Consider the following 61,272-nt stretch of genomic DNA (forward strand, 5'->3'; position numbering starts at 1 on the left):
CGGCTGCATAACACAAGCAGATCCAGTCACTGGCTCTTGCTCTTTAACTGGACACCTGGTGCCTTGCAGAATAAAATGGATGAACAGCAATTTTATCAACACTGTCCGTCATCGCCCGCCCCCACCCCCCGCACCCGGGCAGCAGCCTCCGCCCGGGCACCTTCCACATGACAAATCTTCTCCCTGCTGCAAAAAACCGAGACCCCTCAGCCCCCTTCCTCCTTGCAAAACAAATCAATGCCCCCCCGCCCCCGGAAGCGTCCTGGGCACGATGCAAAGAGGCTGGAAGATGGACGCCTCCCCCGGTGTTTTGCTCACAGGTTCCCCCCCCACAGATAAATCTGTTCCTCTGCCCCCGCCCCCAGGCGGGCAGAGACCGAGCAGCCCGGGCTCGGATCAGCCGCACTCACCCGGGCTGCGCCGGGGGGTTGGCCGCAGCGCTTCTGGCAGGCGCCGATGTCCCCCAGCGGCGCGGAGAAGGGAGCCCCGGGGCCCGCGGCGGATGCCAGCGCCAGGCAGAGGGCGAGCAGCGGCCCCGCCATCCCGGCCGCTTGCAGTGCGGGGCTGCAGCCCGGGCAGAGCGCGGTGCCGATCTCCCCGTGACGCGCTTTGCACGGAGCGAGGGAGGCTGGGAGAGAGACGGGGGGAGGCAGGGCGGGCAGCCGGGGCTGGAGCCGAGCCACATGGCTCCCTGCTGCGGGGGCTGCCGGCTGGCGAAGCAGAGAGCCGGAGCCTGGGCTCCCTCCGGCCGGAGCTCAGCGGGGCTGCAACAAGGCCACAGGGGACGGGGGGTGGGGGGAAGCCAGTACAAATTACCGGGGCCCTGATGTCCAGAAGGGGGCCCGGCTTCATCGGCTAGGGTGACCAGACAGCAAGTGTGAAAAATCGGGACCGGGGGTGGGGGGTAATAGGAGCCTATATAAGAAAAAGCCCCAACTATCCGGACTGTTCCTATAAAATTGGGACATCTGGTCACCCTATCGTCGGCCGTTTAGCCGGTCGGCCCTTGCTAGGGGGCCCGAACCCGTTCTCGGGGGCCCTGCCCTTCCTGCACTGGGGCTGCCTGATGGGCCGTGGGATTTCGCGTTAGGGAGGATGGTGCAGCCAGGCCTGCTCTCCTGCGGTGCAGTCTGCACTGGGGCTGGCCTGGCTGGGATCACGAATTCTCACGTCAGCTCACTTGCTGCGGGGAGAGGACTGGAGCAGGGTGGGCCGGAGGCGGGAAGGAGGCAATGGAAAGTGGAGGGGGCAGGTTAGCGTGGGGTCTGCCGAGCAGTGGGATACGGTGGCTAAACCAAGAGAAGGGCGGAGAACTGGCTGTCCCCTGCCAGTGCCTTCCTATAAGCCAAGTGCATCATCTAGGTACTAGGCAATCGGCACATCCGAAACGTGGACAGATGGAGTCTCCCAAAGGAAGTGGTGGAAGACCCGTGACTTAAGTCATTCAGAACAGGACAAGGGAAAGCCATGAAGAGTAGATCCTCAGGACAAATCCTGCCTGGGGCCCAGGCAAGGGGTTCCAGGGTACCGAAGAGCTCTGTCACGCGGCCTCCAGGGGAGTGTTGTATTTCCCGGCTTGGAGTGCAGAGGCAGAGAAGATGTCAGGGCCACCTGCCCATCTCATGTCTTGGAGTCTCCTAGTTAGCAGAGATGCTCTGTTATGGGGCAGTCATCTTGCAAGAGGGCCCGGGCGGGGCTCTGGAGGTTCACCAGCTGATGCATGATAGGAGGGTTTGGGTGAAGGCACCTTTCCTAGGCTCTTAGGTGGAGAGGAAATCCCAGCATGCTCCTAGGTACAGCCCCAACACTCTTATATTAGCATCACTGTCCACGAGTACGACATCCTCTGCGCTGACTGGTCATGCCAGCCAAACCAAGAGTGCATGGTGGCCTTCAAGGGATGCACCTTTGCAGCTGGGCGGCACCGGTCGCACAGCAGGGGAAGCAGGGAGTGAAGGAGCTCGGCATCTTGTATCCGGGCCTCTCAGATGCAGCTCTCTGCTGCAAAGGGCACCTGAACGGCTGGCCAGCTGCTGCCTTTCTCTGCTAAATGGTTCTGATCTTCCCGCTCCAGCCAGGGCCAAAGCATGTTAGGAGGGAGCACAAAGCACTGAGCATTGGTGCATGAGTCAGGCGTTTAGTGCGTTCCTTTGGATTAGATGATTATTGATTCCAGTGATTAACTTTTAAGGCCCCAGGCATTTCCCAGCATGCTAGTGAGATAGATGAGATGGAGAACAGCAGTGCACACCCCTGCACGTTCCTAGTGAACTAACAAGGGCATCAGTGAAATGACAGGTGGAGGAGCACCCTGGATTCACAGCAGCTGGGTGAGCAGTACCCAAGGGAGATGCTGGGAGCAGCCAAGAATAAAGCAATAATCATTGCCTATTCCATTCCACTGGGGCCCTAAGTCATCCCACTCTGCCCCCCCCCCGACTGCAAATGCAATTGCCAACAATATTCTCTCTCACTTCCTGTCCTAAAACTGTTGTGTGGTGTTGCTGTGAGCTGTTCAACAGGGGCCACGTTCTACCCCAGAGCTGGCTGCATTTCAGTGGCAGGTGAAATTATCACAGCAAGAGTTGCGTTAATTGATGAAGGGATGAGACCTTGGGTGGACAAGCCCCAGGGAAGTGCAACAGGCCTGGTTCCATTTCCCAGGCTGAGCCAAGTCTCTGGTGAATCAGCTGGGGGAAGGGGGACGGGGAGGACGGGAGCTAGTGGGGACTAGTTTAGTACCAGTGAGTTGATTTACAGTCGCCTTCCTGGTGGCAGATTCCTCTCTCCCTCAGACAGAGCAACAGCCTAGTCCGGACAGACAGACCATGCACTGTTCAGTTATAGTGAATGGCTTTCACTCAGCCTCACCTCAAAAGTAACGGAGCCGCCATTAAAGGGACGGAAAGGAGCTATTGACTCTTCGGAGCAAAGTGTGAATCAGGCGACACCGCAGTGACCCTGTTGTTGGAACCAGGGCCGGCTCCAGGCACCAGCGCGCCAAGCGTGTGCTTGGGGCGGCATGCCACGGGGGGGCGCTCTTTCGGTTGCTGGGAGGGTGGCAGGCGGCTCCGGTGGACCTCCAACAGACGTGCCTGCGGAGGGTCCGCTGCTCCCGCGGCTCCGGTGGACATCCCGCAGATGTCCCTGTGGAGGATCCTCTGGTCCGGCGGCTCTGGTGGACCTCCCGCAGACGTGCCTGCGGAGGGTCCGCTGCTCCCGCGGCTCCGGTGGACCTCCCGCAGATGTCCCTGCGGAGGATCCTCTGGTCCGGCGGCTCCGGTGGACCTCCCGCAGACGTGCCTGCAGAGGTTCCGCTGCTCCCGCGGCTCTGGTGGACCTCCCACAGATGTCCCTGCGGAGGGTCCGCTGCTCCCGCAGCTCCGGTGGAGCATCCACAGGCACGCCTGCGGCAGGTCCACCGGAGCAGTGGGACCGGCGAGCGGCAGAGCGCCCCCTGTGGAGTGCTGCCGTGCCTGGGGCAGTGAAATGGCTAGAGCCGGCCCTGGTTGGAACCTGCTGAATCACAAGGGCTCGATCCTGCAAGGTGCTGGCAGGGATCAATGGGAACTGAGGGCAGGTCTGGGGAGGAAAGGAACCTGGCAGCAGCCGCTGGTGCAGGATGCCAGGCATGTGGCCTGAGTGCTACCACTGCTGAGAGTCCAGCCTGGCAGGGACCAGCTGTGTCAGGTGAGAGGAGAGGCTCAGAGGCATAGACAGAACGAGCCACATGGAGCTGGGCTGGGATGAGTCACCTCCCATGGGCCAGGCTGGTGGCAGGCTGGGCTGGGGTTGATCTGTACCCAGCCAGCGTTACATGCACCACCCATACCCCAGGGTTTGTGTGGATTGGTGCCGAGTCAAAGCCCCTGGCACTGCTTGCTCCATGCAGGCCCTAGGAGCACAGGTGGGTCGCCCAGCCTCTGCAGCCCGTCCAGCACTTTGCCTCATGTTGGAGGTGCCGTGGAGGGGGCCGGTCAGTGCCCATTGTGGTCATGAAGGCGATTTGTGCAACATGGGCACTGGTCTCCGGCCCCCAAGGAGACAGGGACGGGATGAGTTGCACTGTCGAAGGGCCTGGCCCGTGGATGTGTCCCTCCCTCTCTAGACTTTCTCGGGCTCTGTGGGCCCCGGAGAGCGGGTGGCTCCTAACCCAGACTCAGTCACCTGACATGGGAGCCCATTGGGCTCCTCTGACTGGCCCAGCCAGCCTGAAAGTGCATCTCCCTTCTGCATGCAGGCCCTGGCAGACTCACACCCTGATTAAAACTGTCTATGCGGGCTCCAGAGCCATGCAGGGCAGGTCCACACCCTGCAGCACCCAGCCAGGTGGCCGGAGGCCTCTGCAGACAGACTGGGTGGGCAAAGAGCATGAGGGCTGGCGCAGAGAAGAGCCAGGCCCAGGCAGCTTCAGAGAGCCGGCCACATTTCCAGCATTAAAGTGGAGGCCGAGCAACCAGCTGCTTCTTATCCGTGGTGTGAGAAGCAGCAGCTAATTGAGCAAGTGTGTGTTGGATTGGGGAGAGCCCCGTGGAGCTGTGCATTCCCGGGCAATTATACCATATGCATCGGGCAGGGCCGCAGGGCCGGGGGCCAACATGCTTTCACCACCCAAGAAGAGCAGCTAATCACAGGGAGCGTCTGAGGCCTGGCACGAGATGGAATCTGCAAAGGGGAAAGACACCAGATGCAGGCGTTTCCTGGGCATTAGCGGCCTGGCTGTGACATCACTGGCGGCCAGTCAGAAAGGACCACTGGTGTCTGCCATGCCTCAAGCCTGAGATATTTCCCTAGTGACTTTAGCAGCCCGGAGAGTGGACCTGCCTCAGGGATTATGGGCCATGGCACCAGAGCTGCCCCAGTGCAGCTGCACCCCGTTAATTGAGCATGGGGGCACCCTTTAACCGATCATTCTCCTCCTGTATGTGAGAATTTCAGTTCATCCTCAGCTTGTGGTTCCAGCAGCAGGACTGAGAGTTGGGCCTCCTGGGTTCCAGTCTCATCTCTGCCACTCTCTCACTGCATGACCTTGTGCCCCACTCCTACTCTGGAGAGCTAATGGTTAGAGCCAGGGACTCCTGGGTTCCACAACAAGCACTAATCCTAACTCCCTTTGTGACTTTGGGCCTAGACCTGGGTGCTGATTCTGGGCTCCTTTCTTACCTCTCCCACTACCTCCTGGCTACCGTTACTCAAAGAAGCCATAAAGGGCTTGGCAGGTCTGAGGCTGGGCCCAGCTTTTGAGATCTTGTCAGGTTTCCAGAAATCCTTCTTGCTGCCCTCTGGAATGGTCACCACCTACAACCCCAGTGCCCAGGCCCTGCTGGAACACGGGCTGCAGATCATGCCCTTCCCGGCTCGCTGCATGGGAGGGCAAGGCTGGCGAGGTGGGAGCGCTGTGTTTCCGTCTAGCTGCCATGCCCCTAATGATCCTGAGGGTGGAGCTGGCCATCAGAAGGGCGGCAGTTCGGGTTTGAGGTGAGCATATTTCATTACATCCCTGTGCACACGGAGCAGCCTCCGAGCCAGGCCAGTTCCTAGGCGAGGGACGTTACCAAACAAAGATACACATTGTTGGGGCTTTCCTGACACACTAGATTTATAACTTCTATTTCACAGGGTTTTTTTTTAAGGCGGGAGGAAAAATGCCCGCCAGCCCCCCACCTGTGCCTCATTCCCACCCCCACCTCCTCGTCTTCACCATGTCAATCTCGTGCTGGGAGAGCAATATTTCCTCCTGGGCTGTCACTGCTCCATTCATTATGGTTATTTATCACAGCCCCCCAAAGCGTGCTTGGAGCTGCTGACGGGCTTTGATAACCTCACACCCCTAATGGGGAACACATGGGGCAGGATCCTCAGCTGGCACAGAGCAGCCTCGCCAGCAGTGAGTGTAGAGCAGAGCGGAAGCGGGGCAGCCCTCTCCCTGGACCTACCCATGGTGGGGGGAGCCAGGGAGCAGAGGGGGAAGGGAGTCCTGTTCTCCCCACCCTCCCTGTGCTTCTCCGCCTGCTCCCCGAAGTTGTTGGCGTGGCCCGGATTTGCACTGGAGAAGGATCCGGGCCATGTGGAGGGAGAAGGTGAAGGGGCGGGTGGCTCACACTGACACGTCCTGCCAGCTTATTCCGCTCAATAAAACGGGGCTGGGGTGAAAAGCTGCTCGTGAGGTTGCCAGTTTGGCTTTAGTTCTTCTCCCGTTCCGCCCTCTCCGTCCCCCCCGCTGGATCTGATCCAGGCTCCGAGTCCTGCATCAGTGAGTAATGGCGAAGTAAATTGAATAGATTGAAGCCGTCACAGTAAATCACGCAGGGAGCGGAGTCACATGCTTGACAGATAGGGTTTCCAGAGCCCTGCGGCCAGCAGAATCCCTCTGCCCAGCACTCCCTCCCGGCTGCACAGAAAAAGCCAGAGCTGTTCACTCGCGCTGATCTCACTGGCAAAGCGTGCAGATTCACAGGAGCCGGCCAAGGCACAGCCCTGCCTTTGTTAGGCGCACTCCCCCGCGAGCATGCCAAGCCCCTGGCACTGGGGGTGGGGGAGCGGGACACTGTGCACTTTGCAGCGAGAACGCTGTGTCCCAGGTTTGCTTCGTCCACTTGTTCAGGGCGGTAATTGGGAAGCACCCGCCCACTCCCCGGTGAGCATGTCCAGAGCTAGCTGCGCTGCACGGATGCTTCTCAGCCACTCCAGTTTAGTTAAGGCCTTGATATCCGCGTTCCTGGTGATTGCCCGGGGGTGTCAGCAAACCCGTGGGCCAAGGCCTGCACTGTTCCTGTAGCTTCATTAGAGCTACGATTGCACCAGCTGGGGATCTGTGCCTGTGTCTTGAACTACCAACGCTCAGGACACTGAGCCACCCTGGGAAGGGGGGCTGCCAGAAGCTCTGGCCTGGCGTCAAGGGCCCTGCGCAAGGGGACCCCCAGCTGCGGCACTGTGGGCCTGCAGAGATGCAGTCTGGGAAGCAGCAGGTGCTCGACTCCTTTGCTGATCCGACTCTAAGGATCTCGAGCTGAGCAACCAGAAGTGGAGGATGCTTCTGAAAGTTTGGGGCTTAAACTCTAAACGAATCTGGCTTGGGTTTTGCAGGACCCTGATACTCTGCTCTTCTTGCAAACTCCCCAGTAAGGGTCATGTTCTGCACCTACCTTTAATCCCTCAATTGCAAAGTACAAAGGTGGCATCATTATCCCCACTGAGCAGCCGGGACCTGCCCCAGGGCACACAGCAGAGCAATGGCAGTGAGGGGTGCAAAGCCCAGGTGCCAGGCCAGTACCCTATACCAGATTCCAGGGAATATTCCTGCCCCAGCACTGTGCCAAGGCTCCTGGGAAGGGATCACTTGCATGGTCTTTTTGGATCTTTGGCTGGAGAGGCCACAGTACCATTTTCAGCCTTGGGGGGGAATGGGTGCGGGTGGTGCGACTCCCTGAGTGGGGTGATGCCATCACCATTCAGTTAGGAGCCCCCACTCTGAGACACAGGGTTGTGGTTAAAAGGGAAAAATGCTCAGTTCAGCCTGGTTTGCTGCCCATCACAAATACATCCATGCAGCTTTCAGCCTACTCAGGAGAAACCCAGGCCTGGAATAGCAGGGTGGGCTGCCGGGTGGGACTGAGTCGCTGTCTGAGATGCCCCGCACTAGAGAAGCCGGGGAGCTGGAGGTAAGGCTCACGGGGATTGAACGAACAGTGTGCTGGAGGGAGCCCAAGCAGGGTGTGAGGGACGCTGGCAGAGCTGTGTGGGGCCCAGGACTGGGCTAGCAGGGGGCTGCAGGTCAGGACTGAAGTGCACTGGCAGATCTGTGTGGGGCCCAGGACTGGGCTAGCAGTGGGGCTGCAGGTCAGGACTGAAGTGCACTGGCAGAGCTGTGTGGGGCCCAGGACTGGGCTAGCAGGGGGGCTGCAGGTCAGGACTGAAGTGCACTGGCAGAGCTGTGTGGGGCCCAGGACTGGGCTAGCAGGGGGGCTGCAGGTCAGGACTGAAGTGCACTGGCAGAGCTGTGTGTGGGAAAAGGTACACAGCACCTGCCTGCAAGATGCCTGGCTCAGGCCTGCACTGTCAGCTCCTCAGCTTCATAAGCACTAAATTCACTCACATTTTAATGGAAAAAACCTTCCCGTGCAATCCTATTCCAGTTGGCAAATATTTACACCTGATCATCAACCTCCCTCCCGCCCCCTCCCGCTCTCCCCTTTTCAATACAAACACTTACTGCCTTTTGCATTTCTCAGAAATGACCCCTGCTTCCTATCGCTGAAGAGGCAGGAGCACATGGGCCAGGCCCTTCCAACTGGGTTGGCCAGTTCGTTGCTAGGGCCACGCCTTTGGGTCACATGGTTACCTGAATACCTCATCCAGGTGAGCCCCAATGCACAACAGGTAATGGCTGGCGGCCCCGGGTCCCGGATCCCAGTGAACACACCTGAGTTAATGAGGGCTTTGGGTTTTTGGTCTGTGGCGAAAATCCACTTTTCCACCAAAACTGCACGTGTCCCATGTGGTGAGACACCTCTCCCCTCCCCTGGCTGGACCCTCCCTGGCCTTGGAGTGACCCTGAGAACCAGCCACTCTCACACTCAAGCACCATGCTCAACATTTGTCACATTTTTTTCCCCTCCTTAGAGATTAGCAAACCAATCCACCCGCACTCTCCTCCGGAATTATTTGTGCTGTCTCAATGCAAACACTAGCCAAAAGGCGGGGCTGGCTCTTTTCAAAGAGGGCTATTGCACAAAGAAGAACAGATCTGTGTCAGTAGTGCGGAAGGGGTTAAACAGGTTGTAAATTACCCATTAATGTGGAAATGTTACTGAGAAGAATATAAGGACAAGCCTGACTGCTGGATTCTTTGCATTTCTAGCTTCTTTATTTTTCCCCCAGGTCACTTTAAAAGGATGCAGAAAGTAATATGCAAAGATCTGCTGTGGGCTTGGTTGGGATTTCTTCTGGGGTTTTTTACACCGTAGCTTTGGAGCCAGATACTCTCACTATCCAAGGACTTATGGAGTAAGCCCCTGGCTGGGAAATGAAGTAATTAGATTAACTCAAGAGCTATCTGCGCTGAGGACACACAAGGTCCCATGAGGGCAGGATGATGAGGGTCCACTGGCCAATCAAACCGGCCGCACCAAGGAGCCCTGAGCCTAAGCCAAGTACGAAGGGGAACCAGTCTCCAGTTCGGCTCCACCGGCCCTGGGTTCAGTCACCTGAGCCACTTTCAGGGGCTGTCGTTACCGTGGGGCTGTTGCTGACCAGTCTACAACACGGCCCCCGTTCCACACGTGTGCGATTCGTCAGGGTTGCGCCAGCCCAGCTCTGAGCCCCCTCGTGCCGAGGGCTGCACAGGCCCAGAGGGAGAGACAGGCGGATTGGGCAAGGCAGACACAGGGCAGGAGGGGAGGCTGGTACATGTGGTTTCCTACCCAGGGGGGACAGTCCTGTCTGCCCTACAGGGTCGATTGTGCCGGGGGGACCCAGCTGTGTCACAGGCTTCTTCCCCACCCAGTTCCATGGAGCTGTGAATTCTGTTTGTGCAGCACCTTGCACAGCAGGGCGGGGGTCCCCAGGAACTTCCATAGCACACATAAGAAGGGGGTCCCCTCTGGCGCTGGACTTGGTGGGGTGGCAGGACCCCACAGCCTAGAAAGTGGTTTCTAGGGATGGTTGTGGCTGCTCCCCAGTGGGCAGGACACACTCTGTGCAAAGCGGCTCAGCCAGCCCCCAGTTTAAATCATGCTGCATGTTGGGGCTGCGTTACCCCGCCACAAAAGGCTACGGCCACTGCTCTTCACTCGGTGGCGCCTGGTGAGCCACGGGTGACTGTCAGTCTGTGGGCAGGACGGCGCGGCCACGGAGCCAGCTCTTTAAAGGTCACTGTCAAAGGGCGAAACGAACCACATCTGGTTTGTGGTGGAAGCGCTGACTCAGAGCAAGTGGGGAAAGGAGCTCTCTCCACTCTGCCTTTGTCTCTGGCACTCCCCCTCTGCCTCCGAGGGCCTGATCCTGCCAGGCCTCCTGCGCCCTCAGCTGCCTGCTGTGGCGTGTGTCATTATTTATTGGCAGCCAGCACCTGCTCTCCCAGGACAGTCACACTCACCTCTCCCTGTTTTGTGGGGGGAAGGGAGGTGCTGTGTTTTGGGCTTTGTCACCCGGGATAGAATTCCTTCCTGTCCATAAAACCAAACAGGGACAGAGAGGTCCGGCCCTTCCCCTGCTTTACCCAGAAGAATCTGCCAACCCCCAAGGCCTCCCTGTGTGCCAGTGCAGTGCCCAGTGCAGTCCTGGCCTTGCCTGGGGCCTGCAGCACAAGTAAGGCTAAATAATCAAAGCTTCCAGGGCACAGTCTGTGGGTCTCTCAGTGAGGGAAGGGCGTGAATGGCCTTGAATGTGCTGCTCTGATGTTCAGTCCCACTCAGTGCACCCTGGTCATTTCCTGGCCATTGCTAGCACCCTCTGTCCTGCCACCAGGAACAGATTGTCCCTCCCTCTTCCTACACTCTGGTGTTCCATTTACAAGCATATGGGTTTTATAACTAACTATTTCCCCACAGCTGCTTTGACCTCTGGAGCCTATAACAAAGCCCCCAGATTTGCCTTCAGTCTGCAATTTCCTTGCTAGAACCATTAATTTACCCACTTTGCTTTCCTGCACCTCAGCAGCATCTGCATGGGTGCCCTCATGCAGGTGGTTTGCTCATGTTTCCAGAGGCATTCCCAGAGCAGAGTGGGATCAACACTGGTAGACAAGCTCATAACATCCCCGTGTGGTGGCTTCCGATTCTGTTCCCCAAAACACATAGCATTGTTCTTTGATCCAGTTGCTTGTCCTAAGCGATGAATATGCAGCGTGTTCACATGCTTTTCTGGCGCGTGCTGTGCTACACTGCTGCAGAGGCACTACCCTCTGGGTGTCTGTCCCCCAGGCCCTGCACAGCTCCTTGCACTGGATCCTGGGTTGGAGGTTTTGTGGGACCTTGTAGATGAGATTAAAAAAACAATCAAGAGCCTGAAAACTCGTGGTTATTAAAAACCACACCGCCCTTTTCGCAAGAGAAGGGGAGTTCGACCAAAGGACCCGGCAACTTGGGTAACTGCATTTAGCCTTCTATAAGGTGTGTGAACAAATGGTTGGAAAACTGTACTCAGAGAGTAGTGATCATGGTTCACAGTCAAGCTGGAAGGACAAATCGAGTGGGGTCCTGCAGGGATCTGTCCTGGGGCTGGTTCTGTTCAGTGTCTCCATAAATGATTTGGATATCGGCACAGAAAGCACCCTTACAAAGTTTGTGGACAATACCGAGCTATTGCAAGTGCTTTGGAGGACAGGATTAGAATGCAAAATGATCTGGACAAGCTGGAGAACTGGTCTAAAATAAATGGGATGAAAGTCAATACAGACAAATGCAAAGTGCTCCACTTAGGAAGGAATAAGCAACTGCACACATACAAAATGGGCAATGACTGCCTAGGAAGGTGCACTGCAGAAAAGGATCTGGGGATCATAGTGGGTCACAAAGTAAATATGAGTCAACAGGGTAACATCACTGCAAAAAAAGCAAACCTCATTCTGGGACGTATTAGCAGGAGGGTTGTAGGCAAGACACAAGCAGTAATTCTTCCGCTCTACTCCATGCTGATACGGCCTCAGCTGGAGTATTGTGTCCAGTTCTGGGTACCGCACTTCAGGAAGGGTGCTGACAAATTGGAGAAAGTCCAGAAGAGAGCAACAAAAATCATTAAAGGTCTAGAAAACCTGACCTGTGAGGAAAGGTTGAAAGAACTGGGTTTGTTTAGTCTGGAGAAGAGAGGCTGACGGGGGCTATGATAACAGCCTTCATTTATAGAAAAGGTTGTTTTAAAGAGGAGGGTGACTAATTGTTCTCCTTTGCCACTGAGGACAGGACAAGAAATAATGGGCTTAAATTACAATAAGGGAGATTTAGGTCAGGAAAAACTTCCTAGCTGTAAGTTACAAATTACCTGGAGAGGTCGTGGGATCTCCATCACTGGAGGTCTTTAAGAACAGGTTAGACAAACACCTGTCAGGGATGTCAGGGGCTAGATCAGTGAATCTTAACAACCAGCCCGTGAACTGGCGCCAGCCTCTGAGAGCTCCCTGACACAGTTTGGGAAGGCAGCAAGCCAGTCCCTGGTATCAAAAAGGTTGAGAAACACTGGGCTAGATGATACTTGGCTCTGCCTCAGTGCAGGGGACTAGACGAGATGACCTATCAAGGTCCCTTCCAGTCCTACATTGCTATGATTCCACCTGAACTCTGAAGTGGAGAAATTATGTTTTGCTTCTTCTCCTGCAGCACTGCTGGGTAATATTTTTCTGTGTTGTTTAAACAGATGCCACTTCAGAGGCAGATGCTTTTCAATGCACTTTATTCAGAGGCAATGAAACGTGATGGGATCATTTGGGATGAAGGGTGTTACTGCATCGTACGTACAGCTGTCAGCACCACCTATAATTAATTTGAGCAGGACTGGCCCTGTGATTGCTCTTTGCCACAGTGTGGGGCTGCAGCAGGCATCAGTGGTGACAGCAGGGAGTCTGTCTCTCCTGGGCGCTCCATTACCCACCTGCCAGGCCCAGGCCACATGGAGGAGAACAAAGAGCAGCTTGACTGGAACACAGAGGGGTGATGAAGAGGGAAGATACAGGGTGGGGAACAGGAGCTAGGGAGTGTGACACAGGAGAGAGCAGGGTGGATTGACCTGGGAATGTCGTTTAGTTTTACTGGGGCTGTCTGCATGGGGGATGGGAGAGCAGGGGGTGACTTTAGGTGAGGGACGGTACCTGATCCTATAACCTGAGCCAGGAGGGGGGTGGGGAGAGTCGACACCTTTGCCCTGGAAACTGGACAAAGGGAGAGAGGGAGAGGGAGGGGCTGAGCCTGCTGGAGGGGTTTTTGGTTTCAGTTCTGGGCTGGCTGGGAAGAGGCAGGGAACCCCAAGTCTGGGGTCTGAGATCCTTGCCCACCAGAGGGACCTGGCTGGGGGGTCCTGCTTGGTACTGTGCTCCTGTCATCTAATAAACCTTCTGTTTTACTGGCTGGCTGAGAGGCCTGGGGAATCGCAGGAAACTGGGGTGCAGGGCCCTGACTCCCCCACACTCAGTGACAGGGAGCAGATCCAAAGGGCAGCAGGCGAAAGACAGGAGCTGGGGGTAAAGGGGGTGAGGCAGGGAGAGTTTCTGGGTTGGGGAGGGTAGAAGAGTCTGTGACCAGAACTACGCACCCCTCTCTAGACGCTGGCGTGGAACCCAGGGTTCCCGTCTCTGCATTCCTTCCCTGTCGGCTGGTAGCTCTGCAGCCCTCCTGCAAAGTGTGTCTCCATCCCCCTCTACCGCTGGGTCCCCACAGAACATAACAGCCCTCGACTGCCATCGGTGTGGTAGAGCTAAAGATCACAGCTCTGCCGAGGACCCGTTTGTGGCTGTGGGCCCACTGCATGGAACTTTTGCTTTGTCACTGTTCCATTTTATTGACTGTTTGAAATGAGGAAACCATGTCCCAGCGAGTTACAGCAAAGAACATGAAGGCTGCAGAGTGAAGCACTGCCCAGTTAGGAAGGCCAGACTGAAGGCTGCTTTAATCCTGGTGTGCATGTATCGATACCCTCCGTAATGACATGAACACAGGCCATTGGAGAGAACCCTTACACCACATTGGCTAGCTCGCATTCGGTGTGAATGGAGGCAGGATTGTTAAATTGGTGTGTTGGGAACCAGGGTGGCTGGCGAGGAACAAGAAAGGAAATTCTGCTGTGAGAAAATCCAGCCTTGCCAAGAACACCCTGTTTATTTATGTTTGTAGGAAGCCCTCAGCAGCAGCAGAGTCTAGGTCCTGGACAGATCATTAAGAGCCCAATTTCTCTCTGAAAGAAGCATATTCTCTGTCTTGTCCCATCCTTAACTGGATAGGCCCTCTGGCTGGCTGGCTTTACTGCGTGAGCCCTGGACTGGGACAGAGGCAGGGACTGGCTTATTGACCCAGTCCACACACTAAGCTGCACCAGTTTCACATAAGGGGTCTTTACATCAGTATCACTCAAAAAGCCTGTGGTCACTTTTAATTCCCTGTAAACCTGGTTTATATTGATTTAAATGGACCTGGCCCCCTTGCTGCCTTCAGCTCCACAGATATAAGGCAGAGTTACAGGGAAGGGAAACTTGCCTTTTCAGAGAAATGGAAATGGTCAGCGGAAAAGTCTGTTTTTCTTGAATTTTGGTTTCACTAAAAAAAACAAACATCTTTAAATTGCCAAAATCCCCCCAAAATTTAAAAATAAATGTATTTTAATTTTTGGGACACACACACACACACACACACACACACACACACACACAAAGACAAATTATCCTGCAGGAAGAAAACCGATTCCCACCCTGCTGTGAAGAGTGCCCTGCAAGTAACAAATTTCTCTGCCGATCTTCGTTAAACCAGCTCAACCCTTGTGCGGAGAGAATCCCTTTGTCCCTTGTCTGTACAGCCCCGAGCACACCAGGCGCTGAGCGCTTCCTAGGGGCTCTATGTGGCTGCAGGACAGAAGACACCGGCTCCTGTTATTAATAAGGGAAGGGCAGGAGCACATGAGCATACGAACTTTCCGGGGTAGGGGGCCAGAAATGGCAGGTTTACTCTCGGCCAGACAGCCCCGGACTAGGAGGAAGAGCCGCTGCGGTCTGGGGGGGGGCGGCCAGGGCTCCCAGGCAGGCACACGTGGGAGATCCCAGCTCCAGGCGCCCGCCCGGGGGCTGTAATCCCGGTTCCTGGGCTCCGCTGGGAGAGTTGATTACTCACCTCATCTCGCAGGGAATGTGTCTCTTCCCAGCCCTGGGGGAGGGCGGGCGGGACACCCGGGCGCGTTATTCCGGGAGGCTGGCTGCGAACAGACTCCAAAGCCCCCAAAGGTTACAGCCAGCGCACAGAGAACCGGGGCCGGGTCGGGATTTACAGCCGTGACTCACAGCTGATCTTTGCAGGGCGCTGGTTGAGTAAGAGGAGAGCGATTTCAGGAAATGTCATTGAGATGGGGAGGCGGGGGGGCTTTCTCCCACACCCCTCTCTTTCGCTCTGCCGCAACCCAGAGACAAGGGGGGGGGGGACAATAGGGGAAATACTAGAGGATCTCTTCTGACTCGGGTTTGTAAATTTCTGTCCCCCCATGGGGGCGGGACCGGGCAGTGTGAGGCGGGGCCAGAGGCGCATTAAGGAGCTTGTCAATTTCAGTTGTTCAGACTTGCTTAGGACTTTCCAAAACTTGTTGGTGTTTCTCTGCCCCCCCGCCCCCAGGCTCCTCTTTCAGGCATTTCTCAAGATCTCTTGAAATTTAAAATTGGGGTGTGAGAAATACACACCCGGAAAAAAATTGCGGGGAGCCCCATTCCCCATTGGGAACATCTGCCAGGGGAAAGGAAACATTTCTGCCCCTCGAGGTGAAGAACAACCCCCCCACACACAAAAAGGGTTGAAATATGATCACTTTTTTGTTCCTTTGGCTTTGTCTTCCTCGAGTGGAATCCTTGACATGTAAGTAAAGCTGCATTCCGTTCTCTCCGGGCCTGCTCTCGGGAAGGTGGGCAGCAGATGCACGGATGTTTCGCAAGTCAGTAATAGACCGTATCTGATGGGATAATGTTAGCAAGAAATCGATAAAGGGCTGGGAACAAGAGAAGGTGTGTGTGTGTGTGTGTGTGTGTGTGTGTGTGTGTGTGTGTGTGTGTGTGTGTGTGAGAGAGAGAGAGAGAGAGAGAGAGAGAGAGAGAGAGAGAGGTGGGGGGTGGTATTAGGGAAATAGAAACTCCAGCAAGATGGAATTTTTAGAAGCCCGGAGAAAGTCACCTTGGCCGTTGCAAGGTGGGAGCGCGCGCTTGGTAAAAGGGGGTCGCCTGGCCCAGGCAAAGCTGCCTCGATGGGGGCAGAGACAAGACAAAAGGTGGAGGGAAGGATCGTTGTAGATAGAAGGGAGGGGGCAGAGCCCGCCAGGGCTGAGCAAGGTTGTGGCGCAAACGGCCAGTCCATTTCCAAGAGGTGGGGTGGGGCGCGCGGGGCAGATTTTGCTTTCAGGCGCCCGGAGTTGTTGAATTCCCCGCGAAACGCTTCGGGGTCTGCCCGAGCCCTTTGCCCCGCGCACATGGGACGGCGGGTGCACGGATCTGCCCCCAAAATACAGTGCAAGAGAGAGAGGCACTAACAATGGCAATGGAAGCCAGGAGAAGCTCCGTGCGCCCCTGGCGCAGCTGCGGAGAGGCGAGCGCAGAAATCGGTGATGCTGGTTTAAAATGCGGCTCCTCTGACCGTCTGCAGCAAACCACGGCCAAATGCGCACCCCTCCCTGCCTGTACCCGGCCCCCTGGCTGGGGGGGCGCTTTCCCCGGGGGTCCTCTAAGGCCCCTGCCCCCTCGTTCGTTAGTCTTCACTTTTCTTCCTTCGCCAACCCATTCATTTCTCTCGGTGGATTTCCGAGGCGCGCGGGTCGGGGGTCCCCGGCCCCTATAATAACCCCCCCGCCCAGGTTCTCTCTACCCTCCCCCTGGGTCCAGCTATGCTCCCCGGGTCTCACACATCCTGTCTCAGGCACACTGCGAGCCTGGCTGGGCGAGTCCGAGGCGAACGTGCCGGGCTCGGGCCCTTGACATGACAAAGGGTTCCCAGCCCTCAAGCCCCCTCAACGGGTCTCAGCCTGCGCGCAGAGAGGGGGACTCTTGTCCGCGGCTCGCTCCGCCGCGAGCCTTCGGAACCGCACCTGGAGAGGGGGACCCCTTCGCTCCGCGCCAAGCGCAAGGGGGGGTGCGCTGGCGCAGAGCTGTGCGCAGGGAGCAAGGCGGGGTGCTCGCCGCAGGATAACGCCCCAAGGCCGTAACAAAGGGCTTTACTGCTGCAAATCTAAATCCCCCGCGGGGCGCACGCCGGGCCCGTCTCCCTGCGCTGGGCTGGCTCTGCGCCCCAGCGCAACTCAGCAGCCACGACCCGCACAGATCCCTCGGTGAGACCAGCCAGGCCGGTGGGGAGGCGGAGAAACCCGCTCCCCGGGCTTGGTCTCCCGTCGCCGGCCGCCCAGCCCCCGCTTGTGGGTGCAGTTCTGCAGAGCCGCCGGGGCGCAGGCTGAGGCCAGGTGCGGGCGGCTCCCCCAGGAGTGAAGCGCCCAGCCCCCTTCGCCATTTGTCCCCCCCCCGCCGCCAGCAGGTCGCCCCAGCCCCGGCGGTGTCCTGCGGGAGCTGCCAGCCCAGCCGAACCCCGGGGGCGCACCCGCCTGGCTCGGGGCCCAGCGCTCCGGGAGGCAGCCGGGCCGGGGGACGTGTGGTCAGCCTCGCACTCCCGCAGGGCTCCGTTCCCAGTTCGGGACTCGCAGGGCGCAGCCCCCATTGAGAACAATGGAGAATCCCCCTCCCCCATTGAGAACAATGGAGAATCCCCCTCCCCCATTGAGAACAATAGAAGGGACCTCTCAGTCCCACTCCGGGTCCCGTTTTGGCAGCGGGGGCTCCTCTGCTCACTCAGGGGAGCAGAACAGGCCCTTCAGTGGATCCTGAGGACCCAGATATTCCCCCCCCCCCAGGGGAAGGGTCTGGGTCGGAGCCAGTTTCTGCCTCCTTCAGTTGGGATGAGCATTTCACCGAGGAAAACGTGTGTGTATGTGGTGTGTGTCTCTGGGTGTAGTGGAGGGAGTGTATCTGTGTGTATGTATTTGTGATGTGTGTGTGCCTGTCTGTTTATTTGTGGTATGTGTGTATATCTGTGTGTGTGTGTGCCTGTATCTCAGATCAGGGAGTGTATTTCCTAAGGCCCCAGAAGTGCTGTTAACACAAATTAGCCTTTGGTTCCTGGAGTTGTGTTTTTGGTTCCCAAGCGAGGGGGTGGGGGGGGAATTCCCTTTCCCCTGTAGCAGGAAGTTGGTGCTTCTTTTTTATGATGGGAATCTCTCAAGGCGATATTTGCTGCAAACACATGATCTAGTCCGGCCAAGGAAAGCTGCCGCTGTTGTTTAGGAAGCATCAGCCACCCCCTAGCCTGGCCTGGGCCAGACACGTAACGCTGCAGCAGGACGCCCCAGACCTCAGCCAGGACAGTCCTGCTCCCAAGCACCTGTGGTGAAAGACCCTGCCCCGGGGTGCTGCTGCTGGATGCTCCTGGGAACCCAGAGTGCCAGGGGTATTTTGTCACTTCCCTCACCCTGGCCATGGCCAATATTAACAGTAACAATCCAGGCTGTGGCTCCACAGTGCTGAGTTGTGTTTTCCTGACAGGCAGTAAGTAGCTTGCAATGACTTATTTAACGGTTGATTAATAAGAACCATTAGCAGCTGATTATTAAACAGCAAGAGCTAGTTATTTGGAACTGAAATAACAGCTAAGCTAGGCTGGTGCCAAGGAAACAAACCCGAACTGAGGAATTCGGCGTTAAAGTTCCCAGGTCTCATCCTGCACTCCCACTACACTAAAGTCAATGGAAGTTTTGCATGGGGAAGGTTCACAGGAGCAGTCCCCAGGCACTCCTGGGTTAATACTCTGTGGGTGGCACTTGCTGTGTTAGTGGGTGTCCCACATGCCAGCTGGCCCTGGGATTGCTACAGTCAGCAAGGTCCCAGGTGTGCCCAGACACTGATGTCCAAGTCTGGAGGTATTTGATGGGCACCTACATTGGCAGGGGGTGATTGTTTAGGGGTTTTGTGGCCAGATTAGGGTGACGGTAAGAAACTCAAGCTCAATTAGAGGACAAACCTTGTCTGTTAGGCTGGGGAACAGTCTTTCCAGGGCAGCGTAGGTTGTATGGAATTGCCTTGGAGTCTGTGTTTTCGGGCACCCACCTGGGGTTGGGGAGAACTGGGCTAGATATGACCTGCCAGCCCTAACCCGCTCCTTGGGTAACTCTCCTGGTTTCACTGGAGTTCAGTCGATCCAGCCCTTTGATCCTGGCTGGAGCACTCCCATGCATCAAAAGGTAACCCTTTAGATGAAAGATTAAAGAGGCTAGGCCTCTTCAGCTTGGAAAAGAGGAGACTAAGGGGGGATATGACAGAGGTATATACAATCATGAGTGGTGTGGAGAAAGTGGATAAGGAAAAGTTATTTACTTATTCCCATAATACAAGAACTAGGGGCCACCAAATGAAATTAATGGGCAGCAGGTTTAAAACAAATAAAAGGAAGTTCTTCCTCATGCAGCGCACAGTCAACTTGTGGAACTCCTTGCCTGAGGAAGTTGTGAAGGCTAGGACTATAACAGGGTAAAAAGAGAACTAGATAAATTCATGGAGGTTAAGTCCGTTAATGGCTATTAGCCAGGATAGGTAAGAAGTGGGGTCCCTAGCCTCTGTTTGTCAGAGGGTGGCGATGGATGGCAGGAGAGAGATCACTTGATCACTGCCTGTTAGGTTCACTCCCTCTGGGGCACCTGGCATTGGCCACTGTTGGTAGACAGATTCTGGGCTAGATGGACCTTTGGTCTGACCTGGTACGGCCATTCTTATGTTCTTAACCCAAAGGAACAGACAGAGATGGAGCAGGGTCTGTTAAATGCACAGTGCTGGGGGAGAGCAGGGTACATGTCTGTCAGTGGCTTGTCTGGAGTTGTCATTTGGGGAGGGGGATTGTGCCCTTTTCCTAAATCTCCAGAGTCTATAGTCGAAAGTCTTTCCCCCACTTTTTGCTATTGGGTTGGTGAGGGAGAGGGACGGTCCCTCTAGGCTGGGAACATGTTCCCCCATCACGGCTAGATTCCCCACAAAACATCCCAGAAGAGGGTCAGAATGGAAACGGGCAGGGAATGATGACGAGAACACAGTAAGCCAGGCACGGGCCTGTGTATGGCATTTCTATTGCCCCCGCAGACTTGGCACAATGCCCACCCGGGAACTCACACTTTCCTATGAGGCTCCTGGGCTGTGAGACATGCGAGGGCATTCCCAAGGTATAGACCATGGTACATGAGCACCAAGTCCCTCCTATGAGGTGTGTGTTGGAATTACACCCCCAGGGGCTGGTGTACACAGAGAGTGACATGACCAGAAAGTCTCTTAAGAGGGGTAGGACTTGAACGGTCCTTTATCCACAAGCCCGTCCTTTCTCCTCGGCAAAGGTATACAGCTTTGCTGTGCTATTTTATGAACTCAGCCTGCATGGGTGGATATTCTTAGGATTGCTCTGAATAATGGAAAACACAGACCCCCCTAGTTCAGAGGCCAGTGGGTAATTTTCAGTCACTTATAACTTTATACGTTTTTTTTTCAATCCTGTCCAAGGCACCCACCCTGCCTAAAGGCTAAGCCCATGCCAACTTTGACATGCAGAAATGAGCCCCTTCAAGTGACTAGAACTCAAAAATAAACCAAAGCACTTTTTAAATGACTAGTTCCCCCTCCCCCCCCGCACACACACACATTTGACTCTAGTGAGTTTGATAAAACATTTAAAAAGAGTCACCTGAGGGATGGAGCATGAGAAATGCAGCCTCAAAGCCAGAAAGGAAAAAAAAAGGTTGAGGAAGATTGTGAAGGAACAAAGCCTTTGGCTGAAATGTTTCTTTCGGTTGGGGTTTCTGGGGACTGTCACATCACTTTGGCACAGCAACACGGGGGTCTGTGCACCACATTTCTCAGGATCTGTGGGAATGTTAACTGTATTTTTTACAAAATTTGAGACCGTACAAATTCTCCTTTGTTTTCCCCTTTGGGGATCTTGCAGATAATTATTTTTTTAAATCTTTACAATTCCCAGTTAATGCACACTCTCGCTGTGTGATCTCAGAGGCTTTTCTCAGAGACTTTTCCCCCCTTTCCCAGGCATTTAAACTTCCAATATAAAAATAAAATGAAATCCAGCCATTCAAAAGAAAAGAGTAAACGCTCCTGACACCTTAGACGTGTGGTTTTACTTTATAGTATTACTTAGCACCTGATCAGCATTTTTTGTTTAATAGGAAAGTAATAAAACTCCTAGCAGGTATTTGAGTTCCGAGTTGCACATTCCACACGTTGACTGTGTCTCTCTGGCCCATTCCTCTCCAATCTGAAAACTTCACGCTTTTCCCTTTTAAAACACATGTTCATTTCTGGGTCTGTCTCGAAAAAACACTGCTTAAAAAATTGGCCCCTCCAGACACTCCCTCTCTAAGGCTTTGCGTGGAGGACGGGAAACGTGTCTGTTTTATGATGCTCGTACGTGTTTCCAGTGGTGTTTGGATTAAGATTTACTAGAATTAGGATCCAGAGCATTGGCTGCTTTTATCCGCAGGGTTGCAGCTTTCTCACCGAGAGCTCCTGAGGGTTTTGACATGCTGGTGGATGGAAATGCTTGTGTGTAGGGTGATTACGTTTTCAGAGGCCCTTTTGGAGGCCAAGGCGCATTTTGTCCTACACATCGGGCTGGATGTTCTGAACTGCAGAGATTCTTTGTGAACTTGGGGGGCTCTCGGGCCATACAGCAGCTGGATGGGCCTTTGCTTTTAGCAAAGGGGATCATAAAGGCAAAGCTTTGTGCAGCACCTGTACTGCACATTTCCCAGCGGCAGCTCTGCATGCTAGAGACATGAGGGAAAGGTCCCTCTGGCTGTGGTTCCTCATCTTGTTCAGGCGTCTAGTTACGCGTAGGCCATTCTACGGGACTAGCCTAGGCCCATGCTGACTAAGCCACCCCCTTGCTAAGCAATGTCAAGGTATCCCCATGCTAGACAGCCCTGTTCATGGGCAGTGCTGAACACGTGCCAGACAGAACAAGGCCCTGAGCCTTGCCTGGGGCCTCTCGGCACTAGCACAATATGAGTAAATAGCAATGCAGTGGGGGCCCAGTTTGCCTCTGGAATACCAGGGCCCAACTCCGCTGATGTCAGGGACCACACTGTGGACTCAGCTCCTTGCCCAGCATCTGTACAAGGCTGGGGCTTAAGGCACAATGTGTTCTTTTGTCATCAGCACTGCAGTTAGGGAGGTTGCAGGCCAGGAGGGCTGTTTTGCCTGATCGCTCTGGGAGCTTGTAGGGTGCCCCCAGGGCCAGGGGCTTGGAGAATTAATCCCAAATAAATGCCCTGTCTAGCTCCCTGAGGTGCAATTCATCCCTGGGCAGGTGGCCACAGGGGGAAGATCATCGCCAGGAGCAGAAAATGAGCCTTTTGGAGAAGCGGTGGCACAGCTGACAAAGCTCTAAAGTGGCATCAGCTCAGCAGTGGTTGATTCTAGTATCTCCAGGGCAACCAAAGTGGCATTGGAACATTGAGCGTGTTAGTCTCTATGGAAGGGAGATCGGTGGCGTTTCCTATATTTTGATAGCTAGAAATGTTGTGTAAATCTCCCAGAGCTCGGCAGGATGGCCCTGTGGCACAGAGGGTGGAATATAAACAGCCAAATCAGATAAAGCCTCAGCAAACCCTTTAAACACATGCTTAGCCTTAAGCATGTGAGCAATTCCAGTTAGGTTAGTGGTACTGCTAATGAAAGTACGAACTTAAGAGTTGTGCTGAATTGGTATCTGTCACCGCTGCCCGGAGTGAGATCAATACTGCAACTCTGGCTATACATTTAGGGCTGCACTGTCAAATAGGGGCATCTGAGCTCTGTGTCAAGTGGGTAATGGGGCATAGGGAGGGAGCGTGTTTGTAACAGCTTGTGCCTTTTCAGCAGGTGGTGCTTAGGTTTGCGAACCGGAGTGTACAAGTGTCACTGGGTGACACTCTGGGTGCACATCGTGTTCCCGAGCGTAGCGGATGGATCTGCAGGTCTGGGCTCCACTTCAGCAAAGCTCTCAGGTGCTGGGCAGTGGAATCTTGGCTCCTGTACAACGAATGGGGCGAGAGGGGCCCCTTAGACTGCGATTCACAAAAGCCAGTACGCTAGGCTCTCCCATGGGAGATGCCAAGGAGAGGGGTCTCCAAGCTCCAGGAGGCACCTGCTTCTGCTCCAGTTCACAGCCAGGAAACAGCTTTGGAGTCCAGCGCCTCATGCTGGTTGGGGATGAGGAGGGGTAGCCCTGTGAGAAGGATTCTGTTGCCTAGTGGTTAGAGCATTCACCCAGGATCTAGGAAACCCATGATCCAGCCCCCCTGCTCCAATGACTCTCTATTTATCCAGAGTATAACAGCTTCACTGGGAGAGCTTTGAGGGATTTTCCCAAGCTTGGACTATCCCATAGGCCCGTGGTTAGAGCCCTCACCTGAGAGGTGGCAGATCCCTTCTCCCTATCAGGTGGAGGGGGGATTTGAACTGGACGGGGGGCTCCCACATCCCAGGTGAGTACCCCTGACCACTAGGATACAGGGTAGGAGGGAAGTTCTCCTCTGAGCAGCACCTCGGACAAGGTAGATGGCCACACACAGGCCTGTCTTTCCCTGGTTTGGGAATCGGGTTGGGCGCAGGGACGCAGCCACGTGCACATTCACAGGCAGAAACATGGGTGTCTAGGGAACTTTTACTGCCAAAAGTTAGACAACGAGGAAATTTAGGCACCTCTAGGGTCTCAGCGGGAGTCCTGTGCATCACTGTGGGCTGAAACTGGAAGTAGGTGCCTACAACAGGGACATATGCTCCAAACTCAGGCCTTACGCACGCGCTTAAAGTTAAGCAGGTCCTCCGGTGCCTTGCTGAATTGGAGCCCCCCAGAACAGTGCGTAACTGACCAGCTCTGGGTCCCTGACACTTTCCTCTCTGGTGCGGGGAGGGCTGGCTGTGAATGTGTTTTTTGAAAAAGTGTTTCCACAGTTGTTTTTGGAATCCCCTTTGCCACAAGCCCCACCCACCACACCAGCCACATGCAGCCGTGCCCTACCAAAACCCAGCCCCACAGGCTGCAGCAACCAAAGCCAGAGCAAACCACAAACAATCCCTGCCCAGGCAGTGGTGAGCGAGAGACACCTTCGCCACTGACACAAGCAGCTTATTCTTGGAGAGAAATCCACACTCTACTTCCATCTCACCCTCCAAGTGGGAAAAAGTTGCCAAACCTGCCTATATAAATCCCAGGCATCTCCTAGGTTTTCATCAGAGGAAGAGAGAGGGAGGATTTTTACCTGGCAGGCAGATCAGAGTCTATTTGGGGGAAGAGTTAGAGGTCGAGCCCTGTAAGAGATTGTTCCTTGATTTTCCTTTTTTTTTTTTTTTTTTTTGCTGCAGATCCTGCAGTCATATCCCCCCAAGATCCAACTCTGGTGATTGGCTCTTCGCTCATCGCCGCTTGCTCAGTGAACTCTGACTTACACCTGAAAGCAGAGGACCTATACTGGACTCTGAATGGCAGACGTCTCCCCCCAGAGTCCTACAAGGTCCTCAATGGTACCACCCTCAGCGTGGCTCTAGCCAACCTGAACGGGTCCAGGCAGCAGTCAGGAGATAACCTGGTGTGTCACAGCAGAGACGGCAGCATCCTGGCTGGCTCCTGTCTTTATGTGGGATGTATGTTTGCAATGTTCTGCTTAGAGAGATGTTTTGCCCCAAACACCCCAGGCACAGCCAGAAAAACAAGCCAGCCCAAGTTTATCCCTGGTACAAGTCTGCTGAATTGGAAGCTTACACAGGGGATGAATCTGGCTACAGAGGGATATTTACCTTGTTCATTGATAGACCCTAATTTTAAATTGCACCTTTTATCCTAAGGGGTCCCAAAGCACGGACTGTACGGATACAGCGGCTGCTGCCCACCCCCTGACATGCAGCTGTTTCTGGGGTGGAACCTCCTGGGCAGCACTGCTCAACAGCACTTAGGAGGGGAAATTAAGAATAAAATCTCTAATCAAAACTGCCCCGGGGTATTTAGAGAGGAGAGAACCACTCGAGTTGGAATTTGGCCCAGACACTAGGCTTAACACTCCAGCTTTTGTGAAAAAAGTTCTCCTGGTTTCTACCAATAGCAAGATGCTCAGAGGGATTTTGCTTCTTTTCCAGATGAGAAGCCGCGTGTTGTCATGTGTCTACCTATTTCATTAGGGGCTGAGCATTTCATTAGAACAAATGGAGTAATTTAAAACAGTGTTGCTGGTTACCAAGGACAGAGTCAGAGAAGCCCCTGCAATATTAACAGTAATCTGTACACTAATCCTTTGCACCTTTAATGTTCTTGTAATAATTTGTACTACCTGCTCATTTCCCAGCATTCATTAATGGAACTCTAATTCTGGGAGTTATCAGAGCTGGCTTTAGCCTCCGCATGAGAGAGCACAACAGCAGAAAGACTATTTGGCAACCACTGGTAAAATTACTATGTCCAAATCAATGATCATAAGATTTTATCTTAGGCTATTTTAAGGACATTTTTAGGAGTTTCTCAGAATACAGAGGCTTAACTGGGAACAGAAAACCATTTGTTTTTTTTGTTTGTTCCCAAAAGAAAACTGCTTCAGATCTCAACTCAGTAACAGAATAAATGGGCAGATGTTTAAAAAAAAAAACCAACCCAACAAAAGCACGTACATTTTAAACGAAGAGCTGGAAATCATTTGCTCTTTCATGCACCTGCCAAGACCTGAGTTCAGGAGCCTGTCTTCCTCTTAGACCAGTGGATGGTTTTCTTGGCACCCAGCTCAGGGTATTTTCCTGTGTTCCCTGGGGTGTTCTGGATGTTGATGATATCATCCACACTTGCATAGGAATCACAGATCCCGACCTTGGATCCTGGCAGGTGAGTGACAAATGAGCTGATTTTAGCTGAGCATCTAAATGCATTTAGTCAGGAATCTTAAAACAAATCTACTGAACAAAGTTCTCAGGCTCAGCCCTTGTAAGTCTCTATGCTGCTTTGAGCTGGGGAAGCTTAGGCGGTTTCTTTGCAGAACTAGTTTCATGTCAAGGGTTCTTTTCTCTTAGTGCCACCAGAAAAACCAGTCAACATAACCTGCTGGTCCAAAAACATGAAAGACCTCACCTGTAAATGGGCCCCTGGCACGGAAGGCGAGACCTACCTGCACACCAACTACACCCTCAAATACAAACTCAGGTATGGGCAAGCTGCGGGGGAAGGGAGATGAATTCTTTGCTCAGGATAAACAGCACACGCTGGCCTTTTGGGCTGGGGATCTAATACCTTGCAAAGAGACGGTGCCAGTATTAGACAGCAGATGAATGAACCACAGTTCGTGTTAGGAGCAGTTAACTCCTGTGTTAACATGGAGGGTGCAGGGGCGGCTCCAGGCACCAGCGCTCCAAGCACGTCCCTGGGGCAGCAAGCCGCAGGGGTGGCCTGCCGGTTGCCATGAGGGCAGCAGTCAGGCTGCCTTTGGCAGGAGGCCTGCAGGTCCCGTGGTTTTGGCAGCAATTTGGCGGCGAGTACGCTGAAGGTGCAGGACCATGGGACCTCCCGCAGGCATGCTGCCGAATCCACCCGACTGCCGTGTGTGGGATGGCAAAATACATCGAGCCGCTCCTGGGAGGGTGTAGAGTTGGCAGTGCTGTCTATGCCGATCGCTCAACGGATTAATACCAGTAACATCAAAAGCTGCTAGTGAGGAAACCAGACACACCCCTGCACACGCACTAGAGCCAATGTGCATGTGCACAGTTGCGGAAGCAGTTTCAGCTGCCTATGGAAGGTTGGACGGAAACCAAGGGCCAAATTTTCTGCTGGTGCAAACTGACTGAGTTCCCTTGACTCCAGAGCCAATTCACCAGCAGAGAGCTCGACCTGACAGGAGGGCTGGTGCCTCTTGTTTGCAGGTGGTACGGCCGGGATAACACGTGCCAGGAGTATCGCACTGCAGGGCAGTACTCCTGCCACATCCCCAAAGACCTGGCCCTCTTCACGCCCTACGAGATCTGGGTGGAGGCCTCCAACCGCCTCGGCGTGGCTGTCTCTGAAGTCGTCATGCTCGACATTCTGGACGTGGGTGAGACATTGGCTTGTGCCACCCCCTTCCTGCATGGGACCACTACTCGTGTGCTTCCCGCCTCTCTTTCCTTTTTCTTTTTTTTTTTTAAAAGAGTAGATTTTTATTTTTGAGAGGGGGATCTAAATCCTTCAGAAACAATCCATGATCTCCGCCCTCTCCCCAGCCCAGGAGGGGTTTAGCCACTCCATTGGGTGCTCGGGGGTGGAATCCCAGCCCAAAGGGCTTCCATCGGAACCTCCCATCGCTGCCCGCTCCCCGTGGAACTGGATGCACCATTGTGGGGCTGGACGCCGTGGGGAGCAGTTGTGCACAGGGGACGAGAGGGGAGGCGAAGGATTTCAGTCAAAGTCTGGTGGGAAGGCCTAGGGCGGCCCGTCCCTAATTACCAGCGTGCCTCTGCTCCCAGCTAACCTCCTTCCTCTGGCTGTGCTGGAAGGCGAGACGGGTGGAGCACAGCGGCTCTGGTAATCTGAGCCCCGGCTGCTTGGAGCAGCGCCGACGGGAGTTGGGGGGCTTCTCACGTGCTAAAGAGCTGCTGACACCTCATGGAGAATGTTTCAGCCCATTGCGGCGAGACCTGATCCTTCCTTGAGCCCCCCAGTCTCTGCATTCCCTTCCCCTCCTCCCGCACTGCCTGCAAACAGGATAGTCCCTGCCCTGCTCCTTCCCCACCTGGAGCCACAGCCCTCCCAACTGTGATGTCACAGCTGGTTGCTGCGGAGATGACTGTGATGTCACACACAGGGGATCATGACCTCAGCTGCGGGGGAGGCATAGCAGAGCTCCAAGGGGGACCAGGATCCTGGGTTCATGGCATCCTCCCTGGTAATAGAGAAGGACAGAGAAGGGCAGCAGGAAATGGACGATATGTGAGCAGAATTGCTTCTAATCTAATTAGGATGTTTCTCCATGTTTTCCTGGAGGCATCTGTTGCTCCTTAACCCTTTCTGCCCCATGAGGCACATGGCTAGGAAAGGAGCTCCACCTCCATCCTGGGGCCTGCTGCCAGGCCCAGGCAAGGGGGGCAGGGCTGCCACGACCTGAGACCAGATGTCTAACCTGCATCGCGGAGAATGTAAAACATCCCTGGTTCATGGCCGGAGGAAGAAATGCCTGTTTCCTCTTGTATTGTAGACTTTGGAGGCAGTGTAACCCCAGCACAATGTGCTGATCCATGGGGCCTACCAGGAGGCAGATGTCACATCCCCCTCGCAGGCCAGGAATGGGCAGTTGCTAAGGCCCATAGATCACAATCATAGAATACCAGGGTTGGAGGGGACCTGGTCATCTAGTCCAACCCCCTGCTCAAAGCAGGACCAATCCCCAGACAGATTTTTTTCCCCAGACAGAGTTTTGCCCCAGTTCCCTAAATGGCCCCCTCAAGGATTGAGCTCACAACCCTGGGTTTAGCAGGCCAATGCTCAAACCACTGAGCTATCCCTCCCTTCAGTATGGGGAGTGGGTGTCCCACAATGCACACACCAGCAACAGCAGCAAGGCAAGCGAATGCCCCAGGCAATGCCCATCGATTGCCCCAGCAGCCAACAGGGCAAGAGGCTGAAAGAAGGGTTTCATTCAGAGCCCCCCCAAGTCCCAGCTCTCCTCCCTTCCATCTGTGCACCAGGCTGGTCTAGCACAGCAAAACACTGTTGGTGCTTGGTCCTGCACCCCCAGCCCCAGGAGGGTCAGAGAGGCTCCCCAGTGGCTTGGGTGCTCATCACACCAGCACATCAGCCCCTGAGCTTCCCCCAGGCTGGAGCGTTAGCAGCTCACCTCCGTGGCTAGAGAAGCACCAGTGGGCCCCACAGCCACATGACGCTCCTGCTCCCACATGCTCTGTAAGCCAGTGGGCTCACCCCTGCAGCGCCTCCTGCTGGTCATCCATGGGAATTAGCTCTTCCAGCATCCTGGAGCGCCCCCTGCAGGCTGGTGATCCACCTTACTGCTGACCCCTATGTCCCTTCCAGGATCCCAGTGCCCCTTTCTCTGGGTTGCTGTCCCCCTGGCAGTACCCCCACACTCTGGGTCTCCCCACCCAGGAGAACCCCCACCCACTAACCCAGTCCCCATCTACTGCCAGTCCCCATCTGGCCCCCCTCCCTGGAGCAGAGTGCAGTGTCAGCCACTCATCACAGGCAAGGGTGGGCTGCCCTTCTGCAGCTCCAGTACTGTCTTAGGCCCTCAGCTAGGCCCACAGCCTGGGGCTTTACTAGGCCAGAGCTCCCCAGCTCCTCTGGCCTTCCCCCAGCCCTGCTCCGCTCCGCTCCCAGGACCCTGCTCAGCTCCCTGCAACCAAGCCCTTCTCTCCCTACAAACAGAGAGAGACTCCTCAGCTTCTGGCTGCCCTGGCCTTCTTATAAGGCTGGGTTAGTCTGGCTGGGGCTGGGGCTGGGGCATGGCCACAGCTGCAGCCACTTCCCCCAATCAGCCGGGGGCCTTGCTCCCTTCCCCAGCCCCAGCCCTCTCCGGGGCTGTTTCAAGCCTCGCAGGGCAGGAGCGGGTAACTACCCTGCCACATGCTCCCTGCATCGCACGCTAGTGGCCACGAGAACGGGAGAGCTGCCTGCATGCAAGATGCTTCTGCACTTTACACCTTACTCTGTCCTGGTATGAAAGTAATGAGGCAGGAGCAGATTCCTGCCTGAAAGCCTCCCCTGGAGGAGCAACCCAATCCCTTCCCAGGCCTTGTGAAAACACAAGCCAGGACCTGGGCACAGCTGCTGTCTGGCCAGGCCCTATTGCTAGTGACTCCCCGTTTCCATGCATACGCCCCATCTATCTCTCTGTGGCACCGTGGGCCCCCCGAAAGTAGCACTCCGGGTTGGGGTGTTCATCTAGGTCCTGCCAGCAGCCCTCTCCCAGGCACTGCCTGTACTTGGTGCTCTTAACGCATCTCTCCCCCTGGCAGTCACCACCGACCCGCCAGCGGACGTCACAGTGAGCCGAGTTGGGGACCTGGAGGACCAGCTGAGCGTTCGCTGGAGCTCCCCGCCTGCGCTGAAGGATTTTCTGTTTCAGGCCAAGTACCAGATCCAGTACCGGGTGGAGGACAGTTCAGAGTGGAAGGTGAGCATGAGGGAGCAAACACGTGCATGGCTGGGACCCAGGAGACTGGAGCCGTGCACGCCTGCTTATAGAGGGACTGGCCTGGTCCTGGGGCTCAAAGCCCTGCCTGGGCCTGGCCTGTCCCTTGCTCAGCGTGGGAGCCACGTGGCTCTCTGAGCATCCTTCCTCCCTGCGGAACAAGCTCTGAGTGGATCTCTGGGCATCAAGGGAAGGCATACTCCAGGGCACAGCTGCCAGCTCTGCTACAGGCCTGGAACCCACCTTCCTCCTCTCCTGGCAGGTGGTTGACGACGTAGGGAACCAGACATCCTGCCGGCTGGCAGGGCTGCGGCCCGGCACCGTGTACTTCGTCCAAGTTCGGTGTAACCCCTTCGGGATCTACGGCTCTAAAAAGGCCGGGATCTGGAGCGATTGGAGCAACCCCACGGCGGCCTCAACCCCTCGGAGCGGTGAGCAGCACGGCCCTGCAGCAATAACCATGGCGGGGGAGAAGGGAAGGGGCCCCTCTGAGTCCTCCACACCAGCCCGGCCTGCAGGTCACAGGGGAGGAGGCTGGGGCAATGTCCAGCCCTGGGGCATCTGCCAGGGACCCAGCTCCCAGCTGATCTGCATGGGTCACTGGAGAGCAGGACCCAGGCTCCTCCAGCGGGAGAGACTGCAGCAAGGGGCCTCAGGCTGGCAGCGGGTACTTGGCCCATGGGCCTGGCTGCCAGGAGGCACATGGGCTCCCAGCTGGCGGGAGCCAGGTGAATGGCCTTGGCCATGAGGTACCTCGGGATTGCGGTGCTGGGGGCACTGGACACGGCACTTCCCTGCAGGATGGTCGGAACCAGCCATGCCCTGTCCAAGAGGTGCTGCCTGGCCTGGGCTGAGGGTTATCTCCCTCATGCTCCCCCTCAGATGGTGCCTGGGGGCTCTGACAGCTGGGGCAGCTGCTATGGAAAGGCCCAGCCCCGGCTCCATTGCAGCCAGCACGGCAACTCCACCTTCTCCAGCTGAGGATGTCGCTCATCACAGTCCCCCCAGTTCATTTGCCTTGGAGGGGTCCCTCCGGGCTCCCCAGCAGGCCGAGCGCCTCTGCAACACCCCACACGTCCCTCAGCCCGGGGTGGGGAGCAAGAGACCAGGCCGGAAATCCAGCCCAGAGCCGACTCCCCCATTCCCCCTGGAGATGTAACTTTCCTTGGCGTGCCGGGGGTCTTGGCACCCCACCAGCTGTTGGAGTTCAGGGTCACCCCTCCCCGCCCCTTGGCTCTGGCAGTAATTAGATTAGCATTCAGTCCTGCTGGGGCAGCCATTCCTCCCGCGCCATATGCAAATTGGCTGCTGTTCGCATTGTCTTTTGGGGCAGTGGGGTTGGGAAGGGAGGGGGCAGGTGGGGTGGGGGCCGGGCAGGCTGCAGAGGCCCCAGCAGCCCAGCCTCTGCTTCCCCACTTTCCGGAGAGCGCTGGACGTGCGGAGAGGTTGTTCCCCCCTTGGCCCCGCTCTGTGCCCGGCACCTGGATTTCTTGCAAAGGAGCCAATTTGGAGCTCTGATTTCCCAGCAGGGAGAGCGTGAACCTTGTTTCCACCCCTCCCGCCGCGCCAGCACGGCCCGGCCGTTCAGCAGGGTTCGCCTGCCCTTATTTATGATGTGACGTCGATGTCACGCCTTCCTTGGGCATTTGTAACACAGGATCAGTGGGGGAACAGCTCTGCCCCACCCTAGCCCTCGCTGGGGGACCTGCAGGCTCAGCCTCTGGACTGCACTACAGGGGGAGCCTGGGACCTGCCAGTGCAAGGACAGGGATCCCCACAGCTGCCCCCAGCCAGGAAAAGTCGCTGGGGGCTCAGCGCCGGAGGGAGGGGGATTCTTAGGCAGACAGAAGATTTTAGGTTACATTTGGAGGCATTAAAACTCAGGAGGGTCCTGTCTAGACAGCTTTGCAAATCGCCTTCCCAGGCATCACAGGCCCAGCCCCAGGGAGCTGGGGTAGGAGCCTTCCTGCTTCCACAGGTGAGCTAAGCAGCAGGGAACATGGACCGAGGAGAAATGGCCCCCTTGTGTCAGCTCCAGAATGGCAGGGTTCCCGCCCCGCCCTCTGGTGCTGGCACTGCCACAGCTGCACCCCGGGCGGCAGTTCCCATGTTGCTCATGAAACCCAGAACATGGCCAAAGATGAGCACGTCTGGGGCCACAGATGTGCCAGGGTTCGTGGCCATCCTCCCCCCAGTATCCCGAGCCCCAGCAGCACCGCTCTGACCCCCTCTGCTCTCCCTGGCCCAGATCGGCTCCCGGGCGTGTGCGACCCCAAGAGCGGCGAGCACAACACCACGCTGCGGCGGGAGCTCAAGCAGTTCTTTGGCTGGGTGAAGAAACACGCCTACGGCTGCTCCAACCTCAGCATCAAGCTCTACGACCAGTGGCGCGTCTGGCTGCAGAAATCTCACAAAACACGGAACCAGGTAGGTAAGGACCCTTCTCCAATTCCTTACATCTCTGTGCCGAGAGGGAGGTGGGCAGGGAGTTTGGGCGTCAGGTGCCCCCCACCCGCGTCACCTTGCCCTGCGAGGAGGAGCAGAGTCTCCAGATACACAAGGCTACCTCCATCCGGCGGCTGCTGCTGCTCCACCATCAGATCCCCCTTGCCCCCTGAGAGCTGTTCTCTATGGCCCTGAAGGGGCATCTCACCTGCTGCGGCGCCTGCCCCAGGGCACGGTGATCTGGAGATGGGGGCCCAGGCTGGGGCACCTGGGAGCCAGCACTCGGAGATAATCAGGCCTCTGCACTTTCCTGTAGCACAGGGGCTGAAGCGGAGATAGGGCTGCCCTCTGGATTTATACCGGGGAGCCTGCAGGGCCCTTGGCTCCTGGCACGGTGGCACCCTGATACATGCCCTCATCCACTGGAGGCAGCATGCTTTGCCCCTGGCCATGAGGTTCCGAGGGGAAAGCAGCATGCATAGGCTCTGGTTGTCCTGCCCCACTCTGGAGAGGTAAAGCAGCTGCTCGCACATCCTGCCCAGCAAAGCTGAGCTGCAGCCTCTGGGGAATCTGGGTCCTGGAGCCGGCTCTGTTCCCCCTGCCCCACCGGCCTCCCAGAGACATTCCCGCCTGGCCCTGAGCCCATGCCCCAGCCCTCGGTGCCCATGCAGCTGCCAGCACTCGAGGTTATAGGAGGAAGCAGACGCACCCGGCATGCTTTACAGTTGCTGGAGGGCAAACAGGCTGACGGGACGCAGACAGGCTGGGACCAGGGGAGGGCTGCTCTGCGGCTGGCCGGGTGGGTGCGGGGGGGCACATTTGGCTTCGCGGTTACTGCCTCTGGAAGCTGGGCTGTGCTTTCCTTCTAGGTGCTGCCCGGCGATAAGCTGTAGCCCCCGCCGTGCTCGGCAGTGGCAGGAGAGCAGAGGGAGCACTGGGCTGGAGCTGCATGGCACCCGCGTGCGGCTGCACCTCACCCAGCCCTCAGGATCGGGGGAAGGGCACAGATCCGCCCCCCCCATCATTCTTCTCCAGCAGGGATAGGAAGAAACAGACTTGGACTTCGAACGCCTCCCCCAGGCGCTCCCCTCCCAGCACCCAGCCCTGCTCCTCACCAGGGGCCCCTGGTGCAGCCTCCCTGTCACTGCTGGGTGGGGTTCCCAGCATTGCCGAGACACCCCCGGTGGGGAGGGGCCCTCCCAGCACTTGGGGGGGGCGCTATGAGTGCCTACAAAGCACACCCCAAAGGGAGGGCTATCAGGCTGCTGTCAGCTGGGCCTCAGCTGCAGGTTGCTCCTGGGGCAGAATTAAGAGGGGGGGCCAGAGGGGCCTAATGCGCCTTGGACCATTCACAGGCAGGGCACTGGTTGACACCAGTCCTGGTCACTAGCAAGCTACATCCACTGCCATCAGCAGCCCCTGCATGAAATGAGTCTGTAGGGTCTTAGCTCTGTCCCCACGGGAGCAGCGTCCCAGCCCCCCAAGCACGGTAACTGGTGCTAACCAGGCTGCACTGTTGGGAGGCTGAGTGTAGAACCAGCTCCACTCACCCCAAGGGCACCACTGCTGGGTGGGAAAAACAGCGGGACCTTTTACCTGCCAGAAATCCCCCCCGGGCAAAGTCCAAACGACAGGCAGGATGCTGCACACGCAGGCCCCTGTGCATGGCCCTGCCAGCGCACCGGGGTGCCAGGCAGTGCCACCGACTGCATGGCACCTTTACACTGCCCACGCTGCACCGAAGGGCCTCAGCCGCCATAAGAATCCATCCTGAGGTGCCTCATGGAAACAATGGCCATCTCCCCCGCTGGGTCCCCTGTGGGCCTGAAGCCCAGCCCAGTCCTGCCCCACCCCGAGGTGTCAGGGAAACTGTCTGTTTTCTGGCTGCACATTAAACACTAGAGCACAGAGGCCTCTGCATTTGAAGCCAGGCCCGTGGTTCTCTGAGCACTGGGCTCCAAACAGACATCACCCCCATCACCCTCAGAGCCTGCATGGACTCGCTCATTGCACACTCAGCGTTGCCAACTTTAGCCAACCCCTACCTCGGTCTGCGCGGGGAGGTGCGTGCCCCTTGGTTTTATTTAATAAAGGAAAGAAAACCAGGAAGAAAAAAAGATCTGGCCTGAGTGGGTGTGAGCAAGGGGCCACCGGCCTCTGGCACATGGGGCTGGGGGTGTAAAAGTGGGTGTGTGTCTGTCTGTCTCCCGTGGTGCACCACTTTAACGTAAGGTGTGACTTAAACCAGTGTAGTTAGAACACTGCCAAAGGCCACCTGGCTGCTCTTAGTTGGCACCAGCTCAGGGATAATTTGATGATGCAGAAGTCGATCAGGAACTGGTTTGAGTTAAACCTCAATAAAGCACTCAGACCAAATCAGCCTCCACCCCAGCTCTGCCCCCTAGTTAACTAAATCAGTGCAGTGTGTGCAGCCCAGGCCTGAGTGGGATGGGCAGCCACACGCAGCACGGCCCGGCTAGCTACACATCCCTCAGCTCTGGGCCTGGGCCCTGCCGGACGTGACTGATCACGCTGCAGCCTGGCTGGCGCTCCTGATCCAGCTCCTTTCCCAGGGGAGGTGTGACAAGGAGCTGCAGTGAATGCCCAGCACTGGCGCAGGCCCAAACGAAGAGGTGCCGGGCTCAGGCCTGAGATGCCCTGGCGGAGCTGCATGAAGGGAGCTGTGTGTGCTTGAGGGGCAGCAGCAGAGCTCAGGGCAGGTGAGCAGGAGGCTGGAGGTCAGGCCTGAGGTGTAGTGGGGACACCAGCTCCCCTGCACCCCTTCTCCTGGCGTGGGGCAGCCCTGCACACACCCCAGCCTCATGTCCCTCCTGGTTCTCCCAGTAATGAGGATTTAAACCAAGCTCTCCCATCTGGGGTCCAAGTGACCAAGGCTTTACACATGGCTGTCAGGGTCTCTGCAGATGCAACCCCTCCCTTCTGGCTGAGACGCCACTGCCCTCCTCCCAGGGCTGCTCCCTGAGCCCTGCCTCTCCAGGCTGCCCACAAAGAAAGCAAAAAGCCTTCCCTGCCACAGCCCCCCCACATCCCCTGAGGCCTCGCCGCTGGGCGCAGGCTGCTGGCCTGGAGCCCAGGTCACTCCCTCACTGGGCTGCCCCCACCCAGGGGTCTCCGGCTACATGAGGTGCCTTCCTCTGCTCCACCCAAAGGGCACATCTTCCCCAGGGCCTGGCTGGATCGCATGACTCACCGGTCACACGACTAGCTGTGACTCATCTCCCCTATGACAAGGGGCCTTGGCAGAGCGAGGGGAGCCCAGGGCTGGAATGCGGGGGGGGGGGGGGGGGGAGGTTTGCCTGCAGGTCAGGACTGAGTTTGTGGAGGAACTGGCACAGCCTGGCCCACCTTGTCTTTTGCTCTGGCCCAGCATCTGACTAGCTGGCTGGGGCATGGGGCAAGTGCCCCTTGCCCGCTCCCAGGCACGCCAGGCAGTAGGGCTGTGGGGTGCCCAGCACAGTGCTCATGGGAAGGTCCGTGGGAGACAGTAGCCAGTGGCCAGAGTGACCCAGGGGCTTGGGTACGAAAGGGGACGCTCTCACCATTCAGCCTGGCCCTCCAGCCTGGGCTGGCAGCAGCATCTGCGGGATCTCACTGAGCAAAGGAGACAGCGACAGGACTCTGAGCTCCCGCTTGCCTTTTATTGAGCCACAAAGAAGTGCAGCCGCCTCGATCAGCGAGGACAAGACCCCACCACAGAACGTTACCTGCCTTCCTAACGCCACAGTTCTTTGCTTCATTCTTAAAACAAACTGACTGGAAAGAGGTCACAGCCCGTCGTAAAAACACTTTGCTGCACTGGGGGGGCCTTTCCTAAGCACCCAGAGGATTTAGGAGCGCAGCACACCCCCCCCCCCCACAACCACCCTGGTACTTGGAAGATCCCTCCCCAACTCTGCAGGTTTGGCTCTGTCTGTACTCAAAGGGCCCTTGTCTAGGCTGCACGCTGACCCTGCCCGACGGGCTTGAGGGCACCCCCCGGCACTGAACTGGATGCTAGGGGAAAGCTTGTCAAGGGGGATCAGCCTCCAAAGCTCCTGATGCTCTCAGTGGGGGGTTCTCCATTGCACTAAGCACGGGAGTGGGTTCCCCATTGTTCCCACTGGGAGCTGCTGGCTGTGGAGCCCTTTTGCAAACCTGCCCCTGTGCTGGGACAGCCCAGCATCAAGCTGCTCCTCCGCTGCAAAGGCCGCTGCCCACCTGGCAGAGAGGGCCCTGGACATGTCTCTTGCAGGGCTGCCAGGGCCAGGGTTTGCTGGGGAGAGGATCCCGCCATGGAGCGAGACCCCGACGTGAGCAAGAGCCCCGCAGTGCAGCCCAGTGCTCCGCCCAGCTGGGCCCCTGCAGTGCTTCCCGCCTCCTCCGGCCATTCCCATGGGGAGACCCATCACTCGGCTTCTTCCGAATCGTACTTGAGGTCCTGGAGAATTTCGCTGATTGCCTCAATGGTTTTAATTAGCCTAGGAGAGCGGATGGAAACTATAAATAAAGGCCATATGGAGCGTATTATCTGGGCCGCCTCGCGTTCCCGGCGCTGTTTATGAAACACTCGGCCGGGGAGAGGCTGATCGGCACCAAAGCCATGCGGCAGTGCTAAACAATCCGGAGGGCCTACAAACAAGAGAGCTTTTGAAGGCACCATCTGGGTCTCCTTCAGCCCTGGTTAAGGGGAGGGGGCTGAGGGGTTGGGGAAGGCGCTTTCATCCCCCCCAACCCCCTTCCTCCAGCCCCAGCCTTGAAGAAAGGCGATGATAAAGGAGCTGCCAGGGCCTGGCGCAGCACATGCCAAGTCCAGCCTGCTCCACCGCCCCCTTGGAGGATCCCACCCCGAAGCTCACACTCCCCCCACTCCTCCCGGCCGGTCACGTCCGTCGCCCCCCAGCCTGGAGGGTCCGAGATGCAAAACACTACACAAATAAACAGCCGGTGCAACTTCCCCACTGCTCCTTCCCAGCCCTCACCGCCGGTCGAGCCACACGCTCAGCTGGAGCCGTGCCTGCCTGGCTTCATGGGGGGGCTCCCGCTGGCCCCTATGCCAGGGGGCGATGCCCCCTCCCTACCATAGGGCTCAAAGGTGTGCGGCATTCAGAGTGCCGTGGGCGGCAATGGGGTGGTACTGCTGCGCCCAGCTCCCCGGGGTACCTACTTGTATTTCAGCTCTTGCACCTCCTGCTGGTGGGCCGGCACGCTGGGCTGGTCCTGCGCGTTCTGCCTGGCAAGCTGCAGCTGGGCCGTCTGCAAGGGGGAGGGCAGGCGGAGTCGAGGGAGGAGACACCAACCCCACCCACAGAGCGACACAGAGTACCTGGCACCTCGGGGCCCAGCCCCTACCCCAGGCTGCTGCACACAATAACACCAAAGCCACATGGCTCCAGGGCGGCTCAGGGTCAGAGTGACCCCACCTCACCCCAGCCCCCACCCCTCGATTCCTTGTACCGAATGCCCCCCAAGCACAGGAGAGGGATGGGAGCAGAGGCTCACGCCAAATGCTCCGCTGCCCAATTGAGCAGAGGCTGCGGCTGGGGCAATGTGACCCTGTGGCTGGGCCTCGGGGCTATGAGCAGCAATGCCACTGACCAACCGCGTAGCCATGGGGAGATGACTGCCTCCCTCACTTCATCTGTTCAACCTGGCAGCTCTCTGGGGCAGGGTCTGGAGCTGTGCAGTGCCCCGCACGATCGGGCCCTGATCTCGGCTGGGGCCTCACACACAACACTAGCCCAGCAGCCCGGGAGTGCAAGCTCCTGCCCTTTCGCGGCTGGGGGGTGCTGTATGAGATGAGTTTGCTAGGGCTCAGACCAGCCCCTAGGAAGCAGCGTCCACACTACAACCCCACCCCACAGCGGGCACCAGCAGGCCCCCTTGCCTGATGTGGCTCTGAAGACTGGATGGGTCATGGGGGAGGAGGGGCCCTACAGGGTGGGGGCGGGGATCCTACGCTGGCACTGCACCTGCTCTGTGAGTAAATCAAGACCCCAGCCCAAGGGGAGAAGACAGGGGCCTCTCACCAGCTCTAGCTTCTCTTTCTCCTTCTGCTGGACCCTGGACAGGTGCTGGGCGAGCTCCGGCCGCCCATGCTCCGTCTGGAGCTGCTCCTTGAGCTGCAGGATCTCCCAGGAGATGCCGCTGAAGGCCAGTGTGATCTCATGGACCAGCTGCCGGTAGCGGAGGAAGTCGTAGTGCGGCCCGCTGCTCAGATACGCCCGGTGGCCCCTGCGAGCCGGACAAAGCAACCGGTCACCTGACATGAATGAGCCCCCCCGAGAGCACCCCGGACTGGGCCTTGGGAGACCTGGGTTCAAATCCCAGCTTTGACACTGACTCTGTGTGGGCCACTGGGCCTCAGCCATTCAACGGGGTAATGATGCTCCCTGGGGCAGGGACAGTCTCTCCCTGGCTCTCTGTGCAGCACCTGGCACAATGGAGGCTTGCCAGTGGGTTTTACAGTAATAACTTCCAGGCGCAGCAAATTGCAGGCAGGGACTCGTAGCCCCAAAGCCTTTGCTCTCAGCTCGGTGCCGCAGAGAGGCGCACGGCCCCCCTCCCTACCCTCTGCATGACCCCTGCAGTCAGCAGCTCAGGTATTTTCCTCTTCAGCCTTTCCACGATATTATTGAATTAGCAGCTAGTACCTCCGCTGGCTGCCAGTGCTCAGGAAGGGCTCATTACTGAGGATTATTACCAGGCCCAACAGCTTAACCTTCGCTGGCCTGGCTCGGGGCTGGTTTGTTTGTTAAAATCCAGGGCCTGGATCCGGACAAGTAAATCATCTCCCAGCTGCCGCTGAAATGGGCTACAGGTGTCTGGAGTGCTGGGTCCCCCTAGCCAGCCGGTGTTCACCCCAGCACGGGGGCCAGGCCCAGGCATTGGGCAGCAAGCGGCAGCTGCTGCTTCCTGGGGTCCTTTGCCAGCCAGGTGGGGAGGCCCAAACATTAGAGACTGGGCACCACGCACAGGAGCAAGGGAGGAATGGCCCCGGGGCCAGCATGTGCCTCAGCCGGAGCCATGGGGTTTAAGGTCAGTGGGGCAGAGGACGGCCCAGTTTTCCCCTCCTGTCTCATTCCCCACCAGGAATCCCTCCAATGCCCCTGGGACACAGGTGAGAGGGGAAGAAGGCTGCAGCGGGAAGCATCAGAAACTCAGTCTGGGGCGCCCCACAGGCAGAGGGGCCAGCATAGGGCCTCCAGGTGGAGTGACATCCCCCCACACGTGTGCCTGGGAATAACGGGAGCGGCCAGGGTGGGCCAGCAGCAGGAAGAATCTGCCTGAAAGTCTCTGTTTGGCAGGAGTTAGCCTCCCTTGTTTTGGGGCTGGAAGGAGAAGTCACTGCAGGGTGCTGCCTCCCACCCCGAGCCGGGCTGGGGCTGCATCATCTGCCAGGGCAGTCTGCACCCGAACACACACTGCACGCGGGCTGAGACCCTGGAGCCCCACCCAGCCCCGGCACACCGGTGTCTCCAACGGGGCTGAGCCTGCCCTTACACACCAGGATGCGGATCCCGCTAAGAGCGACTGGGGCAGAGGACAGGATGGGATCTGGCACATGAGGGAGCCAGGGCCGGAGCCCACAGCCGCCAGGGATTCCCTGGCCCTGGGGTCACTTACTCCTCAAAGAGCCGATAGGCTTCCACCCGCTCCCCCTGCAGGGTGTAAAAGCGGCGCAGCAGCAGCTTCACGGCGTCGTCCGTCTGCCAGCAGGAGAGAGAAAGGGACAGCGTGAGACTCAGGGTGTCCGCCAGCCCTGGGGAAACAGGCTCCCGGATGGCTCTGAACCAGCGAGACAGGCCCTGCTGCATCCCCCCTGAACTAGCCCCTCCACCCCTCGACCAGCCCCAGGAGGGCGCTGCATAGTGATGGGGCACCTCCTCCTCCCCCCCTGCAGGGCTCCCCACCCAGGGACTGCGACACTAACCCCAGCCACAATGTCACAGCTGCCTGCCACTGCCGACCTGGGGCCACACGGGAACCAGTGCCTAGAGGGAAAAGACCCCGTGCCCCATTCCCAGCCCCCCGAGCCAGTCAGTCTCCCGCCCTGGGATGGATCAGAGCCACGCCACATAAAGAGAAAGGCCCCGTGTCCCGTTTCCCTGCCTGAGCCAGCCAGTTCCCTGCCCTGGAGCTGGATGGGAAAGGCCTCGTGTCCTATTCCACAACCCCCAAGCCAGCCAGTCCCCCGGAATGAGCCCAGATTGGAGCTGGTGACAGGCTCTCCCCCCTGTGGAGTTAGGGGTTCCTAACTCTGTGACCATCCAGTCGCCCCAAAACAGGGACAAGCTGGAACCCAGGGCTGTAGCAAGGAATGTCTCAATATCCCATTCCCTGACCCAGCAGGTCCCCATCATGGGGCCCATTGCATCTCCCCACCGAGGGATGGGCTGGAGCCAGGGCCATGGAGATGAAAGCACCCCAGGGCTCCCCCAGTACCAGGGACCATCTTGTCCCCTCTAACCTATGGCTGGATTTGAACCAGTGACCAACATGTGGCTGTGGCTACCCCCTGCATGCACTCCCACTTCCCCACCACTCCAGCCCACCATTCTCAGATGCCACACCTGAGGCACAGGGGCGGGGGGTGCAGGGGGCTGCAGCTGCTCCTCAGAGGGAGGCCGGGGTGGGGAGCCCGGTGAGGAGTGCATGGCCTCAGAGCTGGCTGTTCTGGGGCCAGAGTCCTTGCTGCCGCAGCTGCGAGATCCGGTTTCTCTCGCTCTCCAGAAGAAGGTTCCACGGGCTCCCAGAAGCCTCTTTCCATGGGCCTGTTCTGAGCTGCGGAGCAGCCGCGGGGCCTGAGTGCGTGCGTGGAGCCTCCCCGGATCTCTCTCCGTGCTGGGGTCTAGTGCACGGCAAGGCCTCCAGCCCCCGACACAACAGCTGTGTTTTCTAATTTGGCAGCTCCAGAGGCTCTTTCCTGTTGGCAAAGCCCCCGGCCGGCCTCTCCGGTTCCAAACCCCATCGCCTTTGAGCGACTCCTTGGCCCTCAGCACCAAGCCAGGAGGCTCTGCTCCAGCCTCGCCCAGGACTCCCACGAGCTCCGCCCAGCCACCTGTGAGCACCCAGGGCTCGGCAGCCCCTCGCCAGGTGATGGAGGTTTCACACCATCTCACCCAGCACCGCGGGAGCCCCCCCGCTGTCTGCAGCCAGCGCCGCGACCTCGCGACCTTCCGAGCGGGTTGTGTGCTTGACAAGTCTCCAAAGCACAATTCCAGCACTTTCTGAGCCAGGGCTTAGCAAAGCGCCTTCCGCTCCCTAACGCCTCTGCTTCCAAATGGGGCGAGGCCTGGGGGAGGCAGAGAGTGAGCGGAAGGGAGTGCTGTCTTAGCAACATGCTGGCCGGCTGGCGTTTTTAGTTGCGGTATCCCACCCAGTTAAAAGGGACCGTAAATTCCAACCTAACGATCCTCCATGCACTGCTACTGCCCACGAGGAGCTCAAACCACACCCAGTGTGCCATTTCCCAAGCACTACGGGGCATTAGAGGGCGCACACCTGAAAGGGTGGCAGCAGGCACTGGCCATGGCATCCTCCTGGGATCACCAGACTGGAGCAGTGCAGCAGCCTATCTAGGTCAGATTCCTCTCCCCACCAGGGCCAGCCCCAGCAACGTCAGCAGGCAGAGACAGGATGACCTGATCCCTCCTGACCCCGCTGGTCATAGGTTGGCTTGTGCCCTGTAGCATAAGGGTTTGTTTTCTAATAGTTACTATTCTAGCGCTAGCTATTCATGGTCTCGACTCACATGGAGATTACTCCTGGGGGAATTCTCCGTTACTGTGCATGTGCAGAATTCATGGTCCCCACAGATTTCTTTGCTTCCCCAGAGAAAAATGACTTCTGACAGGGAAGCAAAGGTAAGCTGCAAGAGCAGTCACGCATCCCCCCTGAGCAGCGTAGGCAGGCTGCTCTGGGTGCTCAGAGTAACCAGTAGAAACGTAAATCACCGTTGGGGCAAGGTGGCTGGGCGGTCATGCGTGTGAGAGAGGCACACTCTGTCCATCTCAGTGCTCACTCCCTACTGCAGCAGGCTCGGTGAGGAGGGGAAGGGCTTTGGGATGTTTCTGAAGAGGTAAGTGTGGGGCAGGCATTGTGCCTCTGGCAAAGCAGAATGTAGCAGCCTGCCTGTTTAGTGAATTGTTCCCGTTATTAGTGAATTTCCCCAGGAGTATAAAACAGGTGTAAAAATGTTAAGGCTCCTTTACATGGCCAGAGTGATTGTAAAGGTCACAGTATGACCTTAGAAAGTATTATGGCACTTTAGTGATTAGAACTAGTCTAAATTTTTGGACTGAAAAAGTTTCCTATCAAAATGGGCTCCATGAACTGTTTGCTACTGACCTTCCTGGAGACCGTCAGTAGCCAGTATAAATTGTGAGCTTGGAGTCCCCAGCCCTTGCCTGGTCTTCAGTAGCCTGTGATGTATCACTGAGCATATGGCTGCATATATTTTCTGACTAATAACTACAAGTAAAGGGTCAATATTAGCTAGGTTACTATTAGACAGAGGGGGGTTGGGGATTTCCTCCAGTGCCCCCCTACTCCCATTCTCCATCCATTGTACTATAGTTTAAGGTCATGCTCCAATAAGTCCGTTAGTCTATAAGGTGCCACAGGATTCTTCACTGCTTTTACAGAGCCAGACTAACACGGCTACTCCCCTGACAGTTTAAATAAATTATCTGTTAATAATTGCATTATTTTAACAAATAAAATATGCAGAATTTTAAAACATTGTGTGCAGAATTTTAATGTTTCGGCACAGAACTCCCGCAGGAGTAGGAGAGGAGCACAGATCTAGTTATCCACATTCAAGCCTAAGCCCTTTTCTCACTCCTGCTAAACTCTTGGTCTCAGTGTGATGTTGTGGCAGGGAGTCCCACAGGGACCCTGCACATGTGAGGAAAGGATTTCCTGTTTTATCCCTCGCAGGAGCACCGGCAGCCTTTTTGGCGCTCCAGGTGGTGGAAGGTCTCGCCCCCAAAATGGCGCTGATGACCGCAGCGGCCGAACATCCAGCCACCGCAGTCACTACCCCCCAAATGTTAGCGCCCTAAGTGACCGCCTAGGTCGCCTAATGGGTTGCGCCGGCCCTGGTCCCTCGTCTCAAGTTTATTTCAAGGAGGGCTGCTAGGGGAAACTGAGCTTCCACCCGGGATTTTGCAGCTTTGAGTTGCAGTCACAGAGATGCCAGCTCTGCTCTTGCCCTGCTGAGACCATGAATTATGAGGGAAAAACATGTTTGTTTGCTCATTTTTTAAGAATCTTATTTTTGTATTTACTCCCTTTGAAACATTATTCCTGGGCTATTCCTGCTGTAAATGAACCAGTGGAAGGGTAAAGGGTTAAGCCAGGTCGGCTCAGTAAAGAGCCATTGTCACAACAGACCCGACTCATGGCAAATGGTGGCAGAAGAATGAAGACAGGCCAGGTGGGCCAGACACATCCTGCAGCTTTTGACTCAACACAGGGCCACTTCTATTGGTAGGTCCCCTTAACTGGGCTGGCATTCCTGAGCCTTCTGCTGGGGGCAAACTGGGGGGCGGAGGGGGGAGCCTCAGCCAAAGTTAGGAACCCAGGAAGGGAGAGAAAGGCCTCAGTACAGACCAAGGGTCCTCGCCCCGAAGAGTGGGAAGGGGCCCAGCCCGGGGCAGGCTGAGGAGCTGGTGTAGACGGGTTTCCACACCTGATAGCGCCTGGCTTGGTTCACCTCAGTCACTTCCCCTCTGCTCCCCCCGGCTGCTTTTCACAGCGGGGCTTCCCCGGCTCCAGTCCCAGCCCCCCTCCTATTACACCCCCACCACCCTGCGTGTGTGCAGCCCCCAGCCCAGACCCACAAACCCGGGGTGGGATGGGGCAGTCTCAGCCCCGGAGCGCGCCAAGGCAAAGGCGAGCCCGGAGTCCGGGGGGGGGGGGCAGGCTGCGACCCCGGCCCCGCGAAGGGGCAGAAACCAGCCCCCCCCGCTCGCCCCGGGCTCCGACCTACCAGGGGAATTTGCAACCTCCTCCTTGTGCACGACCAGGAAGCGCCCCCCCCCCGGGGAAAGCGGCTCCGGCCCCCCCAGGAATGCGGTTCCGGCCCCCCCGGGGAATGCGGCTCGGCCTGGCCAGGCTCGGGCCGCCTCCCCCCCCGGGGAATGGGGTTCTGCCCCCCCCAGGAATGCGGTTCCGGCCCCCCCGGGGAATGCAGCTCGGCCTGGCCAGGCTCGGCAGGGCCCCCCTCCGGGGAATGCGGCTCCGGGCCCCCCGGGGAATGCGGCTCGGCAGGGCCCCCCCCCGGGGAATGCGGCTCGGCCTGACCAGGCTCGGCAGGGCCCCCCCCCGGGGAATGCGGCTCGGCAGGGCCCCCCCCCGGGGAATGCGGCTCGGCCTGGCCAGGCTCGGCAGGGCCCCCCCCCCGGGGAATACGGCTCGGCAGGGCCCCCCCCGGAAAACGTGCCCGGCCTGGCCAGGCTCTGCCCGCAGGGAAAGCGCTCGGCCCGGCAGCCCCCCCGCGAAAGCCGCGCTCACCATTGCAGGAGACTCAGCCAGGCCCCAGGCTCCCCCCGGCCAGGCGCCGCCGCCGCGGAGGCGGGCAGGGAGGGGCCTGCAGGCTCCAGGCCGGGGCCGGGGCGGGGAGCCCGGCCGGGGTGCAGCCCGGTAACTACCCCCCGCGAGCAGGGTCCGGGGGCCCCCCAGCACTGGGCTCGCTGGGGCCCAGGGCGCTGAAGCCGAAGCCTGAGCAATGCAGCTTCCCCCAGGGTGGCAGGTTTGTATCATTTCTGGGGGTGCCCGGAGCGGGGGCAGCACGCAGGGACACCTCCCTCCCCGGGGCCATAGGGAGCGAGGCTGGGCAGGAAGCCGCCTGAGCCCCGCTGCTGCCGGCGGTGGCTGGGTGCCCCCAGGCCCTTTTAAAGCGCCCGCGGGCAGCAGGTGGAACCAGGAGACGCTCCATGTGGGGTGCGCAGGCAGGGGCGGCTCTAGACATTTCGCTGCCCCAAGCACAGCAGCATGCGGTGGGGGGCACTCTGCCGGTCGCCGGACCCACAGCTCCAGGGGGCATCCCGCAGGCCTGCCTGCAGAGGGTCCACACAACGGGCCCTCCGCCTGCACGAGGTCCACCAGAGCTGTGGGACCCGCGACCAGCAGAGCACCCCCCGCACGCACGCACTTGGTGTGCTGGGGCCTGGAGCTGCCCCTGTGGGCAGGGGCCACAGGCAGGGCCGGGGCAGAGACCCAGCTCTGAACATTGGTGGAACCAAGCCCTGAATATTCCTGGAGCCTGGGCACCATGGGCCCATACAACTCTCCACTCCTGGCTTCACTGGAGCCCCTGGGACAATTGCCCTACTTGCTGTCCCCCCCATGCCAGCCCAGGGCTTTCCTAGGCAGTTGTTGACACAGAGGTGGGCCGTGGAGTTTTTATAGCAGGGGAAGGAGGAACAGAAAGAAAAAGGTTGAAAACCTCTGAGCTAGATCAGTATTTATAGTGCTGTCCCACCTGGCCATGCAGAGCAGGAACAGAACAAGGCTGTCCCCATGCCACAGAACTCACACTCACAGTTAATTAGCTCTCACAGAGAGCATGGGGGGTCAGGATCATCCCCATGTTACGAGGGGACTCAGCCGAGAGACACCAACAGCAGACCCAGGACTAGGTGTCCCATTTCCTAACCCCATCTTGTTCCTGAGCCCACACTGCCATTCCCAGTCACCCGAACCAGGGGCAGCCTCCTGCAGTGGAGCTTTGATGCAGATTTTGCTGGGCTAAAGCTCACACAAGCTGATGTTGGAGGCCAGTATGAAAGGTCCCAGAGCCGAGGTAAAATATTTCCTCACTTAGAACAAAGTGTGTACACGGACTCTTTTGGGTTCTGGAACTGGAGACTCACTCAGCTCCATGACCCCCATCTTCTGAACTAGGAACTGAAATACCATTTCCCTCAGAGCTGTACTGTGCACTAGCTGGGTTCAAATCCTGACCTAGGTGACAGGTGGCCATGAAGTGGGGGGCTCTCATGGTGCTTCTTCTCATCTACAAGATCCTAGGCCAGGCATGAGGTATGTTGGCAGAGCTAAACTGGGAACCTTCCACCTCCATTTCATTCCAGAAAACACCCTTCATCAAATAAATTTGTTAGTCTCTAAGGTGCCAAAAGTATTCCCTTCATCTCTGTGTTTTGAGTAAAAGCCCCATGTTAGAACACAATGGGCTAGTAAACCCCCATTCCTTGCAAGGGCAGCTGATTTAGGGTTAAGCTCAAATCAAACTCCAGCCACTAGACAGGCACTAGTACATCTGAGCAGGAGCTTGTGCTGAATTGAAGCAAACAATTCCCCAAATAGATTGTCCAGGCTTTCAGCTCACTAGGATGGCACCAAGCACTGATCTGTCACTTTGCTATGTAGTTTGCCTTTTCAGTGTGGCACCAGGATCTGTGCATTCCAAGGGGCAGTCGCTTAGACCACAACAGAAGAGGCTAACTCTCCTGCCCCCTCTTACCTGTCAGTGAGTTATTTTGGTAGGAGGAAAGGCATTTCCCCTCTTCCCAACTGACATGGTCCTTTCTGGGTGGAGCTGAGGAACAAGCTGTCTTCCCAGTGCTGCCCCCATAGTACTGTAGCTGCTGGGCTTTTATTCCAACCACTGGGGTCTGGAATCTCCCAGGGTTCACCCTCCCCCAGCCACCAGAACAGGTTTTGGTGTAATCCTGATTACGCCATCCTAAAGTGGCAAACTAGCCACAGAAATCTTCAACCTATTCCTAGAGGCTATTCCCTTTAAACCAACAAGAAAATAGGTATCACCTTGAATCTGAGGTGTGCTTTTAGCAAATGATATAGTTCATGGACTTAGCTACTGAATTCTGTTTCTACTGTACAGGAATATTGGCAGAGAAGTGTCTGAATCAAGCCCCGCATTTCATGTTGAAAAGACATGCAGTGAGAACACATTTTACAGGATATGCAGAGAAGATCATGTGCATTGTTCTGGACAGCATTAAAGTATGTCAAAGCAACTGTGCAGGTGAGAGGGCAGAGGATAAATGACAGACGCATGGCTGAGCACTGGAAGTAGATTTATTCAACACACCCCTGCTTCACACAGGACCAAGCTACATTGCAGCAGACTGACTACCCAACTTGAATTCAACAGAGCACAGCCATGCGGGCTGAAGACAGGTAGCTCCCTCTACTTGACCTTCTTCTTGGGACGCAGATTATTGGTGTGGCCACACTTTTTCTTACGGCAGTTAACAGCACGAGGGTGCAGGCGGGCGTAGCACCTGAAACAGGCAGAAGAACAGCGGTTAATTCTTCTGGGGCTCGGGAACTCCCAAGAGGCTCTGCCTCGCATGGCAAGGTCCCAGTCAACTCCCCTGTAAACACTACTAGCATACGTACTAGAGGCAGCAAGTACAGAGGAAGAATATGCAGCTGAAGAGAATGAGGGAAGTTTAAGTTATATAGGAAGGACAAATGTAAGTTTGTTCTAGCCTCCTGGGTTCGTGATGCAAAGGGATTTTAATGAACAGCTACCAGTGCAGTAGAGAATGCGACACCCACCAATCTGATGGAATAATGGCATCTCCTCTTTCCCACGCAGAATGGGCAAGGTGACCCATCACAGGCCCTTCCCAGCCCCAGTGACTGAAGATGACCTATCCAGAACAGGAGCCTCTCTAGGAGGTTAGGAGATTAACTCCTTTTACCTGTATCCAAGTTGCCAGGATACTGCTGTAGTTTCCCAATGCAGTCAGCTACTCAGCCCAGCTCCTCCTCAGGCTCTTTAGGCCAGGAGAGAGCAGTCTGACAGATTCTATTACCAATGGCCTCCTAGCCCACTGATCACCTGATGATACCCACTACATGTCAGAGCACAAATTAGGATGTACGGATGCTGCTCAAAGCTGTTCACTCTTGGAGGGCAGCGGCTACACTCCCTCCAGAGGCTGTAACGCTGAGTCTATTGCATAAGACACATACTTGCGGCAGATCATTTTGTCACAGTTGTACTTCTGTGCAAGCTGGCGAAGGGAAGGCTCAATGATGCCTCCACGCAAACGCAGCACCAAGTGCAGAGTGGATTCTGAAAGTAGAAATACCGAGTTAGCAGCATTCCAGAGCTGGCACAGAGACTGTCTGCAGAGGGCTGAGCACAATGGGACTCCAGGTTTCAAGTGCTACTGCCACAGAAAGAAGTGACTACTTCAGTTCTGGTGGTTTCAGTCTCAACCCCAAATTAACTCAATTCCCACTGCAGAACCAGACTGTCATGGCTCTCCCAACCTTCCCTCCTGGCAGTATCCGAAAGGCAAATGGGACAAGCTCTCCAGTTCTTTAGACACCTGGGCCCCCCTTATTGTTCCTAAGGCACCATACAGGTGTCACAGCCTAAACCCCATAAACCCAGGTCATCTATGGATAGTGGTGAACACCACAAAGCCAGTTTTTTCAAAGCCATTTCTAAGAGTCCATATGCTATAGACACACAAGACAACAGCATCTTACATGAAACCTCAAATTCAGATTTCAAAGCCAGAAGGGCCCCTTGTGATCTCGAACTTTGTATACACCACAGGCCAGACAATTTCACCAGGTAGTTACTGCATCAAGACCACAACTTCCAGTTGAGATGAGGCACATTGTAAAGCGACTTACAAATCGTGGTTTAAAGACTTGCACATGGTGTAGAATCCACATCACTAGATTTGCTCCAATGGTTAATTACACTCCACTAAAAAATGTGCACCTCATTTCTAGTCTGAATTTATCTATCCTCATTGGATCTTGTTATGCCTTTGTCTAGAGCCCACTGCTATCAAATTTAGTCCCCAGGTGGGTACTTCTATCACCCTGAGATAATCTAACCTTTGTAAGTTATATAGACTGAGCTGGTTTAGTCACAGGCTTTCCAAGACAATGCCTTGTTCTTGTAGCTTTTTTCTGAAGAGTTTCCAGTCTGTGTTCACACCAGAACTGGACACAGTATCCCAATAACCATCTAACACACACTTGTTATTGTCACACCACTCCTCACTACACTTCTAGTCATTATTGCCCTACTTACAGAGTCAAGGAAGACATTTGCTCTTAGTTCCCTCATTGTATCAAACTAATTCTACAAGTTATCCACTGTGACCCTGAAATCCTTTTCTGAGACATGAACACACTTCAATATTCCCCAGTGCTTGTAGAAGACACCATGCGATAGCTCTTTCTGCCTGCAGAAGCTGAGTTTCCTCTAGTGGTTCTTTAAGCTACTGTTTAGCAACCATGCTTGAGGCCAAGTCTAATACAGTGGTAATATGCTGTCAAACAATACCTTTTTGGATGTTGTAGTCCGAGAGGGTACGCCCATCCTCCAGCTGCTTCCCAGCAAAGATCAGACGCTGTTGGTCAGGAGGGATTCCTACAAGACATCCATGCATGGAATATTGAATTGCTTTTGTCATCACATTGAGATTATTTGAAGAGCAAACCATGACCCATGGGGCACTATACTACAGGGAGGCAGCAGACCTGATGGGAGTGATCTGCTGTAGCACAGCAGCATAGCATAAGGAGGTCTTGATTAGCACTACTGGGGTGGTGGCACTTGTGTCAACTCCACAACATTTTTATGCAAAACCTTCTCACTAAAAAAAATGCAGATTCAGGTCAATCAAAACAATTCACAAAGTCTGCCACTTCCTAAACGAAGAGGAAAAACATTTCAGTTTTGTTTTGGAATTTCCTCAAAAGTTAAACAAAATGTTTTGGTTGACAAAAGTTCACCAAAAGTTCCAAAACATGATTTGGGTCAAACTAAACTTTTGTTTTTAAATTTGCTGCGGAACCAAATAGAGGAGATGGGTGATGCAGTATCTTTTATTGGATCAACAGAAGTTGCCTCATCCATCTTGCCCCTCTAACATCTTGGGACCATCATGGCTAGAATTGCATTCTGAACCACATGGGCACTTAGTTGCACAGCCCTATGTGCAGCAATGCTGTGTGGGTGTTTAACTGCTACCATGTCTTAGCAGTTGCATTTTAGGGGTAGGTAAACAGCATTCATCTGATCCCACTTCTCAGGAGTGCAGAGCCCAAGAGCTCAGACAGAAGGTATGTCAGGGACTATTCTTTATAAAGCTGTAAAAAGGTCACAGGCCACGATTTTGTCACAGAAACTGCAACTTCCAACACTGATGACAACACCACTGACTGAAATGTGGCCCAGCCGTCCCCACATCTGTGACCTGGTGCACAGCAGGGGAGCTGAGGTAGACAAAGGACAGGATCAAGACAGATGAGACTCAGCACGGCCAGGCCCCCCCGCGGTCTCTGAGCAGGGGCCAGCCCCCCATACTAGATAAAGGGGGTGTGTCCAGACCCCACTGGAGGGTCAAGCTGCCAAGGAGCGATTAAGGCCCCAAGGGCAGTGCAGGGGACAAGCACTGACCGCCCCAGATTTACCCACTGTGGCCCCCACCCTCGAGTCCTTCCGCCCCTTACCCTCCTTGTCCTGGATCTTGGCCTTGACATTCTCGATGGTGTCGCTGGGCTCCACCTCCAAGGTGATGGTTTTGCCCGTCAGAGTTTTCACGAAGATCTGCATCTTGGCGCACGCGTGACCCCTGCAAGAGCCAACAGCCGCTCAGCGCCAGCCGCAGCCCGCGTGGCGAGTCCGGCCCGCAGCCCTGCCCCCCCCGCCGCCGCCGCCGCCGCCGCCGGTCCCCCCCCGCCGGGCTAAGCGGCCACCCTGCGGTGGGTCCGGGCCGCCGCCCTGCCCCCTCCCCGCCGCCGCCGGTCCCCCCCCCGCCGGGCTAAGCGGCCACCCTGCGGGGGGTCCGGCCCGCCGCCCTGGCCCCCGGGCCCCACGCCGCTCACCCCGCCGCCTCGCTGGAGAGAAGTGAAAGGGCCTTCCCCGGAACCGGAAACAGCCCAGCGCACGCGGCCTTTACGTCAGACGCCCCACGCACGCAGTATTATAGTAGTGCCCCGCCCACTTCATCTCTTGCGTCATAACCAGCGCTCCGACCCCGGTCAAGCTCCGCACCAATCAGCTCGCGGGCAGGAGAGTCCCTCCGGGGGCGGAGTCAGGGCGGGGCTGGGGGCGGGGCTGGGGGGGTCGCGGGCAGGGGTCAGGCCCGAGTACCTGTGCGCCCACGTGTCTCCCCCCCCCTCCTCAATCCTGCACCCAGGGGCGCCCAGGAGACAGCTGAGCCGCGGGAAGGGGGACAGACTCCCCGAGACGGGAGGTGCAGACCAGTCAGCTGAGAGAACGAGCCAAGAATGGGGCATTCAGTGTGCAAACACCTAGACCCGAGTAAGATGTTAAGTAACAGCAGGGATTTGTCGAGAACAAATCGTGTCAAACCAAACTGAGAGCTCTATTTCACAGGGTACCAAGCCTTGTTGATGGGGGGAAGTGGTGGATGTGCTGAATCTTGACTTTAGTAAAGCTTTTGGTACTGTCTAGCATGACCATCTCATAAACAAACTAGGGAAATACAACCTGGATGGAGCTACTATAAGGTGGGTGCAAGAATGATTGGAAAACATTCCCAGAGAGTAATCATCAGTGTATCACAATCATGCTGGAAGGGCATAACGAGTGGGGTCCTGCAGGGATCAGTTCTGGGTCCAGTCCTGTTCAATATCTTCATCAGTGATTTAGATAATGACATAGAGAGCACACTTACACAGTTTGCAGATGATACCAAGCTGAGAGGGGTTGCAAGTGCTTTGGAGGATCAGATCATTTTGAATTATAATCCTGACCAACTGGAGAAATGGTCTGAAGTAAATAGGATTAAATTCAATAAGGACAAAATACAGAAGGAAGATATATATATATATATATATATATATACACACATACACACACACACACAGGGAACATGAAACAATGGGTGTAACCCCAACTATACATACAATATGATGGGGGCTAATTTAGCTACAGTGAGTCAGGAAAAAGATCTTGGAGTCATCATGGATAGTTCTCTGAAGATGTCCATGCAGTGTGCAGCGGCAGTCAAAAAAGCAAACAGGATGTTAGGAATCATTAAAAAAGGGATAGAGAAAAAGACTGAGAATATATTATTGCCCTTATATAAATCCATGGTACGCCCGCATCTCGAATACTGTGTACAGATGTGGTCTCCTCACCTCAAAAAAGATATTCTAGCACTAGAAAAGGTTCAGAAAAGGGCAACTAAAATGATTAGGGGTTTGGAGAGGGTCCCATATGAGGAAAGATTAAAGAAGTTAGGCCTCTTCAGCTTGGAAAAGAGGAGACTAAGGGGGGATATGACAGAGGTATATAAAATCATGAGTGATGTAGAGAAAGTGGATAAGGAAAAGTTATTTACTTATTCCCATAATACAAGAACTAGGGGTCACCAAATGAAATTAATAGGTAGCAGGTTTAAAACAAATAAAAGGAAGTTCTTCCTCATGCAGCGCACAGTCAACTGGTGGAACTCCTTACCTGAGGAAGTTGTGAAGGCTAGGACTATAACAGTGTTTAAAACAGAACTGGATAAATTCATGGTGGTGAAGTCCATAAATGGCTATTAGCCAGGATGGGTAAGGAATAGTGTCCCTAGCCTCTGTTCGTCAGAGGATGGAGATGGATGACAGGAGAGAGATCATTTGATCATTGCCTGTTAGGTTCACTCCCTCTGGGGCACCTGGCATTGGCCACTGTCGGTAGACAGATTCTGGGCTAGATGGACCTTTGGTCTGACCCGGTATGGCCGTTCTTATGTTTTCATGTTCCCTGTGTATATCTATCTATCTATCTATCTTCTGTATTTTCCACTACATGCATACAATGAAGTGAGCTGTAGGCCATGAAAGCTTATGCTACAATAAATTTGTTAGTCTCCAAGGTGCCACAAGTACTCCTATTCTTTTCACAAGCTAAATATGAGCCAACAGTGTAACGCTGTTGCAAAAAAAGCAAACAATTCTAAAATATATTAGCAGGAGTGTTGTAAGCAAGACACGAGAAATAATACTTTTGCTCTACTTTGCACTGATTAGGCCTCAACTGGAGTATTGTGTCCAGTTCTGGGTGCCACACTTCAGGAAAGATGTGGACAAATTGGAGAGTCCAGAGAAAAGCAATAAAAATGATTAAAGGTCTAAAAAACATGACCTATGACGGAAGATTGAAAAAACTGCGTTTGTTTAGTCTGGAGAAGAGAAGCCTGAGAGGGGACATGATAACAGTTTTCAAGTATGTAAAAGATTGTTACAAGGAAGAGGGAGGTAAATTGTTCTTATTAACCTCTGAGGACAGGAGAAGAAGCAATGGGCTTAAATTGCAGCAAGGGAGGTTTAGGTTGGACATTAGAAAAAACTTCCTGTCAGGGTGGTTAAGCACTGGAATAAATTGCCTAGGGAGGTTGTGAAATGTCCATCATTGAGGATTTATAAGAGCAGGTTAGACAAACACCTGTCAGAGATGGTCTAGGAAATACTTAATCCTAGCATGAGTGCAGGGGACTGGACTAGATGACCTCTTGAGGTCCCTTCCGGTTCTAGGATTCCGTGTGATACCCACATGCTACACACGCACATGGACAGTTCAAAATGCTTTCTCAGCATCAGGTACTGTAAAGCTGCTGCCAAAATGTAAGATGTTTTCAGAGGTAGATAAAATACCTGCAGGACTCTGCATTGTGTTTGGGGCTTAACACCAGCTGTATGTGACACACCGACCCAAGAAACAGCTTCAGTGTTTGGGGATTAACTCTCCCCACCCAACGCACCAAGCATTTGTCCAGGGCAGAATTCACAGCATGTTGGGGTTTTGTCCCACATCCATTTGTCATTGTTACTCATTCCTGGTCTGCATTGCTTCTTTCTCCCAGCATTAAACAACATTCCTTTCTCATTTAACGGAAAGCCTTTGATCACTTCTACTAACTTCTGGAAGTAACCTTCTCAGTATACATTGTTCACACGCCGGGGCAGACCCCAGCTCTACAGGAATGAATGCTTTCTCAATGTATGTAGCACCAACACTAATTCACTTTAAAAACAAAGAAGCTTTAGTTTAAAGTGTTAGTTTCCACCAACATGGCCACTTTTCTGTATCTGGCTATAAAATCCAGGGCTGAGGTTGTGAACCTTGTGCAGGATCCTCATTTGCCTAAAGCAATATATACCACTGTGCTATAGCTAATTTAGTGGTGCTATTGGCCACTGCTATTAAATATTTTGAATTGGGAGCAAAGGCAGATTCATAAAGCACTGACCTGCTTCCCTCAGTTGCTCTCAAAATCTGGCCTTTGCTTTGTCTAGTAAAGCTCACCTATTTTGCTCCTATTTTCATTTAAATTCACACTCTTAATCATGGTGTAGTGATCGCATCTCTATAATTAGGCCCACTCCTGTGTCCCTTATGTGATAGCTGTAGTGGCTGTAACTCTTTTAGCCTATCAGAGAAACCAAACGTCACCTCTAATGACCGAAAGTTAGAGCGTTCATGCACAAATTCCACCTAATAAAGAAGGAACATGAAGTGGTTTGGATGGATGTTTTATTAATGGAGTCTTTAGTGGTTATTTTCGTCTAGCATTTGTAAACATGTAATACAAAAATATTTTTTCACTATAATATTTCTGGAGATATGCTGATCACAACCACTGAGGATTAGAGGGCAACTTTCCCCTCCCTCCTAGGTTTACACACGGTTAGTTATTACCACCCTAGCTCTCAGCAATACAGTAACAGAGACATTGACAAAGTCAGGTGAAAACAGACAAGAAGCAGAGATTTCGGTACAGCGTCTTTATCACTGTTTGAAAAATGAAAGGTTTCACCCAAAGAAACTATCTGATAATTTAACATATAATGAACACTATAGAGAGCAAGGTACAGCCATAGCAGTTGTCAAACTGTTCCATTCAAAGATCTCCTTAAGCAATGTAAGTGCAGTTATGAAAGATTCCCTCATGAAAATCCGAGCTGCGGCACAGGACAGCTGAGCACTTAAGGAAAGAGGACTTCAGGTTCTTGCCACTGTGTGGGAAAAGAGGTTCTGTAGGTGCTACAGAAACCATTATCATATCTTAATTAGCTACATGGCCCTGTAATGCAGGCAGGTCTCTCAGAAGGCAGAGACGACCCCAAAAAGCAAGCTGGTGTGGCTTTGCAAGTACACGCTCCTGCGAGCCACAAGCTGAGAGATATTTGTATCATGCCGGTAAGGAGGCTATAGGCTGGGTTTGCATGCACTGTAAATTACAGAGCCTCAAGATTTCTTTGTAAAACAAAGTGAATTATTTAAGAAAAGTAAACAAAAGCAGTTCGAGTGCTCTTCTGAGACGATCTCTGTCCAGAAACTAACGATCAAAGCTGAACTTTGGGTTTACTGCTCTCCCCTGAACACACAAACAAGAACAGACGAGAATCATTTTAATCCAAACATTTTGCATGTTTGCCATATCCAGACTTGACGTTTGCATTAAGATGGCAGTTTTAATACCATGGGATGGGCCCCTCTCCACTCAGCCTTCACTTTCCCTCTCCCCACAAAAAAGTAAATGGCCAAAGAAACACAGAAATATAAATAGAGGACAGGAAGTTCTCTGGTTGCACTCAGTCCACGCAGCTGATTCAGCTGATGCCTTAGTTTTTGGTATGTGTTAGTCCAGCTCATTGGCCATTTCATCATCTGTTAGACTCTGTCCATTAACAGCCGGAGAATCATACCGGCCTTGTGATAAATCCTCAAAATCCTGACTCATGGTTGGAGAAATAATGTCAGGGCTTGTGTCACAAGACTCTGTGCTCTGCTCAGAGGTAGCAATGGTGGTCGCCGTGCTTTTTGGAAGAAGGTCAAAATCATCATCGTCTTCTAGAATTGGAGATTCATGAATATCTGAAAGGAGAGACACAATTTACCTTGGCTGTTTATTCTATCTGCATAAAGACGACAGGACTCCAGGTATCTGCCACATAAGTTGCTCCAACTACCCAGAGTAAAGAAGACATGGTACAGGTATCAGCAAGAGGAAACAGATGAGTGCACAAGGAATCCTCAAACACCACCGAAATGGATTCAGGAAGGACTCAAGAGTGCTAGAACTTACAATTTCTATTAAAAAGACTCCGGCTGCTCATTATTGTAGTAACAAAAAACCTGGCAGCTCTTCTTCTGCGATGTGCACTCAACTTGGCAGCCATTTGGAGCTTTGTACCCTACACACAGCCACCTTTCACTGGGTAACACAGAGGTGTTTACTAGAGACTCCCCACTGCAAGCTGCCAGCCCTTGGCCCAAACACACCTTTCTCTTTAGCTTCGGATGCCCTGGGACTCTAGAGTAACCAGAAGTACTGATTTATCAGAGTGGAAGGAAGCCAATATAAAGGCTGTAAGTCAGATTGAATAACAAGGAGACACTCACTGCTGAAAGCTTCTGGGTACTGTTTGGCCAGCTTCCCTTTCAGGGTCCTGTAAGGGGGCAGGAGGGAGAAGAAAAAGAGAGCTGAGTTTTAACAAAGTACATAAATATATCTACCAACCCTTTGCCCCCTCCGTTCCAACGAAAGAGCTGCCAAGTATTCAGCAGAACAAGCTTTGTTGCAGGAACCCTTTAAGCGGATTAAGATAAAACGCCCTTGCACTGCACGTTCATGCTGTCGCAGGAACAGAAATCCCAGGCCCTCCTGAGCTCTGGACCCTGCTGAACAAAGGCTAGATGTGAGGAGAGAAGTGTTACAGTCCTGACCACATCTCCTCTTGCCAGATGTTCCCCAAGGGGACATTTCCCTTCAAGCACTTTATTAAACCCCATAGCAAGCAGGGATCTTGAGGTCCCTTCCCACTCTGGAAATGGGGCACTGCTGCATTGAGATGTGTCATGCACCCCAACCAAGGAGCAGCAGCTCCAGGACCCCGATGGCTCCAGCAGCCTCCCAGTCTCTTCATGGACTGTCTGCTTGCTGCATCTCCCCACCATATGACAGGGGCACCTGCTGCTGCTCTCCATGCACTGAGAAGTAAGGGGGCCAAAACACCCCCCCACCCCAGAACTTTTAAATAAAGTAATTCACTATAAATCAACAAATACTCTACTACTTTGCAGACTCGACAGTCTCATGACTTTACCTCCACCTTAGCAAAGACAAGGCTGTCCCCAGAACTGAAATCAGAAGTTTTTAAATAATATTTAAACCTTCTCTACAGCCTTTTACCCAAGAATATCACACCCCCACAAGGATTAAGCCACATAAGGCCTCTGTGAGGTGGGTCTGCATTATCCCCATTTTGCAGAGGCATAGAGAGGTGAAGTAGCTTGATCAGTCAGACAGTCAGTGGCAGAGCTAGGACTGGAAGCCAGGAGTCCTGGCACCCAATGTACTATGGAAAGCACCACATCCCTCCTCCTCCCACATTGCTTTGTTTTGCAGAATAAAAGCAACCTATACCTTTTATTCACTCCCCTTCTGAACGTGTTTGTTAGTCACCATTCTGTTGTTTTGTGACCCTCCTGGGGTGCTCTACAGAGGTCACCGTGTCTCAGTAACCTTGTCTGGGACAGGGAAAGCAGGGCAGGGCACCCTTGGAATCCTCTCAGGGCCCTTCCTCTATCATCCAACAGGAGGCACTGTAGAGAGACGCAGCATCCCAGATCCTGAATCCAGAACCCACCTGATTCTTCGGAATATACTATCTAGATCTTTCTTCATTTCCACCAGCGTCCTAGTGTGATGCAGGAACCTCTCATTCATCTGCTGCATGCGTACATTGGATAGATTATTAAAGTTGAGCAGCATCTCATTGGTTTTCTCAAATCTATCGAGCCTACAGTGAGGAAGAAACATGGGAAATTTGTCCATGAGTTTCCTAAAAATAAAGCACACCAGGTAAGATTCTTCACAATTTTCTCAAAACATGCACAAACCCCACAAAAGTCAGAAAGAAAATGATATTCTTTTCCCCACCTTGAAAAGCTTTCAAAGTGATTAAAGCCCCAATCCTGCCTGGAAAACTCTGCATGCAAAATTCCACCCTGGGCAAAACCCTAGTGAAATCAATCAGTCTAATTGACTATTTCTCCTGACAGGAAAGTTGTCAGGAAATCTGGGGGTGGAGGGAAGAATTCAAAATAAGTGAACTGAGGAGTCTGAAGCAGCAGCAAGGAGAAGAACAGACATGAAGATCAGCTAAGATGTGCTGGATGGACACCTCTTAATATTCTTAATATTTACAGTTTGTTTAAAACAGGAAATTAATTCAGCACTAAGGATGGTGCTGACTTGACAGCACTGCAGACTAAAGGCCTCTGTTTATTCCCAGAATTGACAAAGCACCAGCAATTGAGGAAGCTTCCATTACCACAAAGCGGCTCACCCATGCCCTGGAAAGATCAGCGCTTTCTGTTTTGACCTCTCAGCTAGGGCAGCCTACAAGTGGCAAATGTAACCTTCTCTTCTGCAGCCCAGATACGTGCCCACTAGGAACTGAACGAAGACCTTGCAACTCATTTGACGAAATGGGGGGTTTTCTTGGGGTTTTCCAGTGGTTCGCATGCACATGGGGTGGGACTCAGTGTCCCCGGGCATTACTGGTTTAATGAGGTGAGGGGAGAGGGAGTTTGCTGTTACAGAGGACTGGAGAGGGACTCGGGACCCCGGACGATGGCCTGTAGGATGGAGACCCCAGAGATCGGTGACCTAGTGACCCGGAGGCCCAGCTCAGGAGACACAGCCAGTTCTAGCCAGTGGGAGGACAACGGGCTGTGAAGAGAGGACCCCGGTGACCTGACCAGCCAGTTCCAGCCAGAGGAGGGCTGAGAGGAGGGGAGACCCAGGCCTTCCTGTTTACGACCCTGTTTACCTGGAGAGAAGACAATGGACAGAGTTGGGGCTTGGGGCCGGGATATCGGAGGCCCAACTGGGAAGCAGGTGTCTGGAAAGGGGGAGCAGGCAGAGCCCACCTGGATGCAGGGGGACTGGGATATGCTGGGCTGAGGGAGGCCAGGCTTGAGGCCCTGCGAGTTTCCTGTGCTGTGTTTATCTCTCAATAAACTCTCCTGTTTTATGCTAGCTGAGAGTCGCTCTTGTCTAGAAAACAGGGTTGCATCAATCCCTTTGTGGGTGGAGGCCTGGGGGGTCCAGAGCAAAGGGACTCCCTGAGGGGGCCCATGGCGAGAGAGAGATGTGCTAAGGCTCAGAGAGGTGCAGCTCCAGGAGGTGGAGGGCCCTGACCCTGAGAGAGAGTGGACACCTGAGAAGGGCTGTCTCACTGAAAGGGGCACCCCCCATGGACTGCACGGGGCCACGAGTGGGCACGATCTGTGAGTCTGTGACACAAACAGTTAGAAGGACATTTGTATATTTATTGGACAGAACAGCAGGGTTTTTTGGCTGATAAGATTCCACATGACTCACATATTCTTCTGAGCCAAAATGATGGCATTCACGTCTTCAGAGTTCACCATACTTAGCACCCTGCTGCAAAACACACCGGAGGCTGTGGGCTCCATTTTACTACACACTGCAGCCTGCAGGAAGGGATACAGATACAGAGGCGAAGTTCATAGGGTTGCTCATAAAAATACAAAGCAGCTTCCTCCACCGGCCCTAGCAACAATTAACAACAGCAGACACCCTCAGACTGTTTTCCACAAGTCAGATCCTTGAGGCAGGAAGAGAGCAGAATCTCCACCGGACCAGCTAGGCCTTCGCTGCCACCCAGAACTGCAGCAATGAGACCAAAGCTGCTCGCTAGCCCCCGAGCCCTTCACCCTCCCCGAGAGCAAGAGCGGATCCCGCTGCAGAGATGCCCAGCCAAAGCCACCCAAGAGCTGCCCCGCCTCCCCCCGGCAGGACACTGGATCCTTCAGCGATGTGTCCGCCTAGGAAGGGCTCCTGCCTGGCTAGGGACCCTTCCAGCCCCGCGGGTGGGGACACCCCGGCTCCCAAGCCCTGCAGCCCCGTCCCGAGGGGCCTCAGCTGCCCCCCCGAACGCAGGCCCCGCGGGACGGTGACGCCCCCCGCAGGGAACCCCCCTCAGCGCCCCGCCCCTGCCGGAGTGCGAGGTCTCGTGACCCCCAGGCCCCGCCCCACGGCCGCCGCGGCCCCCTTGGCCGGGAACCCCCCGACTCCCCAGCCGGAGGCCGCGCACCTGGACGGGCCGCCGCCTTCACATAACGGACGCGGCGCCCCGGCCAGGGGGCTCCGTGGGGCAGCGGGACCGGACGCGGCGGAGCAGGAGCCGGGCCAGGCGCGGGCCCGCGGGCTAGAGGCTCCCTTCCGGGATGGCGGTCACGCGTGCGACGTGACCCTCGCGTCAGGACGTACATGTGCGTGAGGTCCTGCAAGGAGTCCGCTGCCCCTCCCCCTCCCCCTCCGTGTCTCTGTGGGGGAGTCCCCCACAGCTCCCCTCCCCCCAGTGTCCCAAGGGAAGCCCCCCACAACTCCCCCCCGTGGCTCTATGAGCGGAGCCCCCCCTTACGATGTCCCCCCAGTGTCCCAAGGGGAGTCCCCCCAACCCCCCCAGTGTCCCAAGGGGAGCCCCCCACAGCTCCCCTCCCCCCAGTGTCCCAAGGGGAGTCCCCCCAACCCCCCCAGTGTCCCAAGGGGAGTCCCCCCACAGCCCCCCTCCCCCCAGTGTCCCAAGGGAAGCCCCCCACAACTCCCCCCCGTGGCTCTATGAGCGGAGCCCCCCCTTACAATGTCCCCCCAGTGTCCCAAGGGGAGTCCCCCACAGCCCCCCCAGTGGCTCTATGGGGGAGCCCCCCTCAGCTGTCCTCCCCCTAGTGTCCCAAGGGGAGTCCCCCCCAGCCCCTCCCCAGTGGCTCTATGAGCAGAGCCCCCCCTTACAACACCCCCCCAGTATCTCAGTGGGAGCCCCCTCAGCTCCCCTCCCTCTCAGTGCCTGTGTGATCATGGGCACTGTGGGGACTCTGGCAGAGCATGGAAACTGGCCGTGATGTTG

General features: G+C 55.4%; 5 protein-coding genes across 7 annotated transcripts in view; 1 reads left to right on the forward strand and 4 right to left on the reverse strand.

Annotated features, from left to right (window-relative positions):
• The window catches only part of TMEM59L (transmembrane protein 59 like), a 19,291-nt gene extending 18,734 nt beyond the window's left edge, over window positions 1–557 (reverse strand). The window contains exon 1 of the mRNA XM_050934404.1: window positions 411–557. Coding sequence (XP_050790361.1) covers window positions 411–542 — 132 coding nt within the window. The 5' untranslated portion in view covers window positions 543–557. The remainder of the gene's footprint in view (window positions 1–410) is intronic.
• A 14,702-nt stretch (window positions 558–15,259) lies between these two features.
• CRLF1 (cytokine receptor like factor 1) lies at window positions 15,260–34,266 on the forward strand. Of its 3 annotated transcripts, none has more exons than XM_050934402.1 (8): window positions 15,260–15,536; window positions 24,107–24,385; window positions 25,793–25,922; window positions 26,639–26,808; window positions 29,720–29,877; window positions 30,158–30,326; window positions 32,144–32,326; window positions 33,210–34,266. In XM_050934402.1, the coding sequence occupies exons 1-8, from the start codon at window positions 15,482–15,484 to the stop codon at window positions 33,224–33,226; spliced, it is 1,161 nt and encodes a 386-aa protein (XP_050790359.1). In that variant the 5' UTR covers window positions 15,260–15,481; the 3' UTR covers window positions 33,227–34,266. The 3 variants fall into 3 exon arrangements, with proteins under 3 accessions (XP_050790359.1, XP_050790358.1, XP_050790360.1); XM_050934401.1 differs by having other exon boundaries at window positions 32,144–32,322; XM_050934403.1 differs by lacking the exon at window positions 15,260–15,536 and adding an exon at window positions 15,580–15,612 and having other exon boundaries at window positions 32,144–32,322.
• Window positions 34,267–35,980: 1,714 nt separating this feature from the next.
• Window positions 35,981–45,934, reverse strand: REX1BD (required for excision 1-B domain containing). Its single transcript, XM_050934515.1, has 6 exons — window positions 45,904–45,934; window positions 44,857–45,035; window positions 39,964–40,046; window positions 38,367–38,571; window positions 37,505–37,593; window positions 35,981–36,818 (listed from the first exon to the last, which is right to left on the reverse strand). Exons 1-6 carry the CDS (start codon window positions 45,932–45,934, stop codon window positions 36,746–36,748), a joined length of 660 nt encoding a protein of 219 aa, XP_050790472.1. The 3' UTR covers window positions 35,981–36,745.
• Window positions 45,935–47,388: 1,454 nt separating this feature from the next.
• Window positions 47,389–50,979, reverse strand: UBA52 (ubiquitin A-52 residue ribosomal protein fusion product 1). Its single transcript, XM_050934406.1, has 4 exons — window positions 50,824–50,979; window positions 49,652–49,738; window positions 48,313–48,415; window positions 47,389–47,612 (listed from the first exon to the last, which is right to left on the reverse strand). The coding sequence occupies exons 1-4, from the start codon at window positions 50,924–50,926 to the stop codon at window positions 47,519–47,521; spliced, it is 387 nt and encodes a 128-aa protein (XP_050790363.1). The 5' UTR covers window positions 50,927–50,979; the 3' UTR covers window positions 47,389–47,518.
• A 3,866-nt stretch (window positions 50,980–54,845) lies between these two features.
• On the reverse strand, window positions 54,846–60,532 carry KXD1 (KxDL motif containing 1). The gene is made up of 5 exons (XM_050934405.1): window positions 60,460–60,532; window positions 59,724–59,836; window positions 57,982–58,134; window positions 56,735–56,781; window positions 54,846–56,206 (listed from the first exon to the last, which is right to left on the reverse strand). Exons 2-5 carry the CDS (start codon window positions 59,816–59,818, stop codon window positions 55,971–55,973), a joined length of 531 nt encoding a protein of 176 aa, XP_050790362.1. The 5' UTR covers window positions 59,819–59,836; window positions 60,460–60,532; the 3' UTR covers window positions 54,846–55,970.
• Window positions 60,533–61,272: the final 740 nt, after the last annotated feature.

The sequence above is a fragment of the Gopherus flavomarginatus genome, chromosome 24 (assembly GCF_025201925.1).
Source record: "Gopherus flavomarginatus isolate rGopFla2 chromosome 24, rGopFla2.mat.asm, whole genome shotgun sequence".
NCBI lineage: Eukaryota > Metazoa > Chordata > Testudines > Testudinidae > Gopherus > Gopherus flavomarginatus.

Coding starts and splice junctions, on each gene's coding strand:
- CRLF1 (XM_050934401.1), top strand. CDS start 15,482: ATGATCACTTTTTTGTTCCTTTGGCTTTGTCTTCCTCGAGTGGAATCC. Junction 26,809..29,719: donor GCTCGACATTCTGGACGTGG/GTGAGACATTGG, acceptor TCCCCCTGGCAG/TCACCACCGACCCGCCAGCG. Junction 32,323..33,209: donor CTCACAAAACACGGAACCAG/GTAGGTAAGGAC, acceptor CTTTCCTTCTAG/GTGCTGCCCGGCGATAAGCT.
- REX1BD (XM_050934515.1), bottom strand. CDS start 45,934: ATGGGGATGATCCTGACCCCCCATGCTCTCT. Junction 45,036..45,903: donor CCTGACCCCCCATGCTCTCT/GTGAGAGCTAAT, acceptor CCTGGGCCCCAG/CGAGCCCAGTGCTGGGGGGC. Junction 37,594..38,366: donor AGAAAGAGAAGCTAGAGCTG/GTGAGAGGCCCC, acceptor TCCCCCTTGCAG/ACGGCCCAGCTGCAGCTTGC.
- UBA52 (XM_050934406.1), bottom strand. CDS start 50,926: ATGCAGATCTTCGTGAAAACTCTGACGGGCAAAACCATCACCTTGGAG. Junction 48,416..49,651: donor GGACTACAACATCCAAAAAG/GTATTGTTTGAC, acceptor TTCTACTTTCAG/AATCCACTCTGCACTTGGTG. Junction 47,613..48,312: donor GACAAAATGATCTGCCGCAA/GTATGTGTCTTA, acceptor TGCCTGTTTCAG/GTGCTACGCCCGCCTGCACC.
- KXD1 (XM_050934405.1), bottom strand. CDS start 59,818: ATGGAGCCCACAGCCTCCGGTGTGTTTTGCAGCAGGGTGCTAAGTATG. Junction 58,135..59,723: donor ATTTTGGCTCAGAAGAATAT/GTGAGTCATGTG, acceptor TCCTCACTGTAG/GCTCGATAGATTTGAGAAAA. Junction 56,207..56,734: donor GTACCCAGAAGCTTTCAGCA/GTGAGTGTCTCC, acceptor CTCTCCTTTCAG/ATATTCATGAATCTCCAATT.